Genomic DNA, 72089 nt, shown 5'->3' with positions numbered 1-72089 from the left:
GGTGGCTCCGTCAGTTAAGCATCTGCCTTCCGCTCAGGTCATGAGCCCCGAGTCCCGAGATTGATTCCCGTGGGGCTCCCTGCTGAGTGGGGAGTTTGCTTCTCCCTCTCCCTCTGGCCCTCCCCTCTGCTCATGCTCTCATTCCCTCTCTCAAATAAATAAGATCTTAAAAAAAAAAAAAGAACAGGTTTAGTCTAATGATAAGTAAGGTTTATCTTTAATATCTTTAGATTGATAAATTTATTTTAATTAAATTATTTTAATTAAATTTAATTAAGAATTCAATTAAAAAATAAAATATCTTTAAATATTGCAAATACAGTCCACTCCAGAGCCATGTTTGCTCTCACATGGCTTACTCCTCACCTCACCCAGGTCAGTGAGGCTTTCCTTGACAGCAACCCCCAACACACACCCAGGCACACAGAGCACCCTCCCTCCAACTACTCTGCTTAGCACTGATTAGTGCTTTGTAGCATATTCTGTGTCCATGGCCGAGTTTCTGTCTCCTTACTAAGACAAAAGCTCCAGCATAAGGAACTTGGCTTTGTTTTGTTTCCCACTTATCCCCAGAGCCTAGACCGGTGCCTGGCACAAAAAAGGCACAAAATAAGTTTTACCCACTAAATGAAATTAGATCTGCATTTATGCTTTCTGTTAAAGATATATGAAAAGATTTTCCCCAATTAGAGTTAACTGAGTAAGACTGACGTGATTTATAAAAGAAAAGGTTTTTTCTAAAGTGTATTCAGATACACTAAAAACAGATAAATTATTCATTCTAGTTTCTGCTTCTGAAGAAACATGGGTATAAAAGGCTAACTACAAACTTGAAACTATATTACGGATGATTCACTCTCAGAAAAGGAAATAACAGACTAGCTGGGTGGCTCAGTCAGTTACGTGTCTGGCTTTGGCTCAGGTCATGATCTCGGGGTCCTGGGATCCAGCCTTGTGTCTGGCTCCCTAGTTAGTGGGGAGTTTGTTCCTCCTTCTCCCTCCACCCCACCCTGTGCTTGTGCTTTCTCTCAAATATATAAATAAATAAATCTTCAAAAAAATAAAACTTGGGGTGCCTGGGTGGCTCAGTAAGCGTCTGCCTTTGGCTCAGATTATGATCCCAGGGTCCTGGGATCGAGCCCTGCATTGGGCTCCCTGCTCAGTGGGAAGCCTGCTTCTCCCTCTCCTACTCCCCCTGCTTGTGTTCCCTCTCTCCCTGTCTCTCTCTCTCTCTCTGTGTCAAATAAATAAATATTAAAAAAAAATAAAACTCATGAACAAACTCAATTACTCAGCCCACTCTTTTCCATATTTCTTTAAACACACTGATAATTCTAATGCTTCTGAGCATATTACACATTGCTTAATGTCAGCTTTTAACATGGTGCTTCTCCTACACAACATACCTCAAAAGACAACACATGGCTAATGACATGAATTCATACTGAAAATAACCCCTCCGCAGAGCTCCCGACAGCGTGAGGACCCGGGCAGGCAGCCTGTATGCACTCAGTGAATGCAGATTACAGGGTGGAGGGAAAAGTGCTGTTTACAACCACAACTGGCAGATGCTGTGACAGCCAGCACCAGATCGGGACCCACCTGTAGAGGTAGGCCCAGCGGTGCACATGGAGGCCGAGGGGAGCTGAGCTGCTCTGCACAGGAGTGAAAAGACTTCACAGAGGGGCGCAGAGAAGTCTGGAAATTAAGAGGGCACAGAGGAGATCTGGGAAGAAGAAAAAGGGGAGCTGGAAGAGGGGAGAGGAAAGAGGAGCCAGCAAGAGGTCATAAAGATGGCCAATAAAGAAATCTCCCACAGGTATTTCTACCTTGGGCTCTATTGCAGACCACACCCTTTGCAAGGTGCCCTTGAAGGGGAATGACTTTTTTTTTTTTTTTTTTTTTTAAGGTAGGCTCCACGCTCAATGTGGAGCGCAATGCAGGGCTTGAACTCATGACCCTGAGATCAAGACCTGAGCTGAGATCAAGAGTCAGTACTCAACGAACTAAGCCACCCAGGTGTCCCTATGACTAGACTGTTCATAAAACATATTTACAGTTGCATTGTTGGAGTTGCAGCAATTAATGGAAACTATCATATGAAGGTATGTGTGTGAGAAAGAGAACCTAAGAAGAGAGCAAAGAGTGGTAAGACTACTCAAAAGGCAGGGTTGCTTTTGGGGGAAATGGAACTGGTAGTTGGGACTGGGTGGGTAGAGCCAAATCTGAGATTTCTAGATTAAATGGAGATGAGAATGGCCCCAACCTGGTATGATCCTGTGCTTCCCTAGGGTAGCAAATGTAAATCCTCTCTGAAGGAAAGTATCATCAATTTGTATGCATGGTCTTTGTGTGTGTGTGTGTGTGTGTGTGTGTGTGTGTGTGTGTGTGTGTGTGTTGCCGAGCAGAGAGCCCGATGCGGGACTCGATCCCAGGACCCTGAGATCATGACCTGAGCCGAAGGCAGCGGCTTAACCCACTGAGCCACCCAGGCGCCCTTGACTCGTCTTTTAATGAGGTTCTTTCTCACTGTTCAGTTTTAGGAGTCTGTGTACATTTGGATAACAGTGCTTCCTGAGACACGCCTTTTGCCAATATTTTCTCCCAGTCTGTGGCTTGTCTCCTCATACTTTTGACAGGCTCTTTTGCAGAAGGGACGCTTTAAATTTTAACAAACATAGGACATATTTTTGAGCTGCTGATTTAATTCTGCTTCTACCCTTGAGTCTTCCTACCCCTTTCATTCCCTAGTCAGGAAAGCTTAAAAGTTTACATTTCAAAAATTTGCCTTCTTTAATGGAGGACTGTCTTAGACATTTTTTATGGCATTTTTTTGTTTTAAGAGCTGAGGGAGACACATTTTTCAAAGACCTGTTTCCACGGTTGGGTACTGCCCTGGAACAGGACATATTTGCTGTTTTGAACTTGAACCAGAAAAGTAACATTTCCAAATGTCCTTTTCATTGTGAAAGTTTTGATAGGTGACTCACTCTGGAAATGATTACCTAATAGATCAAACTGGTCCTTCAGCAGTCGCCATTTTGTCACCAATGTGCTCCCAGATTCGATCTTAGTTCCCCCGCTTTTCTTTCAGCAATTAAAATAGAAGAGTGAGAGATAAGCACTATAAAACTACTGAAAAACAGCTACTGAAAAACACTTTACTTCCGAATTTCTTTTAAATGATGTCAGTTCTTCCTGCTACTGGAAATCATTTTAATTTTTCAGCTGAAGACAGGGAGTTACAGTCACATAACCGAGTTCTGAAGGTAGGGAATAAACTGAACGTTCTTCCTCAGGCTAATTCTGCTGGGGCTGAAGGTCATGACACAAAGGCCCTTCTTTTTTGTCCTGGGAACAGAGGATACAGCAGGGTAATGGGTCTAAATGTGAAAAAAAAAAAATGTAGTACACACGACAGCATGTTTGTTTTCTGACGACCCACTCCAGAATTAGAAAGAAACAAACTCTATTTGAGGCTTCTGGAGAATGTCTGTCATCACACACACAAAGGATAAGAAGGAGAAAGGAACTGTCTGCTATTTAAGACTTCCCACCGTGAACCCTGATACATGGAGCAGGTGTGTACATACAGCGTCGCTAAGGCGGATTTACTACACAAGAGCGTGTATGGCGCACGATCACTGGCATCCTCTGTTGGCACATCAGCGTGTAAGGACAGTGGCTGAGTGCACTCATCGCCAGGGAATTCTGGAATACCAGGGGAGGAACGCAAGCAAAGGGACAGCTAAACAGTTCACATAACCTACCATCTGGGAGATGTTTGAATTGATTTATGCCATCCACCCACTTCTCACAGGTTTTGGCAAAGTAGTCATAGCCATATAAGGTTTCGAGAGGTTTTCTTGTTTTCTCACTCCACTTAGAAACATCTCGGATACCTGAAAAATAGAAGTATTGACAAGAACAGGTCTAGTCTGGGGCGCCTGGGTGGCTCCGTCAGTTAAGCATCTGCCTTCCGCTCAGGTCATGAGCCCCGAGTCCCGAGATTGATTCCCGTGGGGCTCCCTGCTGAGTGGGGAGTTTGCTTCTCCCTCTCCCTCTGGCCCTCCCCTCTGCTCATGCTCTCATTCCCTCTCTCAAATAAATAAGATCTTAAAAAAAAAAAAAGAACAGGTTTAGTCTAATGATAAGTAAGGTTTATCTTTAATATCTTTAGATTGATAAATTTATTTTAATTAAATTATTTTAATTAAATTTAATTAAGAATTCAATTAAAAAATAAAATATCTTTAAATATTGCAAATACAGTCCACTCCAGAGCCATGTTTGCTCTCACATGGCTTACTCCTCACCTCACCCAGGTCAGTGAGGCTTTCCTTGACAGCAACCCCCAACACACACCCAGGCACACAGAGCACCCTCCCTCCAACTACTCTGCTTAGCACTGATTAGTGCTTTGTAGCATATTCTGTGTCCATGGCCGAGTTTCTGTCTCCTTACTAAGACAAAAGCTCCAGCATAAGGAACTTGGCTTTGTTTTGTTTCCCACTTATCCCCAGAGCCTAGACCGGTGCCTGGCACAAAAAAGGCACAAAATAAGTTTTACCCACTAAATGAAATTAGATCTGCATTTATGCTTTCTGTTAAAGATATATGAAAAGATTTTCCCCAATTAGAGTTAACTGAGTAAGACTGACGTGATTTATAAAAGAAAAGGTTTTTTCTAAAGTGTATTCAGATACACTAAAAACAGATAAATTATTCATTCTAGTTTCTGCTTCTGAAGAAACATGGGTATAAAAGGCTAACTACAAACTTGAAACTATATTACGGATGATTCACTCTCAGAAAAGGAAATAACAGACTAGCTGGGTGGCTCAGTCAGTTACGTGTCTGGCTTTGGCTCAGGTCATGATCTCGGGGTCCTGGGATCCAGCCTTGTGTCTGGCTCCCTAGTTAGTGGGGAGTTTGTTCCTCCTTCTCCCTCCACCCCACCCTGTGCTTGTGCTTTCTCTCAAATATATAAATAAATAAATCTTCAAAAAAATAAAACTTGGGGTGCCTGGGTGGCTCAGTAAGCGTCTGCCTTTGGCTCAGATTATGATCCCAGGGTCCTGGGATCGAGCCCTGCATTGGGCTCCCTGCTCAGTGGGAAGCCTGCTTCTCCCTCTCCTACTCCCCCTGCTTGTGTTCCCTCTCTCCCTGTCTCTCTCTCTCTCTCTGTGTCAAATAAATAAATATTAAAAAAAAATAAAACTCATGAACAAACTCAATTACTCAGCCCACTCTTTTCCATATTTCTTTAAACACACTGATAATTCTAATGCTTCTGAGCATATTACACATTGCTTAATGTCAGCTTTTAACATGGTGCTTCTCCTACACAACATACCTCAAAAGACAACACATGGCTAATGACATGAATTCATACTGAAAATAACCCCTCCGCAGAGCTCCCGACAGCGTGAGGACCCGGGCAGGCAGCCTGTATGCACTCAGTGAATGCAGATTACAGGGTGGAGGGAAAAGTGCTGTTTACAACCACAACTGGCAGATGCTGTGACAGCCAGCACCAGATCGGGACCCACCTGTAGAGGTAGGCCCAGCGGTGCACATGGAGGCCGAGGGGAGCTGAGCTGCTCTGCACAGGAGTGAAAAGACTTCACAGAGGGGCGCAGAGAAGTCTGGAAATTAAGAGGGCACAGAGGAGATCTGGGAAGAAGAAAAAGGGGAGCTGGAAGAGGGGAGAGGAAAGAGGAGCCAGCAAGAGGTCATAAAGATGGCCAATAAAGAAATCTCCCACAGGTATTTCTACCTTGGGCTCTATTGCAGACCACACCCTTTGCAAGGTGCCCTTGAAGGGGAATGACTTTTTTTTTTTTTTTTTTTTTTAAGGTAGGCTCCACGCTCAATGTGGAGCGCAATGCAGGGCTTGAACTCATGACCCTGAGATCAAGACCTGAGCTGAGATCAAGAGTCAGTACTCAACGAACTAAGCCACCCAGGTGTCCCTATGACTAGACTGTTCATAAAACATATTTACAGTTGCATTGTTGGAGTTGCAGCAATTAATGGAAACTATCATATGAAGGTATGTGTGTGAGAAAGAGAACCTAAGAAGAGAGCAAAGAGTGGTAAGACTACTCAAAAGGCAGGGTTGCTTTTGGGGGAAATGGAACTGGTAGTTGGGACTGGGTGGGTAGAGCCAAATCTGAGATTTCTAGATTAAATGGAGATGAGAATGGCCCCAACCTGGTATGATCCTGTGCTTCCCTAGGGTAGCAAATGTAAATCCTCTCTGAAGGAAAGTATCATCAATTTGTATGCATGGTCTTTGTGTGTGTGTGTGTGTGTGTGTGTGTGTGTGTGTGTGTGTGTGTGTGTTTTTCAGATTAAGAGTAAGCCAATATTCGCTGGTAATCACAGGTCACAAAACAATCAGAATCTTCATAAAGCTAATGAAAAAGCTAGAATATTGGAAGAGAAAGCTTGAGAAAAGATGCAGCCCACCACACAGAGAGACAAGAAGATGAATGAGAGACAGGGAAGATGGGAAGGCAAGGCCCACAAAGTCCAATCAGTCCCAGATGGGGGAGAGTGGGGGAGAGAGGATGAGAACAGAGAAGATGCAGTACAGAAGGGAGGATATGGGCAAGAATGATTCCCAGAACTGATCAAAGATAAGGGTCCACAGACAAAAATTTATGTAACCCAAACTGGATAAATAAAAAGGAATTCGCATCTAGCCCCACAATAGTAAAATAGCAATACCTCAAGAGAAAAAACCTGGAAAACAGCCAGAGATGAGACACATCATTCCAGAGGGGGGAAAGCTAAATGGGCAAAACTTCTCAACAGCGGTCGAGGAAGGCAGAAGACCGTGGAATGGCAGAGAAAATAATCTGCCATTTATATTTCTGCACTTAGCCAAATAATCTTTCAAGAATGAGTGTGGAATCAAAGACATTTTGAAGTGAAAACGGAGATCACTATTAACAGAGCTGCCCTTCAAAAATGAACTATTGGGACTTCATCAAGATCAAAAGCTTTTGCACAGCAAAGGAAACAGTTAACAAAACCAAAGACAACTGACAGGATGGGAGAAGATATTTGCAAATGACATATCAGATAAAGGGCTAGTATCCAAAATCTATAAAGAACTTATCAAACTCAACACCCAAAGAACAAATAATCCAATCAAGAAATGGGCAGAGGACATGAACAGACATTTCTGCAAAGAAGACATCCAGATGGCCAACAGACACATGAAAAAGTGCTCCATATCACTCGGCATCAGGGAAATACAAATCAAAACCACAATGAGATATCACCTCACACCAGTCAGAATGGCTAAAATTAACAGGTCAGGAAATGACAGATGCTGGCGAGGCTGCGGAGAAAGGGGAACCCTCCTACACTGTTGGTGGGAATGCAAGCTGGTGCAACCACTCTGGAAAACAGCATGGAGGTTCCTCAAAAAGTTGAAAACAGAGCTACCCTACGACCCAGCAATTGCACTACTGGGTATTTACTGTAAAGATACAAACGTAGTGATCTGAAGGGGCACGTGCACCCGAATGTTTATAGCAGCAATGTCCACAATAACCAAAGTATGGAAAGAACCTAGATGTCCATCAACAGATGAATGGATAAAGCAGATGCGGTATATATATACATATACAATGGAATACTATGCAGCCATCAAAAGAAATTAAATCTTGCCATTTGTGATGATGTGGGTGGGACTAGACAGTATTATGCTTAGTGAAATAAGTCAATAGGAGAAAGACAACTATCATATTATCTCACTGATATGAGGAAGTGGAGATGCAATGTGGGGGGTTTGTGGGGGCAGGAAAAGAATAAATGAAACAAGATGGGATCGGGAGGGAGACAAACCATAAGAGACTCTTAATCTCACAAAACAAACTGAGGGTTGCTGGGGGTAGGGGGCTAGGGAGAGGGTGGTTGGGTTATGGACACTGGGGAGGGTATGTGCTATGGTGAGTGCTGTGAACTGTGTAAACCTGGCGATTCACAGACCTGTATCCCTGGGGCTAATAATACATTATATGTTAATAAAAAAAAATCAGAACTGCCCTTGAAAAACTTCTAAAAAATAACTCGAGGAGAAAGAGAAGTGAGCTTGGGAGGAATATCTGAGACGAAAGAAGGAAAGGGGAGTCAAGAAACTGACAAACGTGTCTGTAAGAGTGAAAACACACAAACATACCAAGCTAATGAGAAAACAGAATGCTGGAACATTTTTTTTACTTTAATATTAGTTCTGTTTGTAAAGGAAGCGAAAGGACAAGGCACAAGCTATGCTGCCTAAGGACCAAGGCAATTAATAACCAGCAAGGGGCTAATCAGACTGTCCAACAGCAAACACCCTGCAAATCAGTAACATCATAATAATATTGGAAGTGGTCTAGTCTCAGGCTGGGTGGAGGGTCCTTGGGTGTATGTCCTGTTGTTAAACTTCACACGGTATGCCTGTTAAACAAACCGTTTTAAAACTTTTATGTAATCTTTGATACATATAAATCAACAAGAAGAAACAAAACGACATGAGTAGGTACAATACAGGAGAAGAAACCACAGTGGTGCATACATGCGTAAAAAGATTCTCAATCCTATTAGAAAGAGGAAGATGCAAATTATATCCCCCAGTAAGGTACCATTTCACATCCACTAAGAAGTCTGATGATTCCAAGGTTTTGTTGAGGATGTAAATTAAGGAATCTAATACGCTGGTGGTGGAAATGCATTTATGTAGTTGGAAGACAGCTGGTCACTTGCAACATGGTGTATTTGCATACAACAATATTCAGCAAATCTCACATATGGGCCTATACCCCAGATGGACACTGCGGCTCATAGGCCCCAGGAGACATGTGCATGCATGTTCACAGCGACAGTGAAAACAGACCCACAGTCCATAGATAAAAGAGATGGAAAATAAAATACTGCTGCCCAGTACAGCAGTATCAGGAAGGAATCTTAGAAATTCAACATTCATTGAAAACAGTGAGTCACAGAAGATGATCTATAGTATGAAGTCACTTTGTACGGCTCGAAAAAAAAAAAAACTAAATTACATATTGTTTAGGAATATAAACAGGTGTGACAGAAGTGTTTTCCAAAAGACACAGGGATGATCACAGGCCTCAGGCTAGAGGCAGGGGTGGACTGGGGAGGAAGCATGAGGATACAGTGAAGGTACGAACAGTGATCAGTCTTAATGTGCCATGGCGGGCTCATGGGTGTCTGTAAGTTACAGGGTCACATGTGTTGCATTATATGTATCAATCAATTAAATAAAATTCAATTATAAAATAATAAATTTACATAAAATATTATATAATAAATTACAAAATAAAATTTAAATATATACTCTATGCCTTACATAATATATAGTATAAATATATAGTATTTGTGTTTAATTTATATATTTATAAGATACACAAATAGATTTAATATAAATATATCTATATTTAATATAATACAATATTTTATTATTATATTTTAATGTTATTAATTGTACTATAAGTGTAACATTTTCCACAAAATTATATATATTTTTATAAAATAAAAAAATTCTGCTGTGACAGGAAGGCCAAGATCGTTCAAGATCCAAGTTGGCTAAAGTTCAATGTGAAGACATTTTTCTTGCTAACATGTAAATGCCTCCTCAGGATAGCGAGAGATTTCTCCAAGTGAATTAACTCAGTAAAAGCAGGCACTAGAGTGAGGGGTATCTATTAGTATGTAAACTGTGGGGCATGGCTTCAGACTCTCAGGGACACTACTATCTAAATAAATCTCAAGGGGCAGAAAAATCCAGCAGTAGCTGGGCAAGCAGATGTTCACCCCAAGAACTGTGGTTAAGCACACAGGCTCAGAAGTCAGCCTGGTTGGGTCTGAATCCAGCACTCGCACCTGCTACCTCGGTGAGCCTGAGCAATTTCCTTAACCTCTCTGTGCTAGTCTCCTCATCTGAAAAATGAGAATTATAATACCCTAAGATAAAGAGTAAATAAGTGGGGCACCTGGGTGGCTCAGGGGGTTAAGCCTCTGCTTTCGCCTGAAGTCATGATCTCAGGGTCCTGGGATCAAGCCCCGCATGGGGCTCTCTGCTCAGCAGGGAGCCTGCTTCCCTCTCTCTGCCTGCCTCTCTGGCTATTTGTGATCTCTCTCTCTGTCAAATAAGTAAATAAAACCTTTTAAAAAAAGAGTAAATAAGTTACATATGAAATGTGCCAACAACAGTACCCAGCATATAACAAACACTCAAAAATAGTCTATGTATTTATATACTTTTCTGTTAACTTTTTTCAAGAAGAAGCCAGTTTTACTCCAAAGCATAATTTCCACCAAAAAATAAGTAGCAATTATGTTTCACAGTTAAGTTCCTAAAATAACTATTTGAATCAAACTATTTGTTGATGCAAAATAGATATAATTTGTATCCCCCCCAAAATGGATACATTTCTTTTTTTGAGCATATAATTTGTGCTAAGCACCAGAAGAATACTCATTCACTCACTATTAATTAGTGAATTAATCCAGTAAACATTATTTAAAGGCTGCTGAGCGTGGGTCACAGCACATACAAATTTCAATGAGATTTGGTCTCTTGCCCTCAAGAGCCTCTGTAGAAGAGTGGGATAGATGTCATGGAAGAGGCTGGGGGAGGATGGTGGAGGGTTAGTGAGCTCAGAGGGGCAATGGCAGGAAGTGGCAGTAGTGGTGGGCTTCCTGAGGAGGTCTAAGTCTGCGAGAACAGAAGCCAGCAAGCAAATATGGGAGCCATGCCATCTATTGCTAGAACTTCAGGAGTTTCCAGGTGTCCAGAGAAAAGGATGGGCAAGTGGGGGTAGAGGAGACCAAGCGGCAGCAAAGGGACCTGGAAAGACGGGGCATCCAGGCTCATTCAAACTCTGTGAGCAAAGCAGAGGAGTCTGAACTCTACTTAACTGGAAAGCTATGCAAGACCTTGGAGGGTCTTCAAGTAAGATATAATGAGATTTACATCTTAGCAAACTACCATCCAAGCAGTTTGGAAAGTAGACTGAAAGGAGGTAAAGACAGGGCAGGTTGGAAAGTGCTGGTGGAGCTAAGTGGAGACAGATGGGGAGGCTTGGACCTGGGGCCTGGCAGGAGGAACGGAAAAGGTGAGACGGCTTCCAGACAGAGCTCAGCAGAACGCTGGAAGAACTCGGAGGACGGGAACACGACGTTGCAGACATGAAATGCTGGGCTTTACTGGCAGACCTCCCAGTTGGGCCATCAACACAGGTTTCTTCGCTTGTCTGAGCCTCAGGTTGAGTCATAAGTAGCTATGTTAATGTGAGCTCATAGCAGCCACTCCATACATCATAATTCAAATATTCTTTTGCAGAAGAAAGAATACATTCCACTGACTGTCGCTTAGCAAGGTGGGAAATGCAGCAGGAGGAGCAGGTGTGGAGGAACGATTGTGAGTTCGACTTGAGACACACTGAAGGTAAGGGGCTGAGGGGGCAACCAGGTAAGAAAAATGGACATGAAGTTGAATATCTGGAATTTGGGAGTCTGAGGACGCCAAGGGACGAGCGAAGCTTCTTGGGTGTAAGAACGGGAAGAGGAGCAGAGAGCTCCTTTCTGGATGGTGGCCGGCAGATAGAGCAGGAAAGGTGTCGAACCAGAGAACAGGCAGAGATAAGGGGAAAGCTGTGCACGTGAAGGTGAGAACCTCAAGGCAGAGGAAGTTTCAAGAAGAAGGGTGGGATCATGGGGCGCCTGGGTGGCTCAGTGGGTTAAGCCTCTGCCTTCAGCTCAGGTCATGATCTCCGGGTCCTGGGATCGAGCCCCGCATGGGGCTCTCTGCTCGGTGGGGAGCCTGCTTCCCCTTCTCTCTCTGCCTGCCTCTCTGCCTACTTGTGATCTCTGTCTGTCAAATAAATAAATAAAATCTTGGGAAAAAAATGAAGAAGAAGAAGGGTGGGATCAATATTACAGCACGTGTGTGTTTTCAAATGCTGCAGAACGACCAAGGAGCCGAAGGGCCATAAAGCATCCGAGGGGCTTGGCAGCACAGAGGCGCGGGTTCCACAAGGCCGGTGGGTCGGACGCCACCCCCCAGCCCCGGCACACGTCAGGGAGAGAGCGGGGCGTGAGGGAAGGGCCTGGCGGCCGGGAAGGGCAGCCGAAACACAGTCGAAACACAGTAGACAGTAACAGAAAGAGGAGTGGGAGGTGAAGAGGGAGCTTCTCAGGATTTGTCTGCATAAAGGAGGGAAGTCAGAGTCACTGAACATGTGGAGTTCACACAGTGGTGACTGAGGGGAAGATGTCACAGGGTGACAGCGCCCAGGACAATCAGCCCCCTGTGACAGGATGTGCAAAGTGCTCCAGAGCCCGAGAGGCACAAGCATCCACCCGGTGCACGGCGCTGGGACGCAGGAGCTGGGGACGGTGGCTGAAGCAGCCGTGTGTGATGAGGACACTGGGCTGGACAGGAAGCCACGTAGGCAAGCACGGGAGCAGACGCCAAGGCGGACAGGCACAAAGGAGCAAGCCTGTTTCAGGAATGGCAGCTGCTCAACGTGGGAGCCTACAGGAAGGCTAAGGGGAAAGGAGCAGCTGGCTACGGGGCAGGGCGGGCCCAGGTGCTTGGATGTCACTGAAGTCACTGAAGGAATTTAAGTCACAGAATCAAAGGACCAGGCTTTTGCCTTAGTGAGGAGACTCTTCTGTGGAAGACCAACCGCCCTCAGAGGCCGAGGGTCCGAAGCAGGAAAACGGTGGGCAGGAGGAGAGGAGGGGTTGCCTCCCAGGGGGACCTGGCCCCACTCACTGAGACAGAGATTATGGGCTGGGGTGTGGGAAGAGTCGAGAGTCACAAGGTAGCGAGTTCAAGGCAGACACACTGGTTACAGGCTATCTGGAGGAAGGTGCTCAGCCAGTAGACAGAAATCTGGCTTCGGGGCTCAGGAGGAGTCTGGCTAAAGAGTGGTTTAGAGAACATCACCCCTAGTCATAGCAGAAGCTGTGAGACGTCTGTTCCAGAGAGCACCCAGTATCTCTCGGGCATGGGTGCTGGCTAAGCTGGCGTGAGTCCCCAGCTCAGAGATTATAGCTGGACTCCAGATGGAACAAGGAGCAACTACGTGCCAAGGAGTAAAAGCAGGAGGCTGGACAGTTAAACCTTAAATAACGACCCAGAAAGGGGATGAGCTTCTTATTTCCCTTTTCTTCCTTTGAGTCTCAACTTTGAGACACAGGGTGAGGGGAGAATCACACATGTAGTTGGGGGCTGCTGAAAGCGAAACTTCAGGAGAAGACCCCTAGAGTTAGCCAGAGGACCAGGACCAGGTTTCCCTGCTTGAGGAAAACTGTTTCTCTCTCTCTTTCTTCCTACTCTAGTCCATGGGCCTGCACTACTAGTCCAGTGGCTGGCAGGCCCCTAAAACCCCAAGAGAAGGCTCATTTTAAATGAGCTCTCTGATTGAAGGTACCAGAAAAAAGGGGGCCATAGTAAGCAAAATCCCTGTTATTTCTTCTATCTCTTTTCTCTGGCTGTTTTTCCCTAAAGATGGCTCCAGTTGCATGAACTGCACAACAGCTGGGGATGCGGGGGAGGCTGAGACCTGTCTTTCTGAGGGAAGTCTGTGCTTCTGGTCATAGGAGCTGAGTCCCTAATTCTGCATATGAACTGATAAAATGGTTCAAGTCCTGGGATCACCCCTGAGTTCTCCGTGCCTGGGGAAGATGCAAAAAAGCATTCAGCATAAGCATCAAGAACTGAACAACCATATGAACCACTACCTACGTCCCAGCATAGCCTGAGTGGGGTTTGTGTGGGGCAGACATGAGCAAGCGTAGCACAGTCTTCAAGAATGGACCTGATGCTAGAACTACAGCCCACAGAAGGCTAAACAGAATTTGCAGTATGAACCTAACTAGGCTGACTGCACGCCAAGGAAAAAAAATATCAACGTTCCTCAGAGTTTTAACAAGATATGGAGTCACAACATAGTACAGTAAAAACAATCCCAAATTAAGCAAAGTACAAAACCAACAAATAAATAAATGAAAAACTCTACAACCCCTAAAGAGGCAAATCTGACCAATTCTCAAGGGAAAAGACAACCAGCAAATGCTGACCCTAAGATGACCCAGACATCGGCATTATCAGACACGGAAGGCAGGCATGGCCACAGGCATTTCCATTCCCTTTACAGGATTTTCTTCCCTCTGAACCTGGTAGGGATACAACGAGGACAAGCAGGAGTACAGATTAGGATGGGTGACTGCTTCAGACTCATCATTTAAGAGGTTCACTGTCCTTTCCCAAACAGTGCAAAGAACTAAGATTCTGTAATTTAAGCCATTTCATGGCTTACTTAAATCAGGTGACTTGCAGAATCAGCTGAATAAAACTAGACTTGTCATTTTCAAGTGCCTGGGTCTGCAAATGTTTTCTGTCAAGGGCCAGAGAGTATTTTTGGCTTTGCAAGCTAAAAGGCAAAATCAAAGGTATTAGGTAGTAGATTTAAGGTGAGAGACCTCTGACCCGCTTGACCCCAACTGCCTGGGCCTGGCCATCTGGGATCCAGTAGAAACATACTTGTAATAAAAAGCCATCAGATTGAAGAAGAGGGTCCTGGTGGGTCAAGCTGGCAGATGCTGGTGATGCGGTAGCCCAGGGGAGTTTTGCGTTTTGCCCCAGACACCTCCAGATTCCAATGTGTCCTTCTTTTCTCCCGAGAGCTGAGAAGTTTCAGTTTGGTCAGCCTGCTGGAGGCTAAGCAAGTACCGATTTGCTGACTGCAATCCCACAGCTTGGTGCCTGGGAATGACGAGCAGTCACCAGTGTGTAAGCGGCCACCAGCGCAAGCCCTGGGCAGCAAATCTGGGTGCAGAGGAGGAAACGGGGATGGAGGGGGCACCCCTGCTTGATCTCTAGGCCTGATGGCACTGGTCTTCTCCATCATTGCTTAGCCTTACAAAAACAGATGGGCTGGATTTGGCCCACAGGCTGTAATTTGCCAGTCCCCGTTCTCTTGCCTCTAAGAACTTCAAAGATAAGCTTGAAGGACAACCTTATGAGATGTGAACAGCACAAAATTTCTTTATCAAAATATAAGGTTTCATATTTGAATACAATGTTCCTTTTTACACTCCCATAATTTTTTTTTTTTAAAGATTTTATTTATTTGACAGAGATCAGAAGTAGGCAGAGAGGTAGGCAGAGAGAAAGAGGAAGAAGCAGGCTCCCTGCCGAGCAAAGAGCCCGATGCGGGGCTCGATCCCATGGACCCTTAGATCGTGACCTGAGCCGAAGGCAGAGGCTTAACCGACTCAGCCACCCAGGCGCCCCTACGCTCCCATAATTTTAAATGAGGTCCTGAAGAACACTTTCCATCAAGCCCTCCCTCCTTGTAGTTCACTATCAGTAGTCGGAAATGTGAACGTGGATTTTCTAGAACCTTCTCCTGAGTCACAAAGGTGTTGCTTCTGCAAATAGAAAGTGTTAAGACACAGGCTGGTTGAACTGCAGGACTTTTCTGAGACCTCATGACTTTTCCAACTCGGAGTTGAGAACTAGAAGCAGATGAGACAGGACTGACTTGTCAACACACATTGAAGTTAAGTCCCGAGAAGGGGAGAGCAAAGGTGCCACTTGTCATAACATCTCTGATTCGTGAAACCTACCCTGATAAATCTTCTCATCTTCATCAGTCACGTAGGCATTGGCTCCCCAGATCACCATCTTGTCGATGTATGATGGGTATTTTGCAGCCGCAATGAGAGAGGTGATGCCACCATCACTCCACCCCAGCAGAGACACCTTCTGAAACTTCAGCGTCTGCAAGGAATACAGCGAAACGCATAGCACAGCCGACTGCTCCTCTCTGCTAAAGGAATCCTAACTGACAATCATCAAAATCAATACAGCTGTGAGGTTTGGAGCAGCCGCTGGCAATTAAAGAAAAATGCTAGACTCTGTCATTTGATGATGCAAATGTGTTTTCCTCAATTAGTTTTGGGATAAATATAAGTATTGTAAAATCCTAAGTAACTCTGAAACTAATAATGCAGTATATATTCATTAAACTTAATTTTTAAAAAACCCCCGAAGTACAGAGTATTGTTTTGAATTAATAAGGGAACCACATCTTCTGGTTGGACAGAATCTCTGGAAACAGTGGCGATCAGCTGTCCTTGGGAATGACAAGTAACATGTGCACACACACCCACGCCTGAGCGAAGGCTTTGAGAACAGTCATGCAGATTAGAGAGGGAAACTTAATATTTACTGGGTGGAATGAAGTCATCGCATCTGATAAAACCACTGACTGCAACTGTGGGAAGAATAGGGTGGAGGAGAATGGTGTCACGGGGAGGTTATGTTCATCCTTAAATCAATCAGGCTCTGAAAACGTGTTCGACAGGGAAACTGAATTAAGATTACATCTGAGAGATGCTGCCTCGAAGTAAAAATAGAATGATTTAGAAAATGAAAGATTTAACAAATATCAGCCCAAGATGTTGAGGGGACTATACATTGCTGTAAATAGCATGGATAATCATTTGGCTCTATCTTGTAAAAGGAACATTTGTGTCTTCTACACCCCAGCATCATCCCCTAGATATGCAAGGAACTCCTACACCTGTGCACCAGGGGACAGGTCCAGGGGTGTCCATGCCACATTGTTTATAAGAGACCGAAAATGTCCACGGATAAAACAGTGTTTCCTGCACTGCTGTTTATAATCACACAAAAAAGCAATTTAAAAATTTGAGTATTTACCTTCCATTAGAGAGAGGTGAATAAGACAGAGCACCCCCACAATGGAATACTGTGTGACGATTATAAGACTTACTTGAACTCATTATTTGTTTACATGGAAGTATCTCCTTGACAAATTGTTCAAAGAACAGTAATTTGGAAAAACATTATGGGTAAGGATGATGCCGTCAATACAAAACTGTGTACTTATACATGTAATGAGACTGCCTGGAGGGGAAACCTCTTGCCCTGTTGGTGGGAATGCAAACTGGGGCAGCTGCTCTGGAAAACAGAATGGAGCCTCCTCAAAAAGTTAAAAATAGAGCTACCCTACAACCCAGCAATTACACTACTAGGTATTTATCTCAAGGATACAAACACAGTGATTCAAAGGGACACACGTACCCCAGTGTTTATTTTTTTTATTTTTTTTTAAAGATTTTACTTATTTATTTGACAGACAGAGATCACAAGCAGGCAGAGAGGCAGGCAGAGAGAGAGGAGGAAGCAGGCTCCCTGCTGAGCAGAGAGCCCGATGCGGGACTCGATCCCAGGACCCTGAGATCATGACCTGAGCCGAAGGCAGCGGCTTAACCCACTGAGCCACCCAGGCGCCCCACCCCAGTGTTTATTATAGCAGCAGTGTCCACAATTGCCAAAATAAGAAAAAAGACCAGAAGTCTATCAACAGATGAATGGATAAAGAAGATGTGGTCTATACATACAATGGAATATCTCTCAGCCATCGAAAAGAATGAAATCTTTTTTATTCCACTGCCATTTGCAATAACATGGAAGAAACTAGAGGGGATTATGCTGAGCAAAATACAGACAAATACTATATGATTTTACTCCCATGTGGAATTTAAGAAACAAATGAGTAGAGGGGAAGGGAAGGAAAAATAAAATAAGATGAAAACAGAGAGGGAGACAAACCATAAGAGACTCTTAACTCTAGGAAACAAACTGAGGGTCGCTGTGGGGGAGGTAGGTGGAAGGATGGGGTGACTGGGTGATGGGCATTACGGAGGGTATATGATGTGATGAGCACTGGGTGTTATATGCAACTGATGAATCCCTAAATACTACCTCTGAAATTAAAAATACACTATATGTTAACTAGATTGAAAAAAAAAAAAAAGATTGGCTGAACAGGCAGTCTTAAAGTCATAGCAAGAGTATCTCTAAATAGTTGGATTGTGGGATATTTCTACTTCCTAATTCATACCTATTTGAACTCCCTGAACTTTCTGCAGGAATTACACAGTATTACTCTTATAGAAATAAAAAAACCAAAATGGATGTAGACATGCCCAGCCCTCCTCCCTCCTCTGGGCTCTTCCCTAAGAGACCCACCTTCATCAAATCAACAGCATCTTTTGCATCCCTTTCAAAAAAGTCCGCTGGGAAGTCTCGATCTGGGGGTCTGGAATGTCCATATCCTCGAGGATCCCAGGCAACCACCGTGAAGAGCTTCTTATTCAGGTTCTGGATCTGGGGTCCAAAATCAGTCTCTCCACTTCCTAAAAATAGCCACTCGGTTACCCTTAGGTGAACGATTTCATTATTTCAAGCACGTTAAGGTAAAAGCAGAAACAACTGCAATCTTAAAGTAACAAGTTTCTACTCAAAAGTTGGACAGCAGGATGCAGTCAGCAAAGTAGCCTTTTGATGATAAATAAAATCCATTTCCTGAGAGGCTGACTTCCTTTCCTGGTAGAACTCAGACTTGCCTTTTGTCTCCTCCTAGTGGCAACTTTGAGGATTCATTTGATCCTTTATTACTTTATTACTTCAGCACTTTTGATATATTCCCAGTTAATCTTCCTTAAAAAAAATTTTTTTTAATTAAAAAAAAAAAGGAATTCATGAAACTGCATAGAAATTGACTTACTAATATGGTGTGTTTCTGGGTGATTTTTTTTTTAAAGTGACTGTTACAAATGAGAGAGATCCCAATATTACCTGTCAACGAATTTACATGATTTGATCCAAGTTATTCAAAGTAGAATTTTAAATTCCCAGGTGTTTTTAACTAGGCTAATGTGAAAAGCCCTGCAGATTTTATTTTCTGGTTATAAGTAAGCACCAGAAAACTCAACTAAAACATTAAAATGAGAGGGAGGGCAGGGTGTGGAGGGGAGTAATCAGATTCACTTGTTTCATTCAAACAACAGCATGTTAACAAGTAGAACCCCGTTCTTGAGGCTGTGGTGGAGCTTACTGGCAGTTCCCAGCCTGCACACGAGGTCATGGCCACTGTGTGTGGCGTGGAAGGTTCTAAGGAGCCCAGTCCAGGGGTGAGTCAGCATTTTGTTTTTAAAGTCTGCTTCGCTGCTAAGGGCTTGTAGCTCAGGCCACATACAGATACTAAACATCTTGCTTGATAAAGTAGTTATTATTACAAAATGTCTTTTAAGATGGTACAGAATCATTTAACAATATCAAGGACCACCATTCTTTCTGGGAAGATCTACCTTTCTGAATATCCGGTAAATATCAGAAAACCTAAGGCAAAAATATAAATGGAGAGTGTGTCTGGGTGGTTCAGTTAGTTTAATGTACAACTCTGGATCTCAGCTCAGGTCTTAACCTGGTTGTGAGATCAAGTCCTGTGTTGGGCTCCACCCAAGGTATGTAGCCTACTTGGAAAAAAAAAACCAAAACTTAGATATATGTATATACAATGTTTCATATATATACATAGTATACATATGTTTTTGCACATATATATGTCTTCTACACACACACACATATATGTGTATATAAGTTTGGAAAGGCATTTTAGCATTTAACTTTTACAAGAAAATAAATCACAAGGAAATAGTATATATTGGTATTATTTAACTAAATTAAAACAATACCAAAACCCTTAAAACCAAATTTGAGTATCCTGGAATCACTGGACATTATCTCCCTGAGCTGGATACATGTAAATTACTTATCTGGAAGATAAAATTGGGATCCAGTTGGCTTTACTATGCTCCATTCATGCCAATCTAATTTTGATTTCCAAAAAGCTTTAAATTAAGTCTTGCTCTTAGCTCTTATTTTAATTGAGCATATAATCAACTGCAACAAGGGGATTAATCCACCTTCTAGCTCTGGCAGTCTTGCATCCTGGAATCCCTCAATCCCAGGCTCACTGGGATGGTTGGTCAGTAGCTCATCTAGTTAGTCGATCCCTGCTGCCCACACCCCTCTCCTTAACCCCTGTCATCCTCCCAAATTATAGGTAACTACAGGGTGTAACTGCATGAAAAAAAAAAAAAAACCCTGGGTATTTAAGGGAATAAAGAATACATATAGCAGAAAGTTATCTTTCTTTTCTATCACTTAAATTTGTAGCAAATATTAAAGCATTTAGCAAAGCACTAAAATCAATAATCAATATTTGGCATCTAATAACGTGAATGCATCATAGACTACACAGTACACAAATTCCATTAAAAAACTTCCAGACCCAGCATTCCAGGAAGCAGGAGGACTGCATGTTCTCCATCTCCCGTCTGCAGATAATGCAAATGGACACCATTCACAGCCACTTTGGCAGAGGTTACTGAGGTGCTGCAAGAGAAAAATCCCAACCCCAAAGAAAGATTACTTAGCAGTATAAATGTAATATGAACAAACCACCCTTTTCTATACCCGAGTCAACTCTAGTACCCTTCTCAGGCTTCTTGGATTCCTTTGATTTGTGCTTAAGTTTCCCAAACCTAAACAGGGCTAGACTGCAGGTCTGAACTATGCCTTCATGTTTGAATGCCCTACACCGCCAGCCCGGGGCCTACCCTATGACAGTACTGACAGTTTGCTGAAATCAACGGCCATACACCCTCAAGGGCACACACCTGGTAAGCTGGAAGCCAGCGGTGCCAAGGGTGCAGGCAGATGCATGAGCTTCACTCAATGACATGCGAGGTTGAACCACAAGGGCACAGAGCCTGGAGTCACTGGTCAGGACCTTTGCAGATCTAGAGGGGTGGCCTGGGACTTCTGCTGCACAGCAGTGTTCCTCGGGGCAAGTCTGATCTCAGGAGTCCACAGAGAAGGCCTTGGTCCCTGGGAGTCCTTTAGACATGTGGCTTTTCGTGTTCTCTGGCCAGCCGCCGCAGGGCTCTTGGTGGGAATGCCTGTCTGCACTGCTATGGCCGGCCTGGTTTTTAACATGTTGCAATATGTGTTTTGATGATTAAACATGCAGGTCCATAACCTTCCGTGTCAAGAGCGCTCCCTGGGCCACTGACCCTCCTTAGCCCAACACCTCCCATGACATAGTATCTAACTGGACATGCTGGCATAGGAGTGCGCCCAGGTCTGTTTGGACTGATGCGTGTACCGACCACATCAAGGGTACCGCTCTAATGAACCTCTCCTCCGTGGCTCTTCCAGAACCTCCAGAATGACCATGCAGGGATACATAGCAATAAGCACACACAAGACTCCTGCATCAAGCTCTAAGAGCCTAGCCTCCCCACCGATTTCCCAGGTGGCTGGGTGACGTGCGGAAAGGACATTTTGGCATGCCAGGACAGATGCTGGAAGGAGGTGCTCCTCTTCTCCTGGCAGAATGTTAAGGAATTTAAATTAACCACTGCCCCCCTTTTCTTTACGTATTTTCTACCCCTATTACCTGTCTGCAATTAGTCAAAATGCTTACAGGAATGAAGCATTTTTTTAAAAATGAGGTCCTTGGTGCCTGGGTGGCTCAGTGAGTTAAGCATCTGCCTTTGGCTCAGGTCATGACCCCAGGGTCCTGGGATTGAGCCCTGCATTGGGCTCCCTGCTCAGCGGGAAGTCTGCTTCTCCCTTTGCCCCTCCCCCCATTCATGCTCTCTCTCTCTCTCTCTCTCTCTCTCTCTCTCTCAAATAAATAAAAACTTCTTTTAAAAAATGAGGTTCTCTTTCCTCTTTTGGTTTCCTCTCATCACCAATTTCAAATGAGAATGCAGAAACAAATGTGTTGTATGCGGGTACATTTAAGTCTTAACACAATTTCTGCAAAAGTAACAGAATTGGGTAGTAATACAGCCTGACATTAACTATAAGCTCCTTATCTACAGAAAAATCACAAGGAGCAATAATAAAGCCACTGAGCAACAGTGCTATCATACTGACACTGCCAAGTTCTTTGGAGTCCTTCATTTTTACTGTTAAGGTGGCTCTAGGATCCAGATAAAGGCAAATAATTCTCTGGGAATAAAGATTCATCTCTGCAAACATTAACTGACATTCATTTTTGCCCACAGTCTAGCGGGAGAGAAGATAAAGAGACAAGAGATAAAGAGACAAGAGATTCCCTCTGCAAACCATCAGGGAGAGAAGGTGATGACTGAGGCCAGGAGCACAACGAGCACAGCTAGAACTAGTTAGTAGGATTTCCCATATTCACCACCCAGCAATGAGGCAGCAACTAGCTAGAGATGACCTGTATTCGCACGGCTCATGTTAGCGATGACGTGTGCCTTTGTTGTACCTCGTGTCCTAAGATTTTTGAGGGGCTCCCCTTCCTTGCCGCATTCAAGGACATACATGTAGGAATCATGTTGTGCAGGGAAGATGGCACATACAATGAGAGGAACCCCATTCCCCACGGCATCTTTCTCAACATCCAAGACAGTGGGATTTTGTGGCTGGACACTGCTGACTCTCCCTGTCTGCAAGTGTTCGGGGCCCGGCAAGGGCACTGCCATAATCCTTTCCTTCAGCTTTCATGATCATTCCAAAGTCTCTAATGCAAAAAAACCTCTAACCTCCCTTTGCGTTTTGCTGTATTTGTGTTTTGGTTCCCCATTCCAAACTTTTCCCCCCGATTATCCCCATCCCATCTTTTGGTTGCCCAAGATGAAGGCAAAAACAAAACCATGTAGTCTAGAATTTGGCTTAATAGGAACTCAATGTCAGGGAGGGTTACTAAGGCAGAAGACTTCGAAGATAGTTTTAGAAGAGAGACAGAGACCATATGGGGTTGAGCAGAGGTAATTGGAGAAGAGTGAAAGAAGTAGCATTTGAGTTGAACTTCCAAGAGGAGTAAAATTTTGAAAAAAAGAATATGGTGTGGAAAGTGCTTCTAGAAGAAGAAATAGCATGATCGAAGGCCCAGAGCAAGGGACATATTTATGTGGGGACAAGGCAGTGTTCAGCCTGGCAGGAGTGTGGAGTCAGGGAGCAAGGTTTGGGCTGAATGCCGAAGAGGTCTGCAGCTAGGCTAAGGGAAAAGAACATGTCCCTAGTGCCTTGTCATCAACATCCTATGTGTCCCCATACCAGAGGTACCTGCCCCACTGTCACATCAGCCCACGCCATGGGGTTAATGGAGGCTGCCAACAACCTTTCATTGATCTCCAGGTTAGGGAAACAGGATAGGGAAGTGTTTATGAACAAAAGTAAAAGCAAATCAATTTAAATGCAAGTAAAAAATTTTATTTAAAAAAAATTGCTGAATTAAAAAAATAGAGTTATCAAATCATTTACTGAATGATTTATTTATCATCGATAGAACACTGAAATGAGGAAAGCATTCTTCTCTCCAGCTTAGCAAGGGGCTCTTAGACAGTACTTCAGGCCTCATTTTATGTGTCTGTTGATAGAAAATCTGGCTACAGAGAGACCAGGCCTTCAATGGCCCTGAAATGTGCATTATTACTTGACCCACAATCAAGAGACCAAATTTCCCAAACTGTCACACAGGAAAGAGGATACAAAACTTCAGAAAATTTAAAGACCAAAAATGAATATTTCCTTCAGGGTGTCCATCCATCTTTACCACCACTTTCTCCCTGCTAATAATTAGTTCACTAACTCGTAAGCATAAAAATGGAGTTTTAGGGGTACCTGGGTGGCTCAGTGGTTTAAAGCCCCTGCCTTTCACAGACCTGTACCGCTGGGGATAAAAATATATGTTTATAAAAAATAAAATTAAAAAACAAACAAAAAAAAACCACCACCACCAACAACAACAAAAAAAGCCCCTGCCTTTGGCTCAGGTCATGATCCCAGTGTCTTGGGATCGAGCCCCTGAATCGGGGGGTGGGGGTGTCTCTGCCCAGCAGGGAGCCTGCTTCCTCTTCTCTCTCTCTGCCTACTTGTGATCTCTGTCAAATAAATAAAATCTTTAAAAAAATAAAAATAAAAACAGCCTGTAGGAGGGCATACTCACCTAGAATCGCCTTATCTCCTATTTGTCTCCGACTCTCTTTCTCTGGGAAGCTGGCTAAGCAATTATGTGAATGGGACAGAGGTCATGAGCAATACAATGATAATAACTCCCTGACCGAGGGGGCCTTAACTCCCTTCCAAGAAGGAAAGTTTCCTTTAAGAATCTAACAACTTGGGGAAAACAATTAGTTTCATTGCTTAAGGTCAGTAACCAACTCTATTAAGAGCTTACTTATCTCATTTGTTTTGCTGTATGATATACATTACACTTACCCTAATTTTATCATTGAGAAACCTGAGGATTAGAGTGTTTCAACAACTGGCCCCAGTCACATTACTGGTAATTTATACCTGAGTGTCTGACATCAGCACCTTTGGCATTTTGCCTTTGCTTAGAAATAAAAATGGAGGGGCGCCTGGGTGGCTCAGTGGGTGAAAGCCTCTGCCTTCAGCTCAGGTCATGATCCCAGGGTCCTGGGATCAAGCCCCGCATTGGGCTCTCTGCTCAGCAGGGAGCCTGCTTCCCTTCCTCTCTCTGCCTGTTTCTCAGCCTACTCGTGATCTGTCTGTCAAATAAATAAATAAAATCTTTAAAAAAAAAATGGAGCCAATTAATACGAACATCCTCACTCTGAAAGTCCTACATACTCTCCGTTTATCTTATGTTCAGCTAATTATTTTGTATACTTATTCCAAAGTAACCATCAGCTACAACAGAGTAGCAGCTACCCCTAGGGCTTAGAATTAAATGAATTTTGATGACTTACTTTGGATCTTTTACACACTGCATTACTACTAAGATAGTCAAATCTGTATCAGTGCTAACTGTAGCTACCAATTAGTGAATTCTTATTATATTCCAGGCCCTTTACATTTATTGTCTCTAATGCTCAGAACAAAACTACAAGGCACTAGGCTTAGAGAAGTTAAGTAACTTGCTCATAGTTGCCCAGCTAAAAGTGGCAACGCAGCCAGGTAGAAGACCAGATTCCATGCTCTGTTACCTCATGGGTGAACAAAGTCTCCCAAAGGGGCCCCACCCACCCTGATTGCCAGCAGAAAGAAGGTAGTGGCAGGTGCCAGGGAAAGGAGGGTCTCTGGTTCTCAGGCAGAGCATCCCAAGGTTGAGCTCAGAAGACATTTTTCTTCTGGCAGGTTTCTTCTGGCAGCTTCCGGAACACAACTCAAGTGTAGGATGGGTACTGGCTGTTCAGAAGCAAAGGTCTTAAAGGGGTGTTTTCACCTCCTTGTACTGGGCTGCAGCTTCATTTCAGGACGACCAATACCACTGCTGGTTTCCTCTGATTACATGTAATATCAAGTTGCAACTGCATTTACAAAATGGCAGTTCAAAATCCAGAGAAACCTATTTTTCAGAGTTATGGGAAGAATGATTTGCACTCAGTCAATGGGGCCTTCCTGCAACCATTAACTAACCTATCTTAACTTGAGTATTGGTATATAGTAACCTTATTTCAATCTCTTTCTCCAAATAGGAAACTGAATAAATTGCCACTTTTCAATGTTGATTTACACAGCTGTGAACACTGACCTATTTTTCCCACCTGTATTAAGACAGTCCTGAACGTCTAAAAGTTCTAAAATAATAATAAAAAAGAACTTAAATCAAATATGAAACTCAGGGACTAGTTGATCACAACATAAAAATTTAAAGCTGGTCAGATTTTTCCCTTCTCCTTCCAAATTAAAATTTCAAATGAGACGCTTCCACATTGGATCAACTGAAGTTCTAAATGCCAGGTACCCATTTGGGATCTGACTTTTCCTAGTTATAAACGGAACTGACCCCTCGCCAGTTAACTGCATACATGCCCCGTGTACCCATGTGTGTAGAGTGTAGAGTAGGTGTGCAGGGAATAAAGTAGAGTAAGCCTCACGCTGTTCTAGCCACATTTTCTGCTTAGTATCTCCTGGGACAAAGGGTACCCATTTTTAAGACAGTAAGCCAGAGATTAATCTAGTTTTGTTTTGTTTTATCTCGAAGCGTACGTGAGGATGGGGGCAGGGAGTCAGAAAAGAAAAAAAGACTCTTGGCCTTTCCAGCTACATCAGAACCTCAGAGTCAGGCCAAGGATTCTGAATTTTCCCAGGCGCTCAAGGGGATTCTTTTGCACCTTAAAGTTCAGAATCAGCAAAAAAAAAAAAAAAAAAAAAAAAAAAAAGACTTCGGACCCGGGACCCGTGACTATGAGAGCTAATAGGTCACAACATTCTCAGGCTGGTTTTTTATATAAGAACCATTAGAGATCAGAGCCATGAAGGTGTGAACAGACTGGACAGAGCATCGAATATAAGAATGAAGCGTCTGGAATTCTAATCTCTGGCGTGAGAGTGTCTGCGGCTAAAAGCAAATTACGTTACTTCCCTGGGTTTCTTTGGTCTGCACAATGAAGGGCTTGAACTTCATCACCCAAGTCCTTTAAAGCTTCCGAGTCACAGAACTGAAGCCGATGCACGGCTGAAGGGCTCAGTCCCGGAGGTGCAGAGGTGGAGGTTAGCTCCACCGCCTCCCGCGCACCCACCTCGGGCAGGCTCCCCATCGCCAGGTAAAAGCAAGAAGGCGGAGACGCGGCGCTCCAGGCCGCTACCTGCACCGCCCAGCCTGCCCCCAGGCTAGCGCTCTCCTCTCTCCCCGCCCCCCAGAACTTGGACCAGACTGCGCGGGCTCCCGGAGGGAAGCGGGTACCATTACCCGAATGCGGCTGCAGGCCCGGCACGCGAGACCTGGTTCCCGGGCTTCAGAGCCGAGAGGAGAATCCGCAGCCTCCGCAAAACTTGGCTGTTCAGCGTCGCAGCCATGCTCACAGGTGGCGCCAGGCGCGCAGGACGCCTGCGCCGGGATCCACCCGCCGCCCTGGGAAGGCTCGGCTGCCCCGCGGGGGGAGCAAGCCTGCGCCCCTCCCCACCTGCTGCCTGAGCCCCAGCCCCACTCGCGTAGTCGCTAGAAAACACGCATGCGCCGAAGACTGCTCCGTCCGGCTGCCCGGGAACACGCATGCGCAGGGACTTCTGACTGGAGATGGCGTTCATTGGTGACGTTTCGCCAGCCTAACTTTTATCACTCCGGGGTGCTCAGCCGCGTAGTCCACTGGGTTGTTCCTGACCCTTGACAGAAACTGGACTCTGGGTCCCACGGATACTGCAACACAGATGTCTTCTCTCGGGGTGCCAGCTCTGGCTCACGAGGAGCGCGTCCCAGTCGGCTCTACCTTACTCGTTGCCACGGTGACCCGCCCCTTCAAGGAGGCGAGCCCGCATCCGCCCATTCCGCCCATCTCTCAGGGAGCGGGTGCCCAGGCAAGGCGGGACTCGGGAGGGGTGGGTGGAGAAAGGGGGGTGCTCAGGCTGGCTGCTATCGGTGGGGTGAAATGCATTTGCTTCTAAGACTGTTGGGATTAAAATTTTCCTTCATAAAATTTTTCTTCATCTCACACCCATTGGTATAGCTATTACCAAAAAAAAAAAAAGGGGGGGGGAATCCAGAAAATAATAAGTATTGGCGATGATGTGGAGAAATTGGAACACTGTGCACCATGTAAAATGGTGCCGTGGCAATGGAAAACAGTATGGTGGGTCCTCAAAAAATTACACCGAGAACTGCCATAAGATCCAGGAATTCCACTTCTGGTTGGAGGTACAAGAATTGAAAACAGTGTCTCAAAGATATTTATACACCCATGGTCATAGCGTTATTCACAACAGCGAAAAGGCGGAAAGCAACCCAAATGTCAATGGAGGGATGAAGGTATAAATGTGTATATATATAATGTTATACTGTTCTTTAAAATGGATGGAAATTCTGACATACGCCATAATATGGATGAACATTGAGACATGATGCTAAGTGAATACGCCAGTCATAGAAGGACAAATACTGTATGATTTCATGTGTATGAGGTAACTGGAGTAGGCAAATTCAGAGAGACAAAGTAGAAAGGTGGCTTGCCAAGGGCTGGTGGGGAGGGGAGAATGGGGAGTTAGTGTCTAATGGGTGCAGAGTTTCAGTTTTGTAAGATGAGAGGCGTTCTGGAAATGGAAATGGTGGTAGTAGCAAGATGATGTGAGTGTACTTAATGCCACTCAACTATCTACTTAAGATGGTAAATTTTATTAGTATTTTATCACAATTAAAGTATTTTTCTTCTTCAGATCATATAATTCAAGCTTTCTAAAGGTTATAAAACATTGCCTGCATTCACAATTCAGGAGAAAAAACTGGAAATAACTGGCAGATTCACCATCACTGTTTATCCTTGGCTCCAATTATTCAGAATAGCAATAGCTTCCTTGCATATTGCATTCTTTATCCTCCACTGTTAGACCCCGCTGTTGTAATAGCAGTATCCTCACTGGCCATTTGAGTTTCTTGAGCAATAAAGGCAAGGCTGGCCTACAAATGGATTATGCAAAAATATTCTCTCAACATTAATGTGTCACATCAATTTCCCGCATAGAAGGAAAGAGAAATAATTTCAGCTGACTACTATCATCTGACTTTCAGAAACCTTTGGTGGGTCAACAATTCCTTATTTTTTCCTGAGATGTTGATTTGGGATTTCTGGTCAGAGATCATGCGAGTAAAAACAATTGTACAATTTTAACATGCTACCCTACCGAGAAGCAAAAATGGTAGCACTGTGAGGCTTTAGGTTATTGGTGTCACAGTTGATTTTTAAGCGCATACTTGAGAACTAGTCCTTTATGCATAACACTATTGTACAGTTTTTCTTTTTAAAATTTTATTTATTTATGTGACAGACAGAGATCACAAGTAGGCAGAGAGACAGGCAGAGAGAGAGGAGGAAGCAGGCTCCCTGCTGAGCAGAGAGCCAGATGCGGGGCTCAATCCCAGAACCCCAGGATCATGACCTGAGCCGAAGGCAGAGGCTTTAACCCGCTGAGCCACCCAGGCACCCCACTATCATACAGTTTTAAAAATAACTTTGTGCCGGCACCTTATGATACATTATTTTGGTCCTCACATCAACTTTATTGCTCTATTTCTAGAAGAGAAAATTGAGGCTAAGAGAGGTTAGGAAGCAGGCCCTCCGTACCCAGCGAAAGAGTAGCAGAGGAGATTTTAAGCCTGCTTGGCTCCACAACCTGTACTTGGATTGTTATGTTATGGAACTCACTGGAGTAACATTAGGACTTCAATGATTATTTCTTTATAATCAGATACTTCTAAAATCTTGACCAAATAGACACCTAGTTTTGCTTTGATTTGTTCTTTTGTTGTTGTTTTCTTGACTTAAGTCCCTTGCAGTGAAATTGCATATTAACCCTGCCTGACTGCAATGGGTAAAAATCATTAATCTTTCACTTCTTACTTTTTTTTTTTTTAAGATTTTATTTATTTATTTGACAGAGAGAGAGAGATCACAAGCAGGCAGAGAGGCAGGCAGAGAGAGGAGGAAGCAGGCTCACTGCAGAGCAGAGAGCCCGATGCGGGGCTCGATCCCAGAACCCTGAGATCATGACCTGAGCCAAAGGCAGAAACCCACTGAGCCACCCAGGCGCCCCTCACTTCTTACTCTTAAAACACTAAAACCTAATGGGTTAAAATAAACTTGAAATTTAAACCATGATGTTGTATTAAATTCAGTTTTGGCAGTTAGTAGATTTTTTTTTTTATCCAACAAGAACAGATGTGACTAAAATAATTGATGTTGTTGACATGGTTACGCTTGTATGGCGAGAAACCAATATTAACAATATCATCTACCACTGCACATTCCTGGCAAGGAAGTTTTTACATAAAGTCAGGTTGAGCTTGTCTTCCATTGTAGGGTCACAGCCTGCTGCTGACAGAGCCCATTTTTATCTGCAACTGGCTAAGTCATTTATCTTAGTAAACACCTACTTTTATTTATATTATTGTAAGAGAAAAACCTTTACAAATAAGACACATTAAAATGCACATCGAAATACGATTTAAAACATTTCCTGGGGGCTCCTTGGTGGCTCAGTCCAAGCATCTGCCTTTGGCTCAGGTTATGATCCCGGGGTCCTGGGATGGAGCCCCACATCGGGCTCCCTGTTTGATGGGAAGCCTGCTTCTCCCTCTCCCACTCCCCGTTTGTGTTCCTGCTCTTGCTAGTTCTCTTTCTGTGAAATAAATATTTTTTAAAAAATATTTAAAATTTAAAAAAAATTTAAAATTTAAAATTATAAAAATATTTAAATTTAAAAAAAATAAAAAGTAAAACATTTTCTGAGAAAGAAAGAACTATTCTGGAAGATCTAACGTCATATGATGGACCCCAAACACATATTGTAAGCATAGCCAAGTGGAAAATCCACTGACTGCACAAGACTGTAAGAGTTGGGAGGGAGCGTTATTTACCAGTAGAAACCTTAGGGTGTGAGTATCTTTTCTGAAGCCAGGTATGGGTAGTTTTCTTTCTCATTTTGTAGTCCGTGTCATCTCACTTAATTAATTTTCTGACCAACTGATTTTCTTGTATTGAAACTCTTCAGATACAAATTTGGCTCTTTTCAGCCCAGTTTTAAGAAAGTGGGGGCTAAAGGGAAGATTTCCGAACCGTGTTTGAAGGACAGTGGGGCTGCAGGCTCTCAAGGCAGTGTGATTTCATCCTGAGAGCCAAAAAGCTGTCCAGAAACTTCTCTTTTTACTATCAGCTTCCTCTTGCCTGCTAACAGAGGAGGGTGAAACAGAGAATACATATAGGAAATGCCAACCTAAGTGAAGAAGCCCAAACGGTTTCATTTATACAAACACATCATTTCAGTATTTGAGGTACAAAATTTTATTTTTAAAAGTCCATTAAAATACCTTTTTTGCCTCTAAACTTGATCATCCAATTGCTTTAGAATTTAAAGAATTTAGACACTTAGGACAGAGGTACAAGGGATACATTTAGAAAAGCAATCATCACTCCTCTCTAGCAAAGCCTGGGACTCTCTCCATCCAATTTTTGTTTTGGTCTACATGATCTAATGCTATGTGGCAACGAAGTAGTGAGCCTGGATTTGTATGGATAAGAGACTGAGCTTCATTACTTTGTAGCAGTGCTCTTCTCAGCTGCGGCAATTGGGCCCTTCCAAGGAGCATTCACAATGTCTCAAGACATTTTGGCTTGTCCCAGCCCAGGACAGGAGGAGGGAAGAATGGCACTGTTGGCTTCTAGTGGGTAGAGGACACTTTCAGACATCCGGATCCTACAGTGCTCAGGACAGCCCCCACAACAAAGAATTATCTGGCCCAAGATGCCAATAGTGCAGAGTTAAGAAATTCTGTTTTATAGTCCCACTTCAAGTGGAGGGGTGTGTGTGTGTGTGGGGGGGGGTATGCATGTGTTTGTCAGCTGGGGCTAGAGGGATTTTAGAATCGGAACCATAAAACTGTTATCAGCCCACCAGACCGTAGAATCTGTTCAGACATCCTGAGTCACCATACTGCATGTATCACTCCCTCCTTCCTGGAAGGGCTGAGCACAATGACACACCCTCTCTGTTTAGCCACGTGCAGGCAATGATACCGAATGGTTTGCTTGCCTTCAGTCTTCTAGTCTTCTGGTCTGAGTTTTGAGTGGGCTTTGAAAGGTTGAGTGTTAGAGGAGCAGTTATCAGGCTTTGAAGCGTCCTTTTTTTTTTTTTTTTTTTTTTTTAAACATCACAGGTGCTCACAGAAAAAAATGAAAATATTTCTACAGCATCCTGGGGTAATCTGAGGAAGCCGCTCGACAGTGATCAGCCCTGAGGCTCCAGTCACAAAGAGGTATGAAGAGATCAATACATACATGCTAGGAAAGTATCAGAATGCTAGGAAAGAACTTAAACACTTCATTAAGAATTGATGTAGTCACCACAATTAGTAGCAATTCCTTGCAACAGCCACTGGAAAATCCTGATATTTTTGTTCTCTATTATTTTTTTTCTGTTTTAGTACTGAAAATCCCTTCAGTTAATTTATGGAGTGGAGACTACATGTAATTCTTGAAGCCTGTACTACCTGACACAACATTTGATACTGAAGTTAACAGATCTTGTAGTTTTGGAATGAACTGTGGCTAGAATACAAAACAAAACAAAACAACAACCAACAACAAAAAAACCTAGTTGAAGAGAACTCACAATTTCACCGTACTTTGGTTATAACAGGAGTCTTTATGGAAAAGAGAGCATAAAATAAGAAGGTTGACTTTGTTTGTGTCCCCTGAAATTTTTTTTTTTTCCTTGCTGGAACAAAACTCCAGGAAAGTAAATGAATGATGTTGTTGAAGGTTATGGAATGAACTGAAAGAAAATTATCTTTCTCAAACATCTCTCTCTCTCTTTCAAAACCCAATTAGGCTTCTTTCTGGATTGGGCCTTGGCCATTAATAGGTCTTCCCGGTTAGTAAGCTGTTTGCTGTAGATTTCTTTCCCATTCTCCAGCTATGGAATGCAGGAGATTTTCATGCAGAGAACCTATATCAGTGAGGAAAGAATTCTGCAGGATCAGAGGCAGCACACTTTCAGTGGGTTACTTACTGGCGAGGAGATGACCTCATGCTGCCATAGCCCTTCCAGGAGTTAACTCTGGCTGATACGTACCAAATAGTTCAGGAGGTCTGTTCTTGAACACTGGTAGAGCGCATAGGCCAGCTTTCCCACCGTGGCCCCCTTATTGCCTTCCCTCATCTGCCACTTTTGGAGCATCTGGTAAACCTTTTCTTTTAGTCCATCTCGCTCATAGTCATGGTCAATTTCATCAATCTGAGGTTCAGTGAAGCCCAGCTTACGGGCACAGTTTTTCCATTGCTTTCCCAGATTTTCCCTGACTGGATCCAGATGTTTGTCAGTCAGACTAGTGATATTTTCTGCCAAACAGAAAAGAGAAGAAGGTATCAGGCTATAATCCATTTGAACATTCTAGTTTTAAAAACCCATATAAAGAGTATCGGGAGACAATAAAAAAGATAACTTCTTAATTATGAGTTGTTGACCCATGAGGTGATACTTTATGTTTCTGGAAGCCCATTTGGAGTATTTATGTGAAGACAAAAGAGAACCTCTTCCTCCTAGCAGATTCCTCTCTGAGCCACAGCTGATGGCTTTGGGAATGAAAGCCCAGCTTGGCTATGAAACTGTTCTATACAACCTTATCCAGTGGCCCCGTTAATATCAGACCTTCCTGATGTGAAGAGAAAAAAGAACCATTTTTGTTCCTTTTCGTATTGTCTATTTATATCTGGCTAGAATCAAGGTCATCCAACTCCCGATCCCCTGCACCCAACAATTCATTTTCCTCTTAGGGAAGTCAAGACCATCAAGGGTGAACTCATTCAATTACAGTGCCTTCCCTTGTCTTTTAAGGAATGAGGTATCTACTTTTCAAGATCTGTTTTGGGACTCCTCTCTCCTCTACCCTAAGTGCTATCTTCTCTTCTCCTATAGCCATACCCTCACTTTCTACTGGTCCCTTCTCCTTAGGCCTTCATAAAAATAACAAAAAGAAACTAAAGTATAAAACCACCATCACATACATTTTCCTCGATCCTCATCCTACCCCAATAAGCCAAATATAAGGAAAAAGACATTTCATTCCTGCTCTCCTGCCCCACCACCAACTCCCATTCTTTTCCTAGCACCCCACAATGCAGCTTCTGTTACCACCACTGGATGGCAGCAGTCCAAAAACCTCCCAAGATATTTGCCAAGTTTTGTCAATACCTCTCCGGGAGAGGGACCCTGGTTTCATCAGATTCTCACAGGAACCTGTGTCACCCGAAAAATTAGGAACCTCCTCTCTAAGGTGGCCTAGTCTTCAATTGGATTAGGCTGGGGATTGGTAAACGATGGCCTGTGGGCCAAATCTGGCCTGCTGCCTGTTTTGTAAAAAAAGTTATATTAGTACACAGCCATGTACATATGCACATATCGTCTGTGACTGCTACTCACTACCATGTCAGCTGAGTAGTTGCAACAGAGACCTCAGAGCCAGTGAAACCTAAAATATTTACTATCCTGTAAATAAGATAGAAACATTTTGTCAATCCTGGGGTTAATCAGAAGGCCGGGTCCTTAAATCCTGTTGTTTTGGCCTCATGCCTGTGTTCTTCCCACTCCCCCACCCCCACCATTGTGTTTTGGGATTAATGTTATGAGTGGAACCCTATAAGACTTACATATGAGTTACATAGTTACATAAGTTACATGTAAGTTACATAGTGGAACCCTCTAAGAGAAAGCTCTCTTGTTTTTATTACAGAGGTGCTGTTGAGGGCATAGTCTTCTATCTTGTCAGAATCCCTTTTGATGAGATCGGAGGGAGCTGCCTCTCCCAGGTCTAAGTAGTGATATTGGTCCTGATGATGATGGTGATGATGATGGTGATGGGTTCAACACTTTCATAGACCTTACTACGTGCCAGGCAGTGTTCTAAGCTCCTTATACATATTGACTCATTTAATTTTCATAACAAATCAGTTAATTAGATATTGTAATTATCCCCTATAATAAACATAAATAAATCACAAAGGAATTATATGGAAATTACAGAGACATGTTATAGAGAAAACATGGGGCAACTTTCAGGGAGAATAATCAGAGAAATTTCAGGATTCCACAATATCCCTCTAAACAAGTAAGAAAGTTCAAGGCTGCTAGACGACAGGTCCTTAAAGGAAATCTTACCAAAGATATCGTGGTACTTAGCAGCTGGCTCTTCTTTCAAGTTCATGTCCAGTGGCACTGAACTCATTCCACTAATCTCCATGTAATTATGTTCTCCAATCTGAATGCCAGTACTGTTGTGTATGGAACATTTCACAGACTCATCTGAATGGAGTGAAACACACAGGTAAGTATAGCTAGATCGAAAGCAAGAGATATAAATACAACATGGGTAAAAGGGCAGAGCTTTACTCCAGAGGTATATTAAATTCTTTATCCTATGCCAACCTTTGTAACTTTCTTCTTTAAAATGTAGCTGAACCAACCTCACATCCATCAGGACAACTACTATAAAAACAAAACAAAACAAACAAACAAAAAAAGAAAGTAACAAGCATGTGGATGAACTGGAATCCCTGTGTGCTGCTGTTGGGAATACAAAATGGTGTGGTAAACAGTATGGAGGTTCCTCAAAAATTAAAAATAGAATTAGCTTAAGATCCAGCAATTCCACTTCTGGGTATCTACCCCAAAGGAACTAAATGCAGGGCCTCAAACAGATATTTATACACCCATATCTATAGCAGCATTATTCACAAGAGCCAAAAAGTGGAAGTCACCAGTGTCCATCAACAGAGGAACAGAGGAACAGATAAACAAAATGTGTTATATACTGACAATGGAATATTATTCAGCCTTCAAAAGGAAGGAAATTCTGACGCATGCTACAACATGGATGAACCTTTAGGACACTGTGCTCAGTGAAATAAGCCAGTCACAAGAGGACAAAGACTGTATGATTCCACTTATATGAAGTACTCCAGAGTAGTCAAATTCATAAAGATGCAAAGTAGAATGGTGGCTACCAGGGGCTAGAGGGAGGGGAATGGGGAGTTAGTGTCTGATGAGTACAGAGTCTCAGTTTGGGAAGATGAAAAGAGCTCTGGAGATAAATGGTGGGGACGGTAGCCCAACATTTTGCTTTCATCACAAATGGCGGTCTTTGAGTTTTATAAGATAAGAATTAAAATATCCAAGACTTCTTTCTTAACCTTCAGAAAACAGCAAGCAAGTAAAAGAACTCAAGCAGTGACCTTCACTTCATCAGAGATTGGGTATAATGGGACCACTGTGATGCAGATTATAGAAGAAGATACCTACTGGTTACAAGGACCTGTAACCCAACACTTGTGGGCAGCTGCAAACTGAGGCCAAGTGATCTGATGGAGACTATCCACAGTTGCATACTGCATCTGGTAGCTGAAGGCCACAAGCAACTCACCCTTGTCAACTTACAGTCTACAAGAGAGCTAATGGCTGCTTTATTTTCAGAAACATTAAAAAAAAAATGGTGCAGCTAAAAAACTGTTTACCTCTTGGTGGGAAGGTGGCGAATGAAAGGGTGGGTGTGTTTCCCAGTAGGTTGGTCTCAGGCACTGGAGTTTTATGCACACTTGGCATATGGCTTGGATTTGGCCCATACCAAGCTCTTGAACTTGCTGCTCCCAGATCCTGTGGCCTTGTTCCAAAAGGGAATGGATTGTACAATCCATTGTTCCAGTACAGTACTTGGGGTTGGCTGGTTGGCCCCGTTGGTTGGTGTAGTGCATTACCAGGACTGGTTGCACTAGAGTAAGTAAGGCCTACTCCTGGATTCTGAACATTCTCGTAAGGTTTTGGCTGTGCAAAAGGGTCATGGGAGACCCTTCGTCTCCTTTCCTCCTCTCTATTATAAACCACATTCTGTCTGAGTGGTTTTGTCTGCCTGTCCATGCGGCTGCCATGAAGATGGTAGTTGGCTTCCTCCTGGAGTTTACTCTGCAAGCTGAGCTGATTCTCCTCCTGCTGGTTCTCTAGGGAGGGAGCAAACCAGGACTCCTCCACGGGACCTATCCCAAGTCCCTGGGAACTGTGCAGTGAGCTGGGTTGTTCTGGGGCTGAAAAGAAATGATCAACATTGGAAAGAGTTTCATAAGGCAACAAGAAGTAAAATAAAAGCTGAGCACCATCACACATCTGTATCTCAAAATAAAATACTGAAACCTTTGACAACAAATAAAAAAGCATTTACTTGATGGTCCTCTTCCTACAAGTTATATAGGTAATTCGTAGAAGTCCCTGCATGGTAGTGAAAGAGTGCTGGAGAAATTTTAACAGGCAACAGAAACGTGAGTGTCACGGGAATGACCAAGGAAGAAAGGGACTTGTTTTGTAGCAGAGAATGTGGCTGTCTCCTTGGTGTGATGCAGGGCTACAAAATGAGAAAAGGAGCAGCTTGGTGTTCAGTACTTCCCATGGGTTCCTTTATTCTTTAAAAGCCCTGTAAGAATAGGAGCAATTATTATCATGATTTGATGGACAGGGTTTACAAGAGGTCAATTTGCCTTAGAACAGATAGCTAATAAGTGGTTTCAATATCCTATACTCTGTTTTTCCTTTTGTTATAATGAAAAAAGTATACCTCCTTGAATCTGAGATCAGCTTCTCTGCTTGTTCTCTGGATCTGTTATCCCTGACCTCAAGGACCTCAAGGACACATGTCCCCTCTTGTTCCTGAGCCGTCACTTTCTCCCTGTCAGGTATGTTAGGCCTCTTACGTTCAGGATGCTTTGTGATTTTGGTGAATACACTGTTATTTACTATTTGAAATATATGTATGTTCACTCCCAAATATATTATAAATTCCTTTAAGGCAGGGCCTAAATTTTATAGCTTCTTCTGTTTCTTTACAGTCATGAAGAGTATTTCCTAGAAGAGAGTGAATGCATGAATAAGCAAGGGACTACATTACTTTCAATCATAGGATGTTACCTGAATTTGACCTGCTTGGAGGTATTGCTGTACAGTCAATCTGGAGAGAATGCATTCTCTTCACAAATGAATTCTGGACTGGGTCTGGATATTCTTTCTGTAATTAACAGCATAAATGTATACTTTAGTATAAATAGTAGAAAATAGTTCCAGAAAGTTCTCATAAGAAAAATGAATCTTTTCAAATGGTAAAGATTTCATATATCTCTTACAAGGAATAAACCTTTTTTAAAAAATAAACTTTTTTCCCCCAAATATCCAAAACAAGCTTAAAACGAAGAACACATTTGGAGGATTCAAACTTCCTGATTTCAAAACTTACTACAAGACTACAGTTATCAAAACAGTGTGGTATTGGTCTAAGGACAGGCAGAGACCAATGGAAGATAATAGAGAACCCAGAAATCAACCGTTGCATGGCCCACTGATTTTCAACAAGGGTGCCAAGACCATGCAATGGCCGAACACAGGATATCAACACCTAAAAGAATGAAGCTGGACCTTTACCCTTAGTACATACAAAAATTAACTTACATGGACCAAAGACTGAAGCTTAAGTACTCAAACCATATAAACATTAGAAGAAAACATAGGGGAAAAGATTCATGACATTCAATTTGACAATAATTTCTCAAATAGGACACCAAAAACAGACAACAAAATAAAAATAAATAAATGCAACTACATCAAAATTAAAACCTCTGTGCATCAAAGGACATTATCAAGAGAGTGAAAAGATAATCCACAGAATAGGAATAAAAATATTTGCAAATCATATATCTCTGATAAGGGATGAATATCCAGATTATATAAAGAATTTGTACAATTCAACAATAAAACATAAACAACTTAATTCAAAAATGACCAAAGGGCTTGACTAAACATTTCTCTAAAGAAGATATACAAATGGCACATGAAGAAAGTCTCAACATCATTAGTCATCAGGAAAATACTCCTCAAAACCACCATGTAAGATATATATGACATCATACTCATTAGAATGGCTATTATTTAAAAAACAAGACAAAACCCAGAGAATGTACAGTGTTTTTGAGAATGTAGAGAAATTGGAACCTGGTGCATTGCAGGCGGAATATAAAATGGCAGGGCCATTATAGAAAACAATTTGATGGGTCCTCAAAAGTTAAACATAGTATTATCACACAACGCAGCAATTCCACTCTCATGTATATACCCAAAACAATTGAAGGGAAGAGCTCAAAAAAAAAATTGTACACCAATGTTTCATAGCAGCATTATTCACAGATAAAAGGTAGAAACAACTCAGTATCCATCACAGCTGAATCAATAATCAAACTGTGATAAACACATAAAATGCAGAATTATTCAGCCTTAAAAAGGAATGAAGCTCTAACACAGGCTACAACATGGATGAATCTTGAAACCATTATGCTTGGTGAAATAGGGTAAACACGAAAAGACAAATATTGTCTGATCCCCATGTCTGTAAGGTACCTAGAAGAGGCAAATTCATAGACAGAAACTGGAATTAAATGTTTCCAGGGGCTGGAAACCCTTATTTTATGGGTATTGAGTTTCTGTTTGGGATTTTTAAAAATGTAAACGGATACTAGCAATGTCTGTACAAGATTGTAAGTGTACTTAATGCTACTGAATTGTACACTTAAAAATGGGTATGATGGTGGGTGCCTGGGTGGTGCGGTCCTTTAAGCGACTGACTCTTGGTTTCAGTTCAGGTTATGATCTCTGTGTCATGAGATTGGGCCCTGTGTCAGCGTCTGTCAGTACCCAGTCGGCTTAAGACTCTCTCCCTCTCCTTCTGCCCTCCCCCATCATGTGCACACACATACTCTCTAAAATAAATAAATCTGTAAAAAAGAAAAGAAAAAAATGGGTAAGATAGCAAGTTTTATGTTACATATATTTTACCAAAATATAAAAAAGTAGGCAAAGAGGGTGCCTGGGTGGCTCAGTTCGGCACAATCCCAGAGTCCTGGGATTGAGTCCTGCATCGGGCTCCCAGCCCCATGGGAAGTCTACTTCTCCCTCTGACCTTCTCCCCTCTCATGCTCTCTCTCAAATAAATAAAAAAGTCTTTTAAAAAAAAAGTAGACAAAGAAATTCTGTTTTGCTATAAAAGTGATAACTATCCATTATTAAAAATATAGAAAAGATACAGAATTATATTTTAAAAGAACCTACATTTACTGCCTCCACTTCAAGCACAAAATTATCATTTTGGTATTTCCTTTAAGTTTTTTTCTTAGTCATATTTGCGTTTTGCTTTAATATGTAGTGTTTCTTTTAGTCTTCAGTTTTAAATTTTTCTAAGTTCCATTGTGATTTCCTTTTTGATCCACAGGGTATTTAAGAATATATTTCTTAACTTCTAATCACATGAGATTTTCTAATTTTAAGACAACTAAAATAAATTCAGAGCATAACTAAATAAACCAGAGCATAACTAAAATAAAATCAGAAAAAATTCTTTATATAACTACAATCCTTTTATTTTATTTTTTAAAGATTTTATTTATTTATTTGACAGACAGAGATCACAAGTAAGCAGAGAGGCAGGCAGAGAGCTGCTGAGCAGAGAGCCCGATGTGGGGCTCGATCCCAGGACCCTAGGATCACGCCTGAACCGAAGGCAGAGGCTTTAATCCACTGAGCCACCAAGGCGCCCCATGATTACAATCATTTTAAACTGGTTGATAATTGTTTTATTTCCCAAGACATGGTCAATTGTAAAGTATGTTCTGTATGTTCCTGAAAAGCCTTTAAAGGTAAGTATTCTGCAATTATTAAATGTAGCATTTAATTTATTTCCATTCAGTCAAATGTTAATCATGTTCTTCAAATTTTCTACATCCTTACTAATTTTTTTTGTCCATTTGTTCTATCAGTGAGATATCTGTATTAAAATCTCCGATTTGTCTATTTCTCCTTTGAGTTTTGTCAAGTTTTGCTTTGTATATATTGAAACAGTGTTATTAAGGGCATATACATATTTAAAGCTGCTATTATCTTCCTGGTGAATTGAACTTTTTATCATTATGAAATATTCCTGATTACTATGGTAATGCTTAGACACCAAATTCACTGCTTCAGGTTGAGGCAGATACGGCTCCCATCTATTGCTTAGTGCAAGGGAATCAGGGGGAGAAGCCAACACTTGTAACTGTGTCAGGTTAGCATTTTCTTTTTCTGTTCTATGACTCAGCATATATAATTCTGTTGGCTTTCTGTCATTCAAGAATTCCTCAAAATGACCGATCCACCTATGGTACTTTTAATTCTATTCCAGTGAATGGGTCCAGTATGCCAACTTGATGATTTCTGTATAAAATTGCTAGTTTTGTTACATTGTGGTTATCAAGCTCGCTTACCTCAGATCTTGGTGACAAATATTGCTTTGATTTTCAAGACTGATAATATATATGCTTTAATATGTTAATGCATTGAGTACCTGCTAGGTTACCTACCTTTAAACTTGTCACATCGTCTTCTACATTTTCTTCTAATTGATCTACATAAAAAGGCCTAAATTTTTCTTCAAGGCCTGTATTAAAAAAAATAGTACTTTAAACTTCTTAGGTATTTTCTAAAGTAAAATTTAAATATTAGTAATCTATTATCTTTGAATTACTTACCTTAGTCTGTAGACAAAGCAGTAAAATAAAAATTTTAATGCCAGATCACCAACTTACATGAAGAGACTAATAAGCCTAATAACTATGGGGACAGAAGGAGGGACAAAATAACACTGGAAACCAGGAGATGCTGCCTAATAGCATGTTTCTGCAGCTGTAGCACAAAGTCCTATCTAATATGAATTCCTCTCCAAGTCAACAGGGATGGACGGACTGCTTGTTTCTCTCTCTCTGGAATCAGAATTATTATAGGTCAGAATACTTAGTATAGGGATTTAATAAAAAGAGTTAAAAGCTGCTAGCCTTAAAAGAAAAAGGCAACCTCCACTTTCAGGAAGATAGAGTAGACACACTTTTCCTCATTTCTCCCTCTAAGCACAAGAACCCCTAGATATCACACATGAAACAAACATAAAAAAGAGTCTGAAAGGAGGAAAGGAAAGGACAAACCAACTAGGGACTTTGGGATCTGAGGAAAGACATGGTGATGACTTCACCAGGATTTCTTTTTGCCTCTAAGATCCCAGACAAGGAAGCTGGCAACACAACAATAAAAACAAAAACAAAAACCAAAAAACCAAAAAACAAAACAAAAAAAACACCTAACAAAAGCCTGCTCTTTCTAGCCAAAGGACAAAGCAAGGGGCAGCCTAGGAAGACAGAGGACCTTTAGTCAATAACCATTCTCCAGCCAAACATCACAGAAAACACTGTGGCTCCAATCCTAACCTCACCAGCAAAGGCCAAGTAAGGAGACCTAAGACTTCCAACCTCATGCAACAGTTAACAGGATATTCCAATACCCCACCAGGGTGATGTCAGAGAAGGCCAAATGGGAAACCAGGGCTTCCCTTCCTGCCAGATGGTAATGAGCTTCTCCACTCCATAGTATCAATGGACTATGAGGGTAAACTGGACTCACAACCTTACTTTGCAGTAATAAGGCACTCCCACCCATTCTAATGGAGAAGTGTCAGGAGAGGCCCCACAGGGAGTCACAACTTTCACATCCACTGCAGTGTCCACGGAGACCAGGTGGACTCCCCTTGAACTTCTGCCCTGACCAGTACAAATAAAGAGCCCCTGCCCCGACTCAGGTGTCAACATGGCTCAGTAGAAAACCTGGACTTCTTTCTACCTGTCAAACAGGGTGGCAGCACCTTCCATTGCCAAAGCCATGTCAGAAATGGCCAGCTAAAAGAGAAAGCTTGAAGAAGATCCAGAATTTCCTAACATTGTAAGAAAATGTACAAGTTTCAAGCAAAAAATCACTCATCACACTAAGAACCAGGAAGATCTAAAACTGAAGGTAAAAAGACAATCAATAGATCCCAACACCAAGATACCAGAGATATTAGAATTCACTGTTTAAAACTTTTTAAACAGCCATGATACAAATGCTTCAATAAGCAATTACAAATAAGCTTAAAACAAATGAAAAAAGAGGGACACCTGGGTGGCTCAGTCAGTTAAGTGGTTGCCTTCAGTTCAAGTCATGACCTCAGAACCCTGGGATCAAGTCCCTCATCGGGCTTCCTGCTCAGCAGGGAGCCTGCCTCTCCTTCTGCCCGCCATTCCCCTTCTTATGCTCTCTCTCTCTCACTCTCTCTCACTCTCTCTGTGTCAAATAAATAATCTTAAAAAAAAAAAAAAAGAAAGAAAGAGGAAGTCTCAAGAAAGAAACAAGATATAAAAGAAAGTTCAATGAAATTTTTGAACTGAAAAATATAGTAAACCAAAATGGATGAGTTTAACAGCAGAGTAAAGGGGAAAAGGAAAATCAGTGAGCTGAAAGACAGAATGATAGAAATAAACCAATCTGATCAAGAGAAAGAAAATAAACTGTGGGGAAAAAAGTGTAGAGAGCCTCAGGGACAAGTGAAACTGTAACAAAAGATCTAGCATTTTTGTTATCCCAATCTCAGAAAGGATAAAGACTGAAAAAAGTACTCTAAGAGATAATGGCTGAAAGCTTCTCAAATTTGGGAAGAGACATACACCTACAGATTCAAAAATCAAAACAAAAACAGAATAAACCCAAACAAATTCATACCAAGACAAATAATAATTAAACCTCTGAAAGATAAAGAAAAAGAATAAGTTGTGAAAGCACCCAGAGAAAATACCTTACCTATAGGTTAAAAAAAAAAAAAAAAAAAAAGGATTTCTTAACTAAAACCATGGAGGCCAGAGTATGTGGCACAGTATTTATTAAGTCCTAAAAGAAATGAATTGTCAACCCAGAATTCTATACCCAGCAAAAAAAATCCTACAGAAATGAAAGTAAGCTCAAGATAGTCTCAAATGAAGAAAAACTATGATAATTTGTCCCTAGCAGACATACCCTAAAAGAATGGCTAAGGGGAACTTCCTAAACAAGAAGGAAATGATAAAAGAAGATACCTCGGAATATCAGGGAGGAAGAAAGAACACATGTGGTGTAATTAAAAAATAAATATTTGTTCTTTTTCCCAGCTTCAGCTGGTTCACATGGCAGGGAGCTCTCAATATCCCTGGGATCCCCTAAGCAGTAAGAATGTCTTTTCTAAGTTAATGAGACAGCTCCTGGCTAGAGGGATGAGGTAAAGAAGCTAGATAGCTTCAGGATGGGAGCTTGTCACCAGAAACACCTAGTTATGATTATAAGATTGGAGCTTTCAGTACCACTCTTTGACCTCCAGGGAGGGGAGAGGAACTAGAGATTTAGTTCAGTCACCAATGACCAGTGATTTAATTCATATTGCCTACCTAGTGAGGCCTCCATGAAAACCTCTAAACAATGGGGTTTGGAGAGCTTCCAGTAGTGACTACATTAAGTGAGTACACTGTTAGGAAAGTGGCATGGGAGCTCTGTGGCACACCAATCCCACCACCAATAACTTAATGAATCTCTTCCTTTGGCTGTTCCTGAGTTGTATCCTTTATAATACCCCAGTAAATGTAAATAAAATGCTTTCCTGAGTTCTGTGAGTTCTAGTGAATTATTGAACCTTAAGATGGCATTATGAGGACTCTCAAATTTGTATTTGGTGGAGCATAAGTGTGGTTAGCCTAGGCATACTATCTGTACCTGATGTCTAAAGTGGAGACAGACTTACAGCTGGGCTAAGCCCTTAAACCTGTGGAGTCTAATAATAACTCCAGGTGGTTAATGTCAGAATTTAATTGAATTCTAATTGTGACACATTTAGTGTCAGAAGTAGTACTATAAAAAACACCCCAAAACACAGTAATCAAAAATATGGGTAAATGCAATAGGCTTTCTTTCTCTTTTTGAGTTTTCTAAACTATCACTAACAGTTGAAGCAAAACTGTAACAATGCTAATGTGTTCTAAATATATGTAGAGAAAATATTTAAGGCAATTTTATACAGAGGAAGGTAAAGGAAAATAAAGGAAGTAAAGTTTTTATACTCTGCTCAAACTGGTAAAATAACATCAGTATACTGTGATAAATTATGTACAGATAATTTTAACACCCAGAGTATCCATTGGAAAAACTATCCTCAAATATACTATCGATAAATTCAGGGGAGCCTGGGTGACTCAGTAAGTTAAGTGTTTGTTAATTTCAGCTCAGATCATGATCTCAGGATTATAAGATGGAGCCCCGCATTGGGCTCTGTGCTGGGGCATGAAGCCTGCTTAAGATTCTCTCCCTCTGCCCCTTCCCTGCTCATATGTGCATGTTCTCTCTCTCTAAAAAAAAAAAAGAAAAGAAAGAAAAAAATACTATTGATAAATTCAAATGGGATTCTAAAAATGATCAAGAATGCACAGGAAGGCAACAAAAAGAAAACAGAAATGAGACACAAAAAGAACAAATAAAAAGCAAAATAAAATGGCAAATGTGAGCTCTAACATATCAAAATTATGCTAAATTAATATGGTCTAAAAACACCAATCAAAAGACAGACATTGGCAGAACAGGTTAAGGAAACGTGACCAAGTACATGCTGTCACAAGAAACTCATTTCACATATGATTATAGACAATTTAAAGTAAAAAGATGGGGAAAGATAAATAAATATTAATAAGAGGAAAGAAGGGTGGCTATATTAATATCCAACAAATCAGACTTCAGAGCAAAGATGACTGCTGGAGACAAAAGGGACATTTATATAATGATAAAAGGGTCACTCCATCAAAACATAGCAATCCTAAATATATATGCACCAAACAACAGAGATGGCAAAATCTATAAAACAAAAGATAAAACTAAAAGCAGAAATAGGCAAATTCACAATATTAGTTGTAGACTTGAATATCTCTCAGTAATTCAAAGAACTAGACAGAAAATCAGCCAAGACATAAAAGAATTCAACAACATCATCAATAGGATCTAATCTAGATTTACAGGACACTCTACCCAATGACAGTAGAATAATCCATTCCTTTCAAGTGTCCACAGAACATATCCCAAGATACACCATATCCTGGGCCAAAAAATAAACCTCAATAAATCTGAGAGATGTTAAACACACCGAACATGTTCTCTGACTAAAATAAAATCAAGCCAGAAATCAGTAACAGAAAGATAACAAGAATAATCCAAACTCTTGGAAACTAAACAACATACTTCTAAATAATGCATAGATCTAAGGGAAAGTCTCAAGGAAAAATTAAAAATGCAATGAAGTAAATTTTCATTTACTTCATTTTTTTGTGGGACATAACTATAGCAGTGCTGAGAAGGAAATTTATGGCATTACACACACATTAGAAAAGAGAAAAGGTCTCAAATCCAAATTGGTAATCTAAGTTCCAACCTTAAGAACCTAGAAAAAGAGGAACAAAACAAACAAAAAGTAGAAGAAAGGAAATGATAAAGAACAGGAATCTATGAAATGGAAAACAAAAACAATAGGGGAAATCAAAGAAACAAAAAGCTGGTTATTTGAAAAGATCAACAGGAAGACTAACAAAGGAAAACAGAAGACATACATAACCAGTATCAGGAATGAAACAGAGGATATCACTACAAACACTGCAGATATCTAAACAATAATGAGAGACACTACAAACAACTTTACATATATAAATTTGACAACTTAATTGAAATATCATTTCCTCAAAAAATACAAACTACCACAACTAGAACTACCAAACCATTTGATACATTACTTTGATATAAAACAGACTACTCTGATATAAAACAGATCATCTTGATAGCTCCTATACTACTAAAGAAATCAACTTTTCAAGCTTTTAAATTGAAAAAAAAAAAAGAAAGAAAGAAATTTCCAGGCCTGGATGGTTTCTTGGGAGAATTCTACCAAACTTTTAAATAATTAACATCACTTACATCACCCATTCTCTTCCAAAAATTAGGAGGGAAAACTTCTCAATTTATTTTATGAAGCCAATATTGATCCTGATATCAAAACCAGACAAAGCTAATACAAAAAGCAGAAAGTTATAGACCAATGTCCTCATGACTAGCAAAAGTCTTAATAAAATATTAGTAAATGGAATTTATCAATATATTAGAAGAATCACACACCATTACCAAATAGGTTTTATTCCTGGGATGCAAGGCTGGTTAGGTATTAAAAAATTAGTGTTTAATTCACCATCTTAACAATTAAAAGAAGGGAAATTGCATCACCATACCAATCAATGCAGGAAAAGCATTTCACAAAATTCAAAAACCCATTCATGATAAATTCTCAGAAAAATAAGAATATGGTGAACTTCATCAAGTGATAAAGAGTATCTACAAAATACTTACAGTTAACATACTTCATACTGAAAGTCTGAGTGTTTTCTCCTAATATTGAGAAAAAGTGAGGATGTCTGCTCTCACTGCTCTTATTCAAGATAATGCTAGAAATTCTAGCCAATGTGATAAAGTAAGAAAAGGAATTAAAAGTCAGATCAGAAAGGAAGAAAGAAAACTGTCTCTATTTGGAGATGACATGAAAATCTAAAGAAGATATCCCAAAAAACTCCTAGAACTAATAAGTCACTTCAATACGGTCATAAGATACAAGATTAGCATGCAAAAAAACCAACTATATTTCAATATTCTAGCAATGAACAAATGGACACCTAAATTTAAAATATAGCCAACTTACAACTGCTCAAAAGAGAAATATATAGGACTTGTATGCTGAAGACTATACAACACTGATAAAACAAATCAAAGAAGATATAAATAAATGAAGAGACATATTGTGTTCATGGATTAGAAAACTCAATATAGTAAAGATCTCAATTCTCCTCAAATGGATATACTGATTTAACATAATTTCTATCAAAATCAGGGTGAGATTTCTTTATAGACAAGATTTTTCTAAATTTTATATGGAAATACAGAGGAACTAGAGTAGCTAAAAGAATTTTTTAAATAAAAAAAAAATGGGAAGAATCAGTCTACTCGGTTTTAAGACATACCACTATATTAAGACTGTGGGTATTGGCAGAGGGATAGATGCATAGATCAATGGACCAGAAGAGAGAACCCAGAAATAAGCGCATATAGATATCCCAACTTATTTCTGCCAAAGAAGAAAAAGCCACTCAATAGAGGAAAAATAGACTTTCCTTTTTTTTTTTTTTTTTAAAGATTTTATTTATTTATTTGAAAGAGGGTGCGTGAGCGGAGTGAGGGGCAGAGGGAGAAGCAGGCTCCCCATTGAGCAGGGAGCCTGATGTGGGGCTTGATCCTGGGACTCCAGGATCATGACCTGAGCTGAAGTCAGACATTTAACCGACTGAGCCACCCAGGCACCTTGGAAAGACAGACTTTCAACAAGTGGTGCTGAACAAGAGGATACTGATAGGCAAAAAATGAGATTCAACCTAAGCCACATATCTTATACAAAAATTAACTCAAAATGGATTGTGTTATTTTTCCAATAAAATATAAATTGAGTAACAGGTAAGAAAGACAATCAAATATTTAGTTCTGTGCTATTGTTCTTTGGTTATAAATTAAAAATTTTCCTTGACAATTATCGAAAAAAAAAATACCTAACACAGACTTAAATGTAAAACTGTAAGAATTTTAGGGGCGCCTGGGTGGCTCAGCGGGTTAAAGCCTCTGCCTTCGGCTCAGGTCGTGATCCCAGGGTCCTGGGATCAAGTCCCACATTGGGCTCTCTGCTCGGCGGGGAGCCTGCTTCCCCCCCCACCCCTGCCTGTCTCTCTGCCTACTTGTGATCTCTGTCAAATAAATAAATAAAATCTTTAAAAAAAACAACTGTAAGAATATTAGAACAAAACACATTATAAGATCTTTGAAAGCTAACCCTGACAGTGTTCTTAGGCTGGACACCAAAAATGCAATCCATAAGAGAAAAAATTAATGAACTAGAGTTCATCAAAAACTTTTACTCTGTGAAAGATGCTGCTAAGAGGATTAAAAAAAAAAAGCACTACATGTTGGAAGAAAATATTTGCAAACCACATATTCAATGAAGAAATACCATATAAAATATATAAAGAACATTCAAAATTCAATAGTTAAAAAGAAACAAGCAATCTAACTAGAAAATGGGCAAAAGTTAGTAAAGCAATATTTTACCAAAACAGATAGACAAATAGCAAATAAGCACAAAAAAAGACATATTCAATATCATTAGCCATTGGAGAAATACAAATTAAAACCACAGCAAGATATCACTACATACTTATCAAAATGGCTAAAATGACATAGTGACAATATCAAATGCTAGCAAGGATACAGAGAAACTGGATCACTGGTGGTTCACACTGCTGCCAGGAACATAAAATGGTACAACCACTGGAAAATAGTGGCAAAAAAAAAAACCCCACAAAAAAAAAAAAATCATGAAACTACTGTACAACCTAGCTATCTCACTCCTGGGTATTTATTCCAGAGAAATAAAGACTTATATTCACACAAAAACCTGTAATATTAATATTTACAGCAGTGTTCATTGTAACAGCCAAAAACTGGGAACAAAGCAGATTTCCTTTGAGGTGAAAATAAACTAACTGTGGTACATCCACACCATACAAGGAAAAGCAACAAATCATTAATAAACACAACAGCCTTGATGAATCTCCAGGGATTTATGCTGAGTGGCAAAAAGTCAATCCTGAAGTGTTTCCAAAAAGTATTTTATGATTCTATTTCTATTTATGTAACGTTTGAGAAATAACAACAACAAAAAAAATAGAAATGGAGAACAGATCAGTAATTGACAAAGGTGAAGGAGGGGGGTGGGGCTGGGGAGGAAAGTGGGTGTAGCTATAAGAGGGCAATATAAGGGACTCTTGTGGTGATGGAGATGTTCTGTATCTGACTATACCAATGTCAATATCCTACTTGTAATACCATACTATAGTTTGACCAGATGTTATCATTGCGGTAAACTCAGTAAAAGGATAAGGAATATTTCTTATTTATTTTCTTTTCTTCTTCTTTTTTTCCCTAAGATATTATTTTATTTATTTGGCACAGAGAGAGAGAGAGAGAGCACAAGCAGGGAGAGTGGCAGGCAGAGGGAAAGGGAGAAGCAGGGTCCCCATGGAGCAGGGAGCCCAATGCAGGGCTTGATCCCAGACTCTGGGATCATGACCCGAGCCAAAGGCAGAGGCTTAATTAAGTGAGCCACCCCAGTGCCCCTGTTTTGTTTTGTTTTGTTTTTTTAATAAAAGATTTTTAAGTAATGTCTACACCCAACCTAGGGCTTAAACTTACAACCCCTGAGATCAAGAGTCCCACACTCTACCAACTGAGCCAGCCAGTATCCTTCTGTGTTTTTCTTACAACCACATGTATATCTACAATAATCTCAAAATAAGAACTTTAATTTTACAAAAAGTGAAAAAGGCATAAAACAAGAGAAAAGACCAAGTCAGGAGAAGATTGGCCAACTAAAAGAGTAAGAAAATAAGCAAATAAACCAAAGTACCCCTTTAATCCTTGGTGGTAGTTGGAGGTGGGGCTTTAATTCTGTTTTCTCATAGCAAAAATGGGCTACTAAATGACTTCTTGCTATTTATTTTTTGCTCAACTGATTGTCTTTCCTCTGATTTCCATGTTTCCTCTGCATCTAGGATCTTAGCAAGATCCTAGGTAACCTAGGGGAGTGGGAAGAAGTGCAAGGATGTGACAAACATCCGTGTCCCCTTCCCTCTTCCTCTACTACAGGCCCAATCTAAATGAGAACATACATTTCCAAGGATGTTAGCTACACAAAGGGAGAGAGAAGAAATAATAGAAGCTAAGAGACAAAGAGGCCAGTGGAAGCAACCCAAGTATCCACTGACAGATGAATGAATAAAGAAAATACAAACCACGGAATACATATCATCCAGCGATAAGAAGGAAAGAACTTCTGACACGGGCTACAACATGGAGGAAGCTTGGACATTATGCTGACTGAACTAAGCATGGCACAAAGAGACAAATACTATATGATTCCACTTACATGACGTACCCAGAGTAGTACCTTTCTGTTTATGTAACAATAGAAATAACAGAATAAATTCAGAGAGATGAAAAGTTAGAATGGTGGTTGCCAAGGGCTGGGGGGAGGGGGATGGGGAGTTGGTATTTAATGGGTACAAAGTTTCAGTTGAGGAAGATGAAGAAGTTTTGGAGATGTGCGGTGGCGACAGACGCACAACACTGTGAACGTACTTAATGCCATTGACCTGTACACTTAAGAGAAGGTTAACATGGTCAATGATGTTACGTATATCTTAACACAATTTTTTTTTTTTAGAAATTTTTTTTTTTTATTTTTTTTTTTAATATTTTATTTTTTTATTTGACAGAGATCACAAGTAGGCAGAAAGGCAGGCAGAGAGTGCGGTGGGGGGGGGGCGGGGTGCGGGTAGCAGGCTCTCCACTAAACAGAGAACCCGATGTGGGGCTCGATCCCAGGACCCTGAGATCATGACCTGAGGCGAAGGCAGAGGCTTAACCCACTGAGCCACCCAGGCGCCCCAATCTTAACACAATTTTTAATAAGTTAATTATGAAACAAAAAAGAAATAAGAGCACATTGTAGGCCTTCATGCTTTTGACAGGGATGGTATTTTTTCATTGAACAAAATGTTTGAAATCTAGAAAATCAATTTAAAATCACAAGTGGAACTGAGTTTTCTGAAAACTTAAAGCAACTTCTTGATTATATCTTCCTAGGAAAAAATCACCTCACTGGCAATGTACAGGTCACAAAAGATGCCCTTACCAGTAAATGTTGGCCGAATGTCTGGTTTCGCCTCCCAGCACTGCTTCATGATGCTGATTATCTCCTCTGGGCAGTATTCAAGGATGTCTTCCACATTTGGCCTGTTCCCAGATTTAATGCATATTATCAACTGCTCTTCACAGATCGCATCTATAAAGCAAAGAAGGATTTAAGTTGACTTTCTCCTCGGGTCCTGCATGTCTCAGGTAGGGAGGTGGTAGAACTTGGACAAAGCTGCTAATCTCTCTCTACCAAGGCTGTGCTTTTAGGCCAGGTGCCTCATCCGATAGGGTCAGAAGACCCCCTGACAAGGCACTGACATAGTCTACTGTCCAGATGATCAAACAACATTTAACCTTGGCAAGGAGAGACAGAATTTATCACAAGGTGGCCGCCTGGTAGAACAAATAGAATATATAAATAAAACCAATGGCATACTCCAGATTTTAATACAAAAACAAATATGGTATAGCTCTTACCTGTAAGGAGCTCAGTCTATTGAGAGTGACTGAGAATACAGAGTGGTAACTGCTATTCAAGGAGTACACAGGGTTCTTCTAACACAACCATGACTAGAAGGTCAGAGAAGGCTTTGCTGAGTCAAGAAAATAAGCAGGATTTATCCATGTAAAGAATCAGGAAGGAGGACTCAGAGAGGATTCCAGGCTAGGGAAGCAGGATATGAATAGACTGGAAGTCCCCGAAATCATCATGTGTCCCAGGAATTATGAGTAGTTCACTCTCACTAGACATATTGACCAAGGAAAGAGAGATAAAGAATAAGGATAGAGAAAGACAGAAAAGCCATATCAGAGAGGGCCTTGTATTCCATACTGAAGAATTTGAACTTTATCCTGAAGGCCCAGGGAGCCTTGGAAAGATTTAAATAGATGAGAGATGGTCATACTTGCCTTTTAGGATGACCAGCTTGGCTGCAGTGTGAATGGGGAATGGCATGAGCAGGCTTCAGCAGAAATACGGAGGGTGTGACCAGCAGAGTCTGGTGGGGGTAGAAGTGTATGTATACCTTGAACTCATAGATTTTGATGCCTGATTGGATATGGGAAACAAGGGGTAAAGCTGAGACTGAGATGCATAAGGTTTCTGGTCCAGCAACTTGGTAGGTAGATGGTGATGCCATTTTCTGAACATGAGAAGAGCAAAGCTGAGTGGACTACAAAGGGAACATGGAGAAGATGAGTCTATTTAGGGGATGTTGCTTTGGGGTTCCTCTGTTAAGTGTAATGGACAGAACAGATAAGTGGATATCCAGGCCAGGGCTAGAGATAAGAGATTTGAGTGGCAATGGGTGATCATTAAACCAGGGGAGCTGATAATCACCCAAGAAAATGGAACCAGAGAATGTCCATTAATCTGAAGAATGACTACTTCTGTATCTGTTCTCCTACATGAACCATGTCTTTTCTCACCTCTTCATTCTTAATTTGAATTAAAGTGCCCACAGTAAGTACTGAAAAGAAATGATTCTCGAGTAAGGGAGCAAGTGAATGAATCAAGTATGAAGTACAATGTCTCATAAGCAGAAGCAAGCAAGCTTTCTTGTCCAGGAAGAATCCCGGAATTTTATGGCACCTCCCGAACTCAGATATATCGTCAAGTCTCCTACTTGTCCTGTGATCCCTGATTCCCAAACTGAAATTACTTTCATGCAACCTCATGGTGTTGAACACCTACTGCGTTCCAGGCACTGTGTGGGCAGATACTGGTAAAGTAGCATTGAAGAAATCAGATATGGTCCCAGACCCTGTGTAGCTTATGGTCTAGTGGGTAAGAAAGACATTAAATGAACAGACATGATAAGTCTTAACTGACTTCATTGAAGGCCACTATTTTACTCAGCAGGTCTGATTAACACCTCACTCCTCTACAAATGTCTTACTTTCATAGGGCTCCTTATTAGCAAATATTGCCCAAAGTACTATGCCAAAGCTGTACACATCTGACTTCTCCGAGGGCTTTGCGTTGATGTCATTCAGATGCTCAGGGGCCATGTAGCAAAGGGTTCCACCGTTTTTCTTAGAGACTCGATTCAATTTCCTCTGCTCGTTATGTTCCTCTTTAGTCAGTTTACTCCACATCTTAAAGGAAGCAACACCAAGATCAGCTATCTGCAAGAGATCAAACCAATGGGATTGTTCTGTGAGAGCCACAGGCAAATCAGACTTGTCTTTAAATTTGGGGGTTAACTAATAGATGGGAGGTATAGTGGATTTCCAGAAATTTCCACTAGGTAGAGCAGCTAATTCTGAACAAATTCATAGAAACTTTGTGCTTCCTCAACTAGCTGGACAATGTCCCCTAAGAAATGTCCATGTGAAATTCTGGTATCTCAGAGTCTTAAGCAATAAAACCATGGAATCTGCTAGTGGGGTTAGGGGCAGGGGAGGGGAGAGAAAAAGCAGAAGTCATTTCTGACATGAACTACAGCAAAACATGTTTATTTGAATTCCTCATTTACTCTGCATGTTTTTTCAACTATTTTGGGGGCTAGGAAGAAAAGGTATTTTCTTCTCAGCAGATTTGTACAGCCAATGGTGACAACATACCACACCTTTAGTTTTCCCAAAGGGTGTCCCGAAGCCCATGGATGCAAGATTCTAAGGACTCCAAAGTCCTGAGGAGAAGGACTGCAGTGCTAATTGTTTTGAGTGGGTAGCCTGAACCTAAGAGAAGATGGGATAGGAAAGGGGTGGGGGGAACAGAGAAGAAAGCAAAATGAAAAATACAAAGGTCAGACACAGAACAGAGAGAGGAGGCAAGGGCAAAAGTGTGGAACAATAGAACAATACAGTTAAGAGGAAATCAAAGATGAGAGTTTCACTTTCACCTCTAGGAATCCAAGCCTATGGGTATGGGTTTTGGCATGTGATGATCTAAAATCCCCAGATTTTAACATAAGAGATACATAAGAGATGTTACTAATGTAAAGAAGGAACCTTCTTTCAATGTTGTAGGAATAAAATCTGTCCAAGACTAGAAGGAAGTGTTAGAAGCAGAATCTTGTAGTGGAAAGATGCCTGCATAAGCAGTTCCTGAGTTCTCCCCCAAGTGCTGCTTCCCCTTTCAGATTCTCGTGCTTGGATTCCTGCTGCCAAAACCAATTAGATGTGATGTTCCACCTAGTTAAGTTTGCTCTTGAGTGAACAAAAGGAAAACCTCTTCCCCTTGTTCCCTTTACTACAATGGAGTAAGTTACAGTTTAAAAATAAAAAAACTGATAAAAAATGTAGATGAGAGTAAATAAATAAGTAATATGAACACCATCAAGTCCATAACTTTCTTGTCAATGCTCAGCAGAACCTTCCAGCACCACTGTTGCCAGCTCTAAGCTGAGTGAGGTCTTCCTTTAGGGGTCTAGCAGGTACAGAAGTGGATTTACAATGGAGAATTAAAATTAAATCACCCCAATCTTCTAGAAACCTTCAGATTATGATTTACCTTAATGTGAAAGTCATCATCAACGAGGATATTTTCAGGCTTTAGGTCCTTGTGTATTATGCCTTGTCCATGTAAGTAGCACATCCCTTCAATGATCTCCATAATTATCCTTCCTTTTAGAGAAAGGGGGATACTGACCTAAAACAAGTGACATTAAGTCTATGAAAAGGAAAGGTAAGTCAAACGGGCCAAAGCAACTGTTTTATTCCAGAGTAGTGGGGTCTGAACCAGAGGATATACAGATCTTTCTCAGCATACAGTGGGGATATGTCCTTATAAACACATCATACATCCTCAATATCGTAAGTCAAAAATGTGTTTAATATATCTAACGTACTGGACATCATAGCTTAGCCTCGTCTACCTTAAGTCTACTTAGAATGCTTCCATTAGCCTTAGTTGGGCAAAATCATCTAACACAGAGCCCATTTGACAATAAACTGGTAATTATCTCATGTAATTGACTGATACTGAAACAGCAGGTGAGAAAGTGAATGGCTGTGTGAGTAACAGAATGGTTGTGAGGATGTCAGTTGTCCCCCACGTCATCACGTGGCTCATTGCCATGGCCCAGCCCCACAAGAAAGGATCATAATGCTGCCAGCCCAGGAAAAGATCCAAATTCAAAATTCGAAGTATGGTTTCCACTGAATGCCCATTGCTTTGCCCATGATAAAGTGAAAAAAATTTTAAGTGGAACCACAGGTTAGGGTCCATCTGTAGCTACCAGGAGTCCTTCTATCATGATCTGCAGCCCTGTCATCGTTTTAAAAGAAGCCCCCTTTGAAATAAAGATTTCATTCCATGTGCTAACAGTATTAATGCTGTGTTCTGTCATGTAAAAATAAAACTTTCATGCCAATATGGTAATATATTAAAATGCTATAAAATTAAGCCCTTTGGGTGCCTGGGTTGCTCAGTTGGTTGGGCAACTGCCTTCAGCTCAGGTCATGATCCTGGAGTCCCGGGATCAAGCTCCGCATCGGGCTCCCTGCTCGGTGGGGAGTCTGCTTCTCCCTCTGACCTTCTCCCCTCTCATGCTTTCTCTCTCACTCTCTCTCTCTCAAGTAAATAAATAAAATCTTTAAAAAAATTTTTTTTAAATTAAGCCCCTTGAGAGAGGAACACGATGATGATTAGAATATATGCATTTTTACTACCTAGCATAGTGCCTAGAATTGTTGTTGAATGAAGGGATAAATAAATAAACAAAAAAACAGGCATTTTCCACAGTGCATTAATATATGCTACTATATACTAAATGGGTGAACAATGTCACAGCAGTGTGTAGATGAAATAATACTGAGAAAAAAGAATACAAGAGATTCTCAGTGTGCTCACACTGATTACAAACATAGAAAGATTAACATGTGAGATATCATGATGTGAAAAGAATGCGGAAGTGAATTTACTAGCTATTTGGTAATCTGTTATCAGATACTTCAGGTCTTTGTAAATTCGCAAGTCATTCTTACTTAACAATTGTATTCTAGTTACACAAATACCAACGTTTAATGTAGAGCATTCCAAAACATTAGTTTTGCTTAACACTGAAAAATGCAAACTGTGTGCACGCACACGTGCAGTCTCTGGTTTACAAACGGGCTGTTTCCTAAAAATTTATGTTGGTTGTTGGTAAATACTAAAGTTTAAATGACGGAAGTTAGAATCTCAAGTGAATCCCCCCAAACCATATTTAAAACCCACAATGTAGCTGAATTGGTAGCCTGATCACCATCATCCAAAAAAGAGTTAGAGATTTTCCCTTCTTCCTTGGTATACTTTTGGACTTCGGAACAAATTCTGAACAAGCAAAGGAAATCCCCTTCACATTCCCCGCTCTGCTTTTCTCCCTCACATCCTCCTGAATTCCTCTGGAGACCAAACTAGTTCACCTTATCTTCACATCATCCTACAGGATGCCTTGTGTCACACAGGATTTATCTCCCAATCAAGATGCCTACTTACTTCATGCAGCAGCTGGTCTCGCCTAGTTTGGGCGAGAAGAGCAGTCTAACTCAATTATAACACAATGTGTATCAGTGAACACCTGTTACCCTTCCCACAGCTGTCTGCGAGAGATGTTTGGGGCTTAGAAGACCTAAAGAACAGACATAACCTCAGGCAGTTGTAGAGTGAGGGAGAAGAGCTGTAGGGTGAGGGGAAAGGGGGGGATATTTGCCCTACAGACTGCCACAGCCCACCATTCCTACATGCAATCTATGCTTTGGCCAAATCCAGTTGTTTGCAGTGTCCCAAATTTGGCATATTCTCTTTGCTTTGCCATTCTCTCACCGGAACACATGTTCCTTAAATCTCTGCTTGTCCTTCAGGCTTTGGCTCAAGCATCCCCCTTCTGGAATCCCTTCTTATCTATTCCACACCGAAGCGAGCACCTCTCCCCTGTGTTGCCAACAGCATGCTGGGAGATGTCTACCAAAACACTATTTCGCCATACTGTTCCCTCCTCAGCTGTCCGTGGTATGTGTCTGTTCTATTTGCTATTGCCTCCCCAGCAACTAGCACGAGGCCTTGTCCTTAATAGGTAGATAAACGCTAAAAAATGCTTTATTAAAGTGATGTGGTTTGCATACACGATTTTTCTTTTATTGTAAGTCTTACTTATCCAGTGTTGTTGCCTCTGATGTTCTATATTCAGCCTCTAGGTTTCTCCGTTGGCATCAAAGAGCAATCACTAAGATTCCGTCTCCACAGACAGTCACGTCTAGTGTACATCCTTCAGTCAGTCGGTCAGCTCCTGGCTACCCAGCAGGCATCTGCCTCGGGTCAGACCACGGGCTTCTGGAAGACAGTGCCTACCCCTGAACTATGGATGCTGGAGTGGCTGACCAAGGCCAGCTCCAGCACTAAGACACAGGGGGACCCCCCTAAAGTGAGGGGTACAGACAGCTATCTGCAACGACTGACAGGAAAGCAAGACCACCTTCTGGGCAGGGAAAGTTCAGGACCTTTTCACCCGGTATTGACTTCAGAAAATCCAAACTCACAAGGGGGTTATTTGACACCAACAACTATGACAGTGAGAACTATCACAGAAGAGCAGCGCCCAGGGCGCGGTGCGGGTCGAGCACGCAGCGAAGCCCTCTTTACCTCCGCCTTCAGAACGTGCATCAGGTTGCCCTTTTCCATGTACTCCATCACCAGGGAGTAGTTCCCTTCTTCTATGATGACGCCCAGCAGCTTCACCACCCGATTATGCCTCAGCCTGTGCATCATCTTGCCCTCCTCAAGGAGGGACTCGTTGTACCTGCGGGACAGAAAGGTGCTGTCAATATGGGCAGAGTTCGCACCCTCATCCCTTGTGCCCCCAAGAAATGCAGGACACGCCTCCAACGCATCACACGCTGGTGTTGATGCCTGTGCGTGCCCTGATCTCTTCCAGGCCCAGACAGTGGGCGTCCACAGGTAGAGGAATTTTTCAGTCCTTCCCAGTGATGGGTAGCGAGTGTTCAAGAAACATCAGAGCAAAGAACGAATGAATGTGAAGCATGTGGAGAGCCACAAGGAGAGGCAGCCTGAACAGATGGCATAAGAGAAAATGCAGCCTCTCTTGGTAACGACTCTGGAAAGAAAAGAGGGAAGTGAAACAAATCTACCAACTGCTTTAAAGAGAGGGCTTCTGGAACTTCTAATTAATGGCCTACCTTTTTTTTTTTTTCTATAGGTAGGGCTGGTCCCCTCCAAAACGCTGTAGCAAGTACAGGAGTCTATCTCCTTCCCTTTCTCTAATTCCTTCTCTTCGCTTCTCTTCCACTGTCTGTTAGCTGGGAGCTTTTTGCTAACCAGCCTCAGAATCCCCATTTAGCAGTACAGGGATAATAATAACCAGCTCTCAGCGTAATTGGACGAAAAGTGTGCCCACTGACACACCGCGGTCTGTCTCCTTCTAATGCCTGGGCCATGTTTATTCACTGCCCTGCCCTGCATCTCCACAGTAATTCTTCCCATGGCCAGCCTATAATCTGGCCCAACCACCTCTGCTCCTGACTCACTCAGTGCGCTTGGGTCCCGTGTACACCTTTTTCAGTATTACGAGTCCATGGCATCTGTGTAAACACAGAGACACCTTTCCGAAACCCCCGCTGTCCAGGTACTCCTTCTCCAATAAGTCACTAGTTTTCATCTTAATGTCATCCAAGGACATGGTTGGTTTCCTTGTGAATCCTGAGAATGTTCAGAAATGCACCACTTTTTCCCACTCAGAGCTGTGCCCTGTGAAACAAAACAAAACAAAAACAAGAAGGAATCTCAGTGCAAAGAGTCATTATCCAAAAAACTTGCAAAGTTCTACCATGTGCTTAGTGTGCCTTAATTTTTTTTTTTTTTTGAGGAGACATTGTAAGATGAACTGTTCATCATATTTTCAAGAATCACAGAAAACCACAAGTTTTATTCCTTTAAGCTTCCATTTCTGGCAACATGGAGAAACAGAAAAATTTTAAAATGTCCCTACTGCAAAAGACCTATCTGTATAGGATAGCATAACACAAACATCATTCAGATGCACAGATAGGCCCAAGAGAAAGGAGAATTAACTCTATGACTAAAAAAAGAACAGGCCCTGGGCCTAGGGCAGTGGCCCACATGGGGGCTGCTTTGGACTGAATGTTTGTCATTTGTTCATTTGTTGAAGCTCTAACTCCACTGTGATAGTATTAGGAGGTGGAGTCTTTGGGAGACAATTGGGTCATGAAAGTGAAAGCCTCACAAGTGAGATCAGGGTCCTTATAAAAGATATAAGAGCGCTCTCTCTCTCTCTCTCTCTCTCTCTGCCCCCACTATGTGAGGATACAAGAAGTGGACAGTCCTCTGCAAACCAGGAAGCATGCTCTCACCAGACACCGAATCTACTGGTACCTTGATATTGGACTTCCAGCCTCCAGAAATGTGGGAAATAAATGTCCATTGTTTAAGCCCCCCAGTCAATAACTTGTGATAACTTGTGATATGTGTCAATAAATTGCTGAACTAAGACAGTGGCCCTGTTGTGCAAGGCCAATCTTGACATCCAAAGGTCAAGGTCTAAAATGCAGCCAGGGACAGGAGACGAGATCATGGCATGCAAGAAAAGAGGGTTGAAACAGAGATACCCGCCCCCCCCCCCGCCGCCCCGCGAACACAGCACTCATCAATGAAAGGACCGACAGAGGAAAAGCTAGTCCACTAGCAGAGGCAATTGCTTGTCTTAGATAGGACATGGGGTGTAAAAAAAAGTCTCGAAGTGAATTCATAAACTTGGGCCTGTCTTCTAATAGACTTGGGCTTTGAATTTCTATTCCTCCTATGGCTGAAATTGCCCAAATGAAGAACTTTAAAAAAAGAAAGTGGCTACGGGCTCATGATATCACTGAATTAAGGGTAAAGCAAACAAACACCCTCAGGGAAGACCAGACAGAATTCCCACAAATAAATTCTAACTTAACATCAGCTCCTGTTCCAAAATTATAAAGCACAAAGTTCAAACGAGCCAAATCCAGCAGATACAAGAACAGTCTCAGGCACTAAAGAATTTCAGAGTATTGAATACTCTTAGAAAATAATAGGTTTTAGATAATTATGAACATAAAGAATGAATTTGAAGAATATGAAAGAACAATGCATTATCTAAAAAGAATAGAAAGGTATAAAAACGATGAGGATTTGGAGAATTTGTACATAAGTGCTATGAAGTCTACACTGTATACGATCCCAAAACAGATCTGTTTGCTTCTCGTTCTTCCCTTCTTCCATTCATTTTCCCCAAACTGAACTGAAGCATAAAAACCCATGAGGGACCCTAATGAGATACCATTATGCACCTACCAGAATATTAAAAAGGCTGACACCACCAAATACTGGGGAAGATAAGAAACAACTGGAATTCTCATACATTGTGAGTGGGAATATAAAGTGGTACAACCACTTTAAGAAAAGTTCTGGAGGTTTCTTATAAAACGAAACATACACCTCAACTATGGCTAAGCAATTCTAATCCCAAAAGAAATGAAAACATATGTCCCCAAAGACTTCTGTGTTGTTCGTTGCAGCTTTATTCAGGATAGCCCCAAACTGGAAACAGTGATGCATCAATAGGAGAATGGATTTAAAAAAAAAAATAAAAAGATCGTATATTCGTACAATGAGTTACTACCCAGCAAAAAAAGCAATGAACTACCAATACGCACAACAACATCGATGAATCACAAAAGATGCTAAATAAAAGGAGCCTAGTACAAAAGAATACATACTGTACAACTCCACCTATGTTAAGCTCTTGAACAAAGTAATCTGTGTTGGCAAAGGAGCACTTTTCCAGAACAGATAGCCCAGGGACAGGGTGAGGACTGCATGGTTTGGAGCAGGAGGAAACTTTCCGGTGTGATAGTACTACTCTCCCATCTCGGTGGGGGTTAGGGTTACACAGGCATAAGCATTTGTTAATACTCAGTAAATGTACTGTAGGCAAATCTGGCATCAAAAGAAAAATTGGGGGATGCCTGGGTGGCTCAGTCTGTTAAGCGTCAGACTTCAGCTTAGGTCATGATCCCAGGATTCTAGGATTCTGGCACCGAGCCACGCATCAGGCTCCTTACTCAGCGGGGAGTCTGCTTGTCCCTCTGCCTGCTGCTCTCCCTGCCTGTCCTCTCTCTCTTGCTCTCTGACAAATAAATAAATAAAATCTTAAAAAAAGAAAAAAAGAAAGAAAAAGAAAAATTTGTAAACATACTGAACTCTAGTTAGTGGTATGCATACTGAAAATATTTCGTAGGAAGATACGGTATTGATATCTGCAATTTACTTTGCAGACAGACTTGTGGATAAAGAGTGCGGTAAACAGATATTCTGTAATAAAGCAGACCGAATAAAATAATATTGATGGTGGACACATAAAAGTTACTGTAAAATTTTTTAAAATTTGTTTCTACATTTCTATGTTTATTTACTAATTTCCCCCATATATTCCTCACCCAGTTCCTAATTGTACATATGTCAAAACTAAAATACCAACATTGTACATTACTACTAACGAAACACCCTATTTGATTCTGATATTACCCATTTTTTTTTTACAAATGCCCTTTTTCTGTTCTAGGATCTGACCCAGAATACTACATTGCTTTTTGTAGCTCATGATTTTTTAATTTTTTAAAACCTTTTGACTCCCTTCCCCCATTTCTCCCAGCCCCTGCCTCTGGCAACCCCCAATCTGTTCTCTGGATCTATGAAAGATTCTACATATTTAAAAAAAAAAAAAAAGATTCTACATATAAGTGAGATCATATACAGTATTTATCTTTCTGACATTTCACTTAGCATAATGCCCTCAAGGTTCATCCATGTTGTCAAATGACAAGATTTTCTTTTTTACTGCTGAATTTATATATATATATACACACATCTTCTTTATATATTCATATATTGGTGGACTTTTAAGCTATTTCCATATCTTGGCTATTGTAATTGATGCTGCCATGAACTTAAGAGTGCATATGTCTCTTTGAGTAAGTGTTTTTGTTTTCTTTGAGTAAATATTTTTTGAGAAAGTTTCATACTGTTCCATACTTCATACTGTTCCATACTTCATACTGTTTCCATAGTGGCTAAAACAATTCACATTCTCACAGTGTACAAAGGTTCCCTTTCTCCACATCCTTGCCAACACTGGTTATCTTGTCTGTACAATAACAGCAGTTCTAAGAGGTGTGAGGTGGTATCTCATTGTGGTTTTGATTTGCATTTCCCTGATGATGAGTGATGCTGGGCATCTTTTTATGTGTCTGTTGGCCATCTGGATGTCTTCTTTGGGAAAATGTCTATTCGGATCTTCTGCTCATTTTTTAGTTGAATCTTTTTTTTTTTGCTATGAAGTTGTATGAGTTCTTTATATATTTTGGATATTAACCTCTTAACAGATATATGATTTGTAAATATTTTCTCCCATTCAGTAGGTTGCCTTTTAATTTTGTTGATGGTGTCCTTTGCTGTGAAGAAGCTTTGTCATTTGATGTAGTCCCACTTGTTTATTTTTCCTTTTGTTGCTTTTATTTTTGGTGTCAGATTCCAAAAATCATTGCCAACACCTATGTCAAGGAGCTTATTGCCTATGGTTTCTTCTAGAATTTTTCTGGTTTTAGATGATACATTTAAGTCCCTAATCCATTTTGAGTTAATTTTTTTGTATGGTGCAAGATAGTAGTCTAGTTTCATTCTTTTGTATGTGGCTGTCCAATTTTCCCAACATGATTTCTTGAAGAGATTGTCTTTTTCCCATTGTATATTTTTGGCCTATTTGTCATATATTAATTGACCACACGAGTGAGTTTATTTCTGGGCTCTCTATTCTGTTCCACGGATCTAATGTCTCCTTTTATGCCAACAGCACACTATTTTAATTACTATAGCATTGTAATAAAGTCTGAAATCAGAGCGTGTGATGCCTCCAGCTTTGCTCTTCTTTCTCAAGATTGCTTTGCTGATTCAGGGTCTTCTGTGGTTCTATATATATTTTAGGACTGTCTGTTCTATTTCTGTGAAAAATGCCATTGGAATGTTAATAGGGATTGCTTTAAATCTGTATATTGCTTTAGGTAGTGTGGACATTTTAACAATATTAATTCTTCCAATCCACGAGCATGGAATATCTACTTATTTGTGCCTTCTTCAATTTCTTTCCTTAATATCTTGTAGTTTTCATTACACAAATCTTTCACTTCCTCGGTTACATTTATTCCTAGGCACTTTCTTTTCCTTTGATGCATTTGTAAACATAACTATTTTCTTAATTTCTCTTTGGTAGTTCATTATTAGTGTACAGAAACTCAACAGATTTTTGTACATTGATTTTATATCCTATTATATTATCAAAAATCACTTATTCTAATAGTTTTTTGATGGAATCTTCATGGTTTCCTATATATATTATCAAATCTCCTGCAAATAGTGACAGCTTTGCTTTTTTCTTTCTAATTTTGATGACTTTTATTTCTTTTTCTTGCCTAATTGTTGTGGCTATGACTTCCAATATTATGGGGTTTTTTGGACATTTTTTTTCAAAGATTTTATTTATTTATTTGACAGAGAAAGAGAGAGAGAGAGTACAAGTAGGGGAAGCAGCAGGCAGAGGGATAGGGAGAAGCAAACTTCCCGCTGAGCAGGGAGCCCGATGTGGGCCTTGACCCCAGGACCTGAGCTAAGGCAGGTACTTAACTGACTGAAACACTTAGGTACCCGACTTCCAATATTATGTTGAATAAAAGCGGGAAGAGTGGGCATCCTTGTCCTGTTCATGATCTTAGAGAAAAGCCTTTTAATTTTTCACTACTGAGTGTGATGTTAATTGTGGTTATAAAATCTTTTTAACTTCTCACTTCAACATTTTTCATAATAAAGTACTGGGAAGCAGGAAGTTTAAAAAAGAAAGTAATTGAGGGATTTCTGAAAATGTCTGGCCTGATGGTAGTCTTGTGTAGTGGCCTTTGGCACTCTGGCTCAGGTTACCACCTGCACCGTGTACAAAGGCTGTGGGCAGACCATGTCACTCCAGCAAAGCTCACATATCAGCAAAGTACTCAACCCTATGGACCATCTTTCTGTAACGTGAGACATTGCCACACAAGAGGAATCGGCCTCTGGAAAGAAGCATATCTATGTATGGGGTAGACAGGGGGTGGGGGAGGCTACCCAGATAAAGGCATGGAGGATGAGATGCAAAGGGCAGTGATGGCTCTGAGGCAGGCACTGATGGAGAGGTAACAGAGCCGTATCACTATGGAAAGAACACAGGCCTTTCTTTTGTGAGTATGAACTGTAGCTCTGTAATGTATTAGCCCCATGACTTGTGTAACTTCAAAAGCCTCAATTTCCTCATTTCTGAAAGGAAAACAGATTTGTTCCTTGCTTAAAGGTTCTGGCTATGTTTGGACCAGCTGCCCTCACTTATCCACATTTCTCCCATTTCAATGGACTTTGAGAATGCCAGTGTGCTGCTGGGATCCTCTGCTCAGCAGTTCTCTACTGATTCATCCTTGTGAGAATGGTAAGGGGCGGGGGGGAGATGGTGTAATTTGTTCCACTCTTCCCTACAACCCTCTAAAGGCACATTCTTCTCCAGGCTCATCCTGCTCATCTTTCAGATCTCAATGAAGTGTCATTTCCTCAAGGAAGCCATCCTAGGTCTTCCCATCAGACATTCTCAGAGCACCCTTAACTTCTCCTTTAAACAGTTAAGATAGCTGTAATTTGAGAATTACTTCTAATTAATTACACAGGAGGCAGGAAACTACCTTGTATACTGTCTGTATTGCCTAGGGAAAAAAAAAAAAAACCCGGACATAAGGCAGGTTTTGTCCTAAGCACTGATCGGGAACAGGACAAACATGCCTATTGTAGCCACTTGTATTCAATGTAATGTTGGAAGTCGTAGCCACAGCAATTAGGCAAGAAAAAGAAATAAAAGGCATCAAAATTAGAAAGAAAAAAAGCAAAGTTGTCACTATTTGCAGAAGACATGGTATTATATATAGGAAACCATGAAGATTCTGTATGTCCTAATCGATCATTAAATGGGTATTTTTTTTTAAAAGAAACACTTAATTGTCCAAAAATAAAGGATAGGGAAAATTAATTACATGACACTCATAAAATGGAATATCATATAACCATTCAAAATTATAGGTAAAAATAAAAAATATATTTACAGGTAGATGGCACATATACATATACATATACACACAGGGGGGAAAAAAGACACCAAAATGTTAGCAAGGATTATATTTGGATAGTAGGATGATTCTTACTTCTTCTGTACACTTCTACCTTTTCCAAATTTCTTACAATAAAGATTAATTACATTTATAATTTTATAATAAAACTTATTTCTTTAAAGGCAATAATTACTTCACTCAGTATTTCTTTAGTCAAATCAGAGACTATGAGACAGATTATTTACAACAATGGTCCTGGCAACATTACACACAATGGCAAAAACATGTAAAACAATTTACATACACAGAAGAGAGGATAAGTTATAGCCCATCCATACTCTGAAATACATATTGCAGTTTTCAAAAATACTGTTGTATATGACCTTTTAAAAAAAGGCTCAGAGAGTAAAGAAACAGGAAGGAATTAAACTGAAATATGCCATCTGAGTATAAGATTTCAACTTTTTTGAGGAGTTCTACTTGCTCACTCTCCTTCAGCCAAGATCTTGTCTCCTGGAATTTGCCAGGACCAACTAGGATTTGCAGTGCCTCCTGCCAGCATGATGGATCTCAGGGCAAGGAGGCCTCCTGCTGATTCCATTGCACTTTGTGAAGTTGGCTCCTGACCCAAATCAGTTCTCCTCTTAGTCTTGCAGTTTGCTGGTTTAGCCTGACTTCAATCTTACGCACCTCTTGCATGGTTCCCAGTGATTTCTTTTGCTTTTACCGCTTTTGATCCTTTTCCCCCACCATGAACAATTCAACTTTTATAAGCACTGAATATCTTAGGAAGGTCTTGAGTGGTTTAGATACCCAACAGTCTCAAAAACACTGAATGTAGGCAGGTAAAAAACCACCTTATAAAGCCATGTTACAGAGTAATTAACAAAAGCACACTGCCCTCTTATATCATCTTATGTTAACTAATTTCAACTAATAATGTAATCATGCCCATTTTAATGGAATTTCTTAATTTTTTTTCATAAATGGATGTTAATTCAGGGACTCAAGAAAGCAAATTTTGTCCACTGAAATTCATTCACAATTTCAAAAAATTTCACAAATTTCTAAAATGTCTTCTAAGGCAGATAGTCTATATACCAAAATACTCACATCTATATTCAATTTTGTTTGTCAATTATACCTCAATAAAACTGGGGTAAATACAAATAAATAATACCAAGAACAACTGGCAGAATTATTTCCTGATACTAAGAGATAGGATGGTAGTTACTATAAGACAGAAAACAGGAGATCGTGAATGAGAAGAGAGAGGCACAAAAGGTTTGGGAATACTGGCAATGTTCTTTTCTTAATCCGGGTCATGTTCACTTTGTGATACTTCATAGAGCTGTACAATTATGAAATGTGCATTTCACACTGATTGTTATACTTTAACTTTAAAAGTTTTAAAAAGACTTTAAAAATATTCATACTTACCTTTCAGTGATAGAAGACTATTTCTCAATTTTTCAATGATGATCATATATCAAGAATTAGAAAATGTCAGTTGCCTACCTATCACTGCCTTCCTTTCCCCTGCTAACAGAACTCTGATTTTACTTAAGTATCCGACGTGGAATTCTCGAAGATTCTTTGGTTTTAATGGCTTGATGCAGATAAACAAGAGCTGTGAGTAAGGAAGAACCAAAAGAAGAGTAAAGGACAGGACTAGAAGAGTTCAACCAGGTATTATCATATATGTTAGCATATTATGACCCCATGAAGTAAGGTTTTTTTTTATCATCCCAATTCGGAAATAAAGAAACTAAAATCTGAAGAGTTAAATGATTCACCTAAAGTACCAGATCCTGGCACTGAACCTTTGTTTCTTCATTCAAACTTCCGCAATCAATTTGCCCACACATACATCTTCTCTAGATAGCGGAACTATAATCTTTGTTAAAATCCCATTCAAAGACTTAATCTTATTACCTTGCTCACCTGTATTAAATGAATATGCTACAGTCAGAAACATGGGGAATGCATAGGCCAAATTTTTAAAACATAACAAAATATGTGGTTCAAAATCAGTATTTTTTTTTAAAGATTTTATTTATTTGACAGAGATCACAAGTGGGCAGAGAGGCAGGCAGAGAGAGAGAGAGAGAGAGAGAGGAGGAAGCAGGCTCCCTGCAGAGCAGAGAGCCCGATGTGGGACTCGATCCCAGGACCCTGAGATCATGACCTGAGCTGAAGGCAGAGGCTTAAGCACTGAGCCACCCAGATGCCCCCTCAAAATCAGTATTTTACAGGCAAATGCAGTCGATCATTTTTCCGGAATAAAATATCCAACCAAAGTATGGGAACCTATATATATATATTTTTTCAAGTCCCAGATAATATTGATGATATTAACATATTATTAATTAAAAAGCACCAAATAGTAATTTGCCATTTTGGAAACTGATATTTTAGGAATAATATTCATTCTTAAAAGTGCAACATATTGGGGAGCCTGGGTGACTAAACTGGTTGGGAGCCTGACTTTTGACTTTGGCTCAGGTCATGATCTCAGCGTTGTGAGAATGAGTCCTGCATGGGGCTCCAGTAGGCAGCGGAGCCTGCTTAAGATTCTCTCTTTTGCTCTGCTCCTTCCGCCCCTCTAAAAAAGTGCAACATATCTCTGCTGCTCAATATAGTGCAGAGGAAAATGAAAATTAAAGTAAATCATCACTACTGTTTTATTAGTAATAATTAAAATGATACACCCTAAATTTTATTTGTTTTTTTAAAGATTTTATTCATTTATTTGAGAGCAATCACACATTAGCGGGGGGAGGGAGAAGCCTGCTCACCGATGAACAAGGAGCCCATTGCGGGACTCAGTCTTAGGACTCTGGGATCGTGATAAGAGCCCAAAGCAGAGACTCAGCCAACTGAGCCACTCAGGTACCCCATACACCCTAAAGTTTTTAAACAAACTTAGTCTTCACTTTTCTGTGTTTAGAAGAGCAGCAGTTTTCCCCATTTTTAAAAAGATTTTATTTATTTATTTGACAGAGAGAGACACAGCGGGAGAGGGAACGCAAGAAGGGGGAGTGGGAGAGGGAGAAGCAGGCTCGATTTGGGGCTCCATCCCAGGAATCTGGGATCATAACCTGAGCTGAAAGCAGATGCCTAGGGACTGAGCCACCCAGGCACCACATTTTTAATTGACTACAATTTCCTCCTTCCTCTGGCATCTACCTGGTGTTTACAAAATGCAGATCAACTACTAAGTCACTCTATGTTCCAAAGGTTACTTGCGCCTTGATTTCTTCAGGTGTAATCAAGGGAAGACTTAACAGTGGTCTAAAGACCCAAGGACTTCTGAAAAAAGTTGGTTGACTGTAACAGACTCGAGCTTTGCCAAGACACACAACAGCTCAGGGCAAGGAGGAGCCAAATGATCAGCAAGAGGCGAAGAAATAACCGTCCCCCCCACCCCTGGAGTTTTGTCAGATGCTTAGGAAAGGAGGATGTAGCTTAACCTCTTCAAACTCTAACGAGATTCTGCAGTACTTGGTAAAAGCAAACGCCACTGACTACCTGAGAGGTCTTTAGGGTTATGACATTCATCCCTTTTGTCGTTGTGGCAGTGTATCCCTCTTTCTCATTTGCCAGCTCACATCTAAGATTATGCGGAAATGCTTTGCAAAATGCTTTTTCTCTGCGATTCCCGCGCGCGACCCCAAGGGCAAGAGTAAAAGCCCTTTCAAAGGCTTGGTACGTCATCCTATTACGAGGAGAGCGTGTGCCACCGTATCTTAATGATACTGTAATAAAAATCCATCACCGCTACGAAACTGATAGCAACAACCCAACGCCATACCGTCCTCCTGGCCCGAGGCCAGGTCGGCGCCCTCGGACGGAGTTAACACCTGGTGGGAGAGAAAGGAGCGCAGCTGGGCTTTTGACAGTTCTGCAGCTCACTCAGGGAAATTCCACGCGTATAGCCGGCCGCCCTACTTCCGGGAATACCGACGCCTTTCCCACAACTCAACTTCCCCCTCCGCCGCAAGCCCCGCCCACCAACCGAAAGGCCCAATCAAGGGTGGACTTCCGGTGAACGCCGTCCCCGCCCACCGCCCGCCAGTCTAGTCAGGAAACCCCACCCCCACCTGGAAGCTGGTCGCGAGCGAACCTGGCTGTGGCCGCCGCTGCCTCCGCGCAGACGCGCCCCGAGTTATTTACTTTCGTTTCCGCGGCAAACTTCCCGAGGCCTGGGTAAGGAAGGAAAGAAGCAGCGGTGGGAGGCTCCGGAATTACTCCGACGCCGCGACAGCCTCGCCGGGACAGGCAGGGGGCGGACGCCCGAGCCTGACACGGGGGTCGCCGGGAATGGAGCTCGTGGAGCTCGGGAAGGCCGAGCTGCGGCCGCGCCCCTCTGCGCGCTCACCGCGCCCGGCTCCGTGGGCCCCGCCGGTCAGTGCGCGTCCGGCCGCGCGGCTCGGGCTCCCTGCTTGCACGGAACGGCGGGCTGGCGCACCTCGAGACGGGGGCCGGCCAAAACCGCCGCTCTCCGGGAGCTCTGGTCCGGTGTCCGCGCCCTCTGGGTGTCGAGTGAGCGCTCTGGGGCCGGCGGGAGGGCGTGGACTGCTCGCTCCGCCTCCGCAGGCTCCGCAATCGAGAAAGCAGAGGGCGCGCCTGCCCCGCGGCCAACCGTGCCTTGCACCCAGATTTTAAAATTCTCGGAGATGTCACCCAGAGTATCATGGCTTTACTTTGTTTTAGAGTCAGCCGGGAGGCCAAAAGAGGACCTGTTACCTAATCATAGAAACCGCCGCCGCTGGGGAGAAGCAGCTTGGTTTAGGGGTACGCACTGGGCAGATTCCACCACTCCCCGCAACTCCCGCTCTGAGCTCTGCGCGTTATCAGCCCTACAGCTTTAGGCAAATTACCATTTTCTTATCTCCCCTCATCCGTGAAGTGGGCATAATCGCGCTGTGGAGGAAGAAATGTGATACTTATCTTGCAACCCTTTAGAATGGTGATTGGGAAGTGTCAAGCAAAATGGGAAGTGCCATAGGGTTATATTAGAAAGCAGGCCGTACATACATGATTACATATTGGAGAAAGATAGGCAGTTGACCACTGAACATCAGGGGTTTGAACTGCACGGGAGCACTTGTAGGCGGATATTTTTGGGTAGATACAGTAGAGTACTCTAGATGTATTTTCCTCGTGATACTCTAAACATTTACATTTCTGTAGTTTACTTTATTGTTAGAATACAGTATATGATATATATAATATATATAATATATAAATTATGTGTTAAATTGACTGTTAGTGTAAGGCTTCCAGTCAACAGTAGGCTATTAATAAAGCTTTTTGGGGAGTCAGTTTTATGCTAACTTTCAACTGTGTGGGTTCGGTTGGTTCCCCAACCCCTGTATTCAAAGGTCAAATGTATACTTCAAGAGAATAAGAAGCCACAAGCTGGAGAAAATATTTGCAAAAGACATCTGATAAAGGACTGTTATCCAAAATATACTAAAAATTCAACAATAAAGAAAGGAGCAACCCAATTAGAAAAAGGGCAAAAGATCTGAACAGACACCTCACCATACAAATGACAAACATGGGAAAAAGTGCTCAGCATTACAGGTCGTTAGGGAATTGCAGATTTGAAACAACAGTATGATACCACTACATACCTATTAGAACGGCCAAAATCTGAAATACTGATGATACTTGTTGGTGAGGATGTGGCGCAACAGGAATTCTCATTCATTGTTGGTGCGTGTGCAGATTGGTACATCCACTTTGGAAGAGAGTTGGGCATTAAAAGCTGAAAATAATCTTACCATTCATATGGTCCAGAAACCACATGGCTTGGTATTTACCCAAATAAGTTGAAAGCTTATGTTTACACAAAAATCTGACATGAATGTTTATAGCACATTTATTTCTAATTGCCAAAACTTGAAAGCAACCAAGATGTTCTTCAGTAGGTGAATATGCAAAAACACTTGTCCATCCATACAATGGAATATTATTCACTAAAAAAAAAAAAAGCCATCAGGCCGTGAAAATGCATGGAGGAAGCTTAAATGTTTATTTCTAAGTGAAAGCTAATCTGAAAAAGGTACATAATAAATGATTCCAACTATATGACATTCTGGAGAAGACAAAAATACCGAGGCAGAAAAAATCAGGGGTTGTCAGGTTTGCAGGGAGGTGGAGCACAGGATTTTTAGGGCAGCAAAACTATTCTGTATAATGCCATAATAGTGAATACATTATATATTGTCAGAATCCACAAAAGTACAAGAAAAAGTGAAACGAGATGTGAACTATGAATGGACTTTGCATGATAATGTGTCAGTGTTGGTTGATTGATTATTAACATACATGCCACACTGGTGCAGAATGTTGATGGCAGGGTAGTCTGTCTTTGCAGGTAGGGGAAGAAATAAAATATGCAGGAGCATTCTGCTCTTTCCACTCAATTTTTCTTTGAAAGTAAAACTATTAAAAAACTTGTTTATTTTTAAAATACCTATAAAAAAGATGAAGGTGGTACCTATTCATTCAACAAACATTTCTGACTAATGTATGCTAAGCAGGTACTAGATATAAGAATATCTGATGGTAGATAGAAGTGATCCAAAAAGGCATTCATCCACTCAATAAATTTGCAGAGCACCTTTTGTAAACACTAAAGACTCAGTTGTGAATAAATCAAAAATATCTACCCTTGTGGAGATTACATGCTAGTGGGGGAAATGAATGAGTGAGGAAACTGTGTGGTTCGTTAGTGGTTAGTGCTAAGAGAGAA

At 41.3% G+C, this 72089-nt stretch overlaps 2 protein-coding genes across 5 annotated transcripts in view; both read right to left on the bottom strand.

The window, feature by feature from the left end:
* Nucleotides 1-26852, bottom strand: part of LOC111156664 (biphenyl hydrolase like) — a 39948-nt gene extending 13096 nt beyond the window's left edge. The window contains exons 1-5 of the mRNA XM_022517700.1: nucleotides 26616-26852; nucleotides 20208-20311; nucleotides 18101-18267; nucleotides 15667-15820; nucleotides 3771-3902 (exon numbers count right to left, since the gene is read on the bottom strand). Coding sequence (XP_022373408.1) covers nucleotides 3771-3902; nucleotides 15667-15820; nucleotides 18101-18267; nucleotides 20208-20311; nucleotides 26616-26722 — 664 coding nt within the window. The 5' untranslated portion in view covers nucleotides 26723-26852. The remainder of the gene's footprint in view (nucleotides 1-3770; nucleotides 3903-15666; nucleotides 15821-18100; nucleotides 18268-20207; nucleotides 20312-26615) is intronic.
* Nucleotides 26853-30696: 3844 nt separating this feature from the next.
* LOC111156712 (receptor interacting serine/threonine kinase 1) lies at nucleotides 30697-70116 on the bottom strand. Of its 4 annotated transcripts, none has more exons than XM_022517756.1 (11): nucleotides 69795-70116; nucleotides 58634-58853; nucleotides 57732-57888; nucleotides 54621-54758; nucleotides 53062-53290; nucleotides 51162-51311; nucleotides 40822-40898; nucleotides 37355-37451; nucleotides 35917-36480; nucleotides 34565-34708; nucleotides 30697-32748 (listed from the first exon to the last, which is right to left on the bottom strand). In XM_022517756.1, the coding sequence occupies exons 2-11, from the start codon at nucleotides 58783-58785 to the stop codon at nucleotides 32462-32464; spliced, it is 1995 nt and encodes a 664-aa protein (XP_022373464.1). In that variant the 5' UTR covers nucleotides 58786-58853; nucleotides 69795-70116; the 3' UTR covers nucleotides 30697-32461. The 4 variants fall into 4 exon arrangements, with proteins under 4 accessions (XP_022373464.1, XP_022373460.1, XP_022373461.1 ...); XM_022517752.1 differs by lacking the exon at nucleotides 69795-70116 and adding an exon at nucleotides 69450-69748; XM_022517753.1 differs by lacking the exon at nucleotides 69795-70116 and adding an exon at nucleotides 69500-69748.
* Nucleotides 70117-72089: the final 1973 nt, after the last annotated feature.

The sequence above is a fragment of the Enhydra lutris genome, unplaced genomic scaffold (genome assembly GCF_002288905.1).
Source record: "Enhydra lutris kenyoni isolate GAN:26980312 unplaced genomic scaffold, ASM228890v2 scaffoldscaffold48, whole genome shotgun sequence".
Classification (NCBI taxonomy): Eukaryota; Metazoa; Chordata; class Mammalia; order Carnivora; family Mustelidae; genus Enhydra; species Enhydra lutris.
This window is presented reverse-complemented; position numbering and strand designations above follow the sequence as displayed.

Coding starts and splice junctions, on each gene's coding strand:
- LOC111156712 (XM_022517756.1), bottom strand. CDS start 58,785: ATGTCCTTGGATGACATTAAGATGAAAACTAGTGACTTATTGGAGAAG. Junction 57,889..58,633: donor ACGGGACCCAAGCGCACTGA/GTGAGTCAGGAG, acceptor TCTGTCCCGCAG/GTACAACGAGTCCCTCCTTG. Junction 54,759..57,731: donor TGCACGTTCTGAAGGCGGAG/GTAAAGAGGGCT, acceptor CACTTGTTTTAG/GTCAGTATCCCCCTTTCTCT.